The sequence below is a fragment of the Pieris rapae genome, chromosome W, assembly GCF_905147795.1.
Source record: "Pieris rapae chromosome W, ilPieRapa1.1, whole genome shotgun sequence".
In the NCBI taxonomy this organism is placed as follows: domain Eukaryota; kingdom Metazoa; phylum Arthropoda; class Insecta; order Lepidoptera; family Pieridae; genus Pieris; species Pieris rapae.
Window position 1 is genome coordinate 1,368,712 of NC_059533.1, and position 72,089 is coordinate 1,440,800.

The 72,089-nt window shown below is 37.2% G+C and overlaps 2 protein-coding genes across 3 annotated transcripts in view; one reads left to right on the forward strand and one right to left on the reverse strand.

Moving 5' to 3' along the window:
- Positions 1-455, reverse strand: part of LOC123690473 (mitochondrial potassium channel-like) — an 8,051-nt gene extending 7,596 nt beyond the window's left edge. Inside the window, exon 1 of the mRNA XM_045633896.1 lies at positions 91-455. Within this exon, the coding sequence (XP_045489852.1) occupies positions 91-345 (255 nt within the window). The 5' untranslated portion in view covers positions 346-455. The remainder of the gene's footprint in view (positions 1-90) is intronic.
- A 3,702-nt stretch (positions 456-4,157) lies between these two features.
- On the forward strand, positions 4,158-36,343 carry LOC123690475 (protein croquemort-like). 2 transcript variants are annotated; one of them, XM_045633899.1, is made up of 5 exons: positions 4,158-4,266; positions 24,057-24,289; positions 28,168-28,278; positions 28,982-29,126; positions 36,216-36,343. In XM_045633899.1, the coding sequence occupies exons 2-5, from the start codon at positions 24,076-24,078 to the stop codon at positions 36,304-36,306; spliced, it is 561 nt and encodes a 186-aa protein (XP_045489855.1). In that variant the 5' UTR covers positions 4,158-4,266; positions 24,057-24,075; the 3' UTR covers positions 36,307-36,343. The 2 variants fall into 2 exon arrangements, with proteins under 2 accessions (XP_045489855.1, XP_045489854.1); XM_045633898.1 differs by having other exon boundaries at positions 24,068-24,289; positions 36,216-36,341.
- Positions 36,344-72,089: the final 35,746 nt, after the last annotated feature.

Here is a 72,089-nt window from a genome sequence, read left to right on the forward strand (position 1 = left end):
TAGTCTGTCATTAATAAATGACAATATTTTTTTTCTGATACCGATAAATTACAAGGATAACTTTAATTATAAAAGATGATATGCACAAACCTGTGCTTCCACGACCGTGTTCTGAATCGCCATAATTTCGTCGATGCCAGTGAATTTCTCATATCTATTTACAATTTCCTTCACTTTGTTAACGACTGTTTCTTGTTTAAATCTATTAGCCATAGCAGAAACCCTTTCGGCAGGTACATACTTGGAGACCAGTTGATCTACTTTTTCCCGGCTATTTACATTCACTTGTGCAATTTGAACCTTATCTTTGACCTGTTGTGCGAATCTACGCAGACGATCAGCCATAATTTCATCTTCTATCACTTGCTTTTATTTAGAAAGAATTCAACATTCAGAATTCCAGTTTTTTGTTGACCAATGATTTCATCTTTTCGCTAAAATAGGATTGAATTTTTGAAGTTTAAAAACTTTTGTGATCTGTCAAATATAATTGTCAATGTAAGGTGAACCGTGAATGTAAGTGTCAACGCCAAATTTTCAACGTAACACAACGTAACATCAGTAAATATTTCGGAATATGTACATTTAAATTTCTTTTATAATTAGTATTGCAATTATAAAACGCTGTGGACTGTTGAGATGTTAAGACATATTAACATTTAAAATATTGTATAAAGATTTGCGAGTTTTTCGAGGAGTAAGTAAAACTTCAAAATCTTTTAAAACATAGCCATCAAAATTTACCGGTTACGTTGTTATACTACGAAAAATTGTAGTACCTATAATTATAAAAGAAATATAAATGCATTCACTTAATTAATTATGAAGTAGAACTTTAAAATATAAACATATATTTTATTATATGATTTATGTAATGGTACATAGTTCAGTTGTTATGCTTTCACGCTTTACCTAAATTAGTTTTATGAATTTTTTCAGGCAAGCTTAGAACATAATTATTCCACTTTATTACTTAATGGTCATACTTTGAATAAAAATCCGCAAAAATTTGACCTCCCACTCGTACTTGTCCAACGTTGACCTTTGACCCTCTCATGCTGATAATTATGAATACTGTTATTTAAACAATAGGTATTATATAAAAAATATTAAGACAGAAATGGCTCTTACAATATTTTCCATTTACTTATAGTATTGCTTAATAGCAGTCTTGATCTTGTAGTATTAGAGTGCAATTCTCAGACCTAAGGTCGTAGGTTTAATCCTCGCTGTGCACCAATGGACTTCTTTCTATGTGCGCATTTAACATTCCCTCGAACGGTGAAGGAAAATATCGTAAGAAAACCGGCTTGCCTTAGACCAAAAAGTCGACGGCGCATGTGTCAGGACAGATGATCACCTGCTTGCCTATTAAATACCGATTTTTTTTATCCTGGCCGTACATTTTGTTCACTCAGACTTTCTTAGTTTTATAAGCACGGCAATTATCTAAAGTTACGCCCCCAGAGTAGGCAGATGCAACCATTCTTTTGTAGATGACATTGCATTCATAATACTCTTATTTAGTTTAGATACGTCTTAGCACATGCTTATAAATGTCAAAAACGTTTACAAAATTCGTAAAAGAGCAAGACACCGAGGCTTAGTTCTGAACTTACAAGAAACTCAGCATGTTTTATCCTCTCTTTACATTAAAATTATTCAAAGAAAAGTGTCATAAACCACAACTCCATTAACGTTACATAAGTAACAAAAATCTTTTCTGTGATTTACCACATTGAGCATTTTATATATATTAATAATAAAATTAATTAGCTTAATTAGGGTTAACACCCCTTGCCGGTGCCATACAGCCCCGAAGCAAATTGTTAGATTTTCATATTTTACTCGTTACATAGCAATTAATTATCATTTTTTCGCTTATATTTTACTTACGACGTAGTAATATAGATTATTAAATACGAATAATATATTATATTTTTTTTTGGGAATAATATTTTTTTGCCATATTTTTTGGTAATAACTAGGTTTAATTTTCTTTAACATGGTGACGAAATTATCTCTGATGAATAAAATAGAGAGTTCGTCTTTGTGTCGAGTATAGTAAATCCTTCAATATGTTTTCCGGTATGTTACGTACTGAATATAAGCAGAAGAGATAACGTTATCAAAATGTCACGACATTGACCGCGAATCTAGATCGTTCGTCATATTCAAAGTGGACTTGAGTTATTATAACTTTTTAGCTGTGTGAAAGATAAAAGGTGTACTTGAACCTTCTGATAAGCGTACAAGCACCGCCAGCTGTGTATCTAAAAGAGCGGTGCTATCACTTGGTTAATATTTTTTTGATTTTTCTTTTCAAGTGCAAGTACATTGTCGGATTTGCAACACATATTGATTATAGATCGCAGATGGTTTACTTTATGGGGTATTTGTCTCATGTCAAAGTCAAAGTCAAAATAACTTTATTCAGAAAAAAAAATATTTTAATTCTAAATTTAAACCTGCCACATCGCAAGTCAAGGGCGTTAAGCAGGCTCGAAACTCTTCGCCACTCGTTTTAATAGCTAAGATTTGAGTAAGTATAAATTGTTTTAACTGGAGCAAATCAATCCTAAGGATTAGGATCATTTAAATATTCATCACAATTATAAAAAATAAATAAGATTTCTCGAGTTTAAATTTATTAAATATCTTTAATTTTGTTTGTTGTAAAAACGAATACAATTTCCAAATGTATGATGTGGGGCAGAGGGCATTTAGCGTAGAACTTAACCCGGATCGATCATGGTCAGTTATTTTGTCTTCAACCCAGGTCATTTCACCTTCTGCCGCCTCTGCAATGATGCTTCGTTGCGAGGTTTGGTTTATACGGTCTCGTTTCCGCTTTGGTTATTCTCGTCGAGAGCTTGCTTGGCAATGTGACTTGGATCCTTCCGGAGCGTTTGATCCACTCACTTCTATTGGGAGATTCAGATGTTAACATAGTAATCAAAATGTTCTAAGTGATTAGCCGGCCTTTTACATTTAAATGCTACTTACGAGTATATGAATTAAAAGATTTCATAAAAGTAAGAATAAGAGAGAGCTATGTTTAGTACCTAAAGCTTATTAGCTTATATTTTGGGGATGAAGTGTTTTTGTGTCTGTTGTCGTTGGTTGATAAAACAGGAATAGACAAGAAAAGTGGTATAGTTGCATTGTAGTAAAATAATTGGATGCCGGGAAATGAAGCAAAATGTATTAAGTTTGATACCTAGCCGATAGAGCCATGACTATAACGTCACATTGATCATGTTTGAATAAATTACTGACGACTTGAATTACGGGAAAATGAGTTTATAATAATTTATTATTGGAAGGAGATAATTTGCATTATTAGCTGGGATTAATGTGTTTTAGTTATGCAAATGCCTCTCGATAAGGTCGTTTAAACCTGGTGGTGCATCAATAATCAATATGTATATGTGAACTTCTAATATCTGTTCATATGGAACAGGAAAACATAGTAATCGGCCTATAAATCAATGACATGACATCCCAGAGTGATAAAAAAAATTGATGTCAAGCCAAGATCCTTGCAAAACTGGATTAATATTAAGAGGAATCTTATATTGTATTTATGAATAAAATAAAAAAGCCTGTATTCGAGTACTATAAAAAGGATTTCATTAAAAGGAGTACGTCGTGTACGTACTCCAACGGAGTGAATGCCTTCTCCAAATTCTTCCATTTGTCTCTCATTTTAGCTACTTTTTTCCAACCTTTCCCCGCTATCTCTTTTATTTCTATTTTTCATTATATAATTGCGTGATCAAAAGTGTCTGACTTTCTTTTCCTTCATAGCTTCTAGGGCGTGATCTTGAACACGCCGGTAATGTATGAGAGTGAAGATTACAAGCGATTATATAATATGTTACAAAATTAATTTTGATACATTATATACTTAGTGTCTTTTTATATTTTTTTATATTTATTATTCAGCAGAATTATCATTGGATCTTAATAACATTTACCACTAAAACATCAAGGTTCATAATGTGGGTGTACACCCGTAATTTTTGACACATATTACGTCTGAGTATAATATGTCCTTCACAAAAAAGATGTTTAGACGGTGAAAACTCATGTAAGCGTGTAGCCTTTAACCCTGAGCCCAGATGAATGGTAAGCTTTAAGTAAAAGGTCGCAGCGCACTTCGCTGTTAACACGCGCGCGAGAGACGCAGTTGACGTATTCTTTTTTTAAATTTTAATTGTTTAATGTGATTATGGATTGTCTTTGACTGAGTTACAGATAAAGGTAAGTTTTTTATTTATAATAATAAATATAATAAAATATATAAATATAAATAATTTTACTATCATTGCTGATTTAAAAATATCGGTAATAGTTTATTTTAGAGAAATTTGTCTTAAAAAAGTTATTGTGACAACTGTTTGATAAAATGTTTATTTAAATTAAATTTATAATACATAATTAACTCTATAATTAATTTAGCTTTCTATTTATCTCAATACTTCAATTTATCACAATCCGTTCAGCAGTTAAGTATACAAATAATTATCATTTCACGACTGCTGTAAGAAGTTAGTTAAAATTTCCCATTTTTTAGATTTGAATCAGAGTAAATTAATTTTTTGTGTAATATAAATGTGCATACAGATACTTGAAAATTATAAAATATCTTTAATCTAACATAAATAGGAAAATTCTGTAGTTCTATATACGCTACGCAAATCATGAAAACATAGCTATATATTTTGTGTTAAATTGGACACGTGTTAATTTTTCTGTTTTTTTTTTCTCTATAAATTGGCTAGTGTGTACCGTTCTCATTTTGTTGCTATTGTCTCACATACTTAGGTACATCTAGGACGCATCAAATGTTTTTCTTCTTATGATGTGTTCTTATAGCATATAAATTTAAAATACAACGAAAATACTACAAAAATCAATAATAGAAAAAAATGTTTTATTTAACTATGCATTATCTTCCCGCGCAAACCAGGTTATAAATAATTACCAGTAAAAATTTTCAAAACGGTTGTTTCTTTTTCACGAATGATTTAAGACGTTTTTTGTCTGATTCGCAAAAGCATAAATGTAGATGGCGCTGTAGTTTATGGTATATTCCTATAGAAACTCGTCTCCATATTAGCGACAAATATTGTGTTCAGATGTAGATTCTTTTTGTTTAGTTTTAATCCCAATGTTATTGTTAATTTGTAATATAAATTGTTGTTTTTAATACGTGTTCCTTAAATATATTTACTCGATAACATTCCTAACTATGTATATTTTTGCTTGATTAATTATTGCAACATCTAACGAACAAAACATTAAAATTCAGGAAAAAAACTCAGTTTTAGAAGATAATTTATATTGCAATTATATACATATATATTTTCTAATAGATTACACAATATCATTGATGTATGTATATGTTTAGTGACCATGACACCAACATAATATCTTTTTATATAAACTCAAATTAATAAATAACAAAAGGATTATTTTAAAATGCCTGTGCTGTTTAAAACTTCCGTAGTATCCTATTATTGAAGATCTGAGTTAGTTTCCAAGCTTTATCGCAAGCATTAAGGTTTAATTGATACATCAATCAGAAATAAACTACGGTTTTGCTCCGGTGCTGTGGTCTCTGGCAGACTGCTCTTCAGCATAATGCTGAGCCAGGGAAAATTACAACCATAACACAAACGCATTACATACTTAAAACAAAGGTTCTTTAATAGTAAAAAAAAATATCTCTCTTTCTCTTTTTTTTTTTCTTTGATTATTGTTATTTGTGTCTGTGTTCGTGTATGTTATCTCTATGTTTTATGATTAATAAAAAATCTTTACTTACAGCTACTAGATTTGTTAACTAACTAATTAAATACAACTCTCCACATCCCCACGTTTGGCCTTCATTTTGGAGCGGCCCACTGAGGTATTTCCGAACTAATTTGACTAAGGGTCCTTCAAGAAAACACCAATTCTTAAAAGTTCGGCAACGAACTTACGCGCCCTCTGCCAATGTAAGTGTCTATGGACTGTTCATCAAAACCGATTTCGGCTATGGACTCTTTGGTAGATCGTAAATTAGTTTATAACATAGACAACATCTTCCTTCCTCTGAACATATGAACCAACAACTTCCATTTTAACCTTTATAGTTAGCGATTCAACTTTATTATATTTTGTAACATTGACCTGTTGTTAATAGCTTTTTCTAGATTTATGTTTCCACACAGTAATATAGAGTATCAATAAATGATACGCGGTTAATCGTGCGTTATTTCATCATCGTATTACAGTCTGTGACTTCCTATTTCCCTCAAATATTATAAATAACTTAGAATAAAGTTAACTTAAAAAATAACCTAATTTTCAATTAATTAAGTATAAAATAATTTAATATTTGGTAAATTTAACTACGCATACTAATTGTTTTGACTCTATGTATGAATGTATCAGTTTCCGCGCATTTGGTCTATTGTGCGTTAAGTAAAAAAAAATTAAACTAGCCCTTCTTCTATGCTGTTTTAACACTCGCAGAAAATCTCTACTTCTTGGGACTCCTTTTTGGGTCTAAGACATGTCGGTTTCCTCATGATGTTTTCCTTCACCGTTTGAGCAAATGTTAAATGCGCACATAGAAAGAAAGTCCATTGTTGCACAGCCGGGGACCGAACCTACGACCTCAGGTATGAGAGTCGCACGCTGAAGCCACTAGGCCAGCACTGCTCATATATCAATTATAGTATCACATAAAGATTTAATCGCGATGTCAATCATAATACAAGTTGGCTTGAGTGAGTATTTAGTCCTTAATAATTAAAAAACGTGTTTAAAGCAAAATTGCAATAAGTTTACCCTGAACTTAGTAACCACAGATTGTAAACCAACATTCACTACATACACTTGGGTAATATCGTAGGGTCGCCATTATTAATTGTTTTGCTAAAAATTATCATAGTTATACTGATTTAATGATTCACAGAACACACAATATAAACATAGTTATTTTAAAACAACTATGTTGATAAGAATATTTTGTTATAATACTTTTTGGGTTATTTAAGAATTTGCCTTTTTGATGTCTAAAATTGCGTGTATCTTTTATCTATTTAATATTAAATTGTATGATAATCAGTGTTTCTAGCTAGTTTATTTTTTGGTGACGGGAAATAGTACTCATTTTATAAAAATAATATTTTATTTATTGCAAGAATATGGTACAAAAATGTTAAAGTGGTACAATCGTAAATCTTTCGCATATTCTGCCACACACAATGGCGCGCAAATTTTGAAGCTTAAATACCCATTTCAACTTGATAGAATATTTAAACTAAATAAATAGCCTAACAGTAATATAAGGATTACATTAGTTAATATTATTTTTGTATATAATATTATTATCTACTCGTTCTTCGACAGAGTGAAGGCCATCTAAATTATCTATTTGTCTCTCATTTTCGCTACTATTTTCCAATAAGCTATCTCTTTTATTTCATCTTCTCAGGTTTCTCGTAGGCATTTTCTCTTTTCCTTCCACTGAACCAATCCAAGTAAGGGTATCTATGATCCAAAACAAAAGAGGGCCAGACCTTCCACTTTTTTTCAAGTATTACACAGTTTTTAATTTTATCTTAAATATTTTTATTTTTCTTTAGTCTATTCTTCAGGATTAAAAAATATCTAAATCAAGCAATGTATGGTCACCATTATAGAGTTATGGGAGCAATGAACTCACACTTCGCTTAACTTGAAATCCATTAATCGTGTCTAGATTTAGATTATGTACAAGCTAGTACTAGAGTACTAGCTTCTACCCCTACTTACGACTTTTTTTTTATAGAACAGGGGGCAAACGGGCAGGAGGCTCAGCTGATATTACGTGATACCGCCGCCCATGGACACTCTCAATGCCAGAGGGCTCGCGAGTGCGTTGTCGTTGTTGATTTATACAATGTGATATTAAGAAATCAACAGAATTCAGTCCGTTTCATTCAAGCAAGGCAAACTTAACACAAGATTTCTGTAGATGATATACTGACGTCCATACCCAATAACGTATCTCAACCCATTTTGACCATCTGAGATAGCCATCGGAATCGAAATATTGATAGCCAATAACCAATCGTCGGCTTGTAATAGCCATCTGTCGATACAAGCTATCAATGGTAGGTCGGAACGGTGTATATACCTTTGTATGAAAATGACAGTTCAACTGTGCCAATATCCTATCTTAAGATTTTTACTAATACCATTTTTTTAAATACATAATTAAAAAGCTATTTGATATGATTTAAACATTCATAGATAGCATTCTAGGCAATCATCGCCAAAAAAGGGATTGTCTTCGTAGGGTTTGGTTATTGGGATGCAGATAGGAATTGATCGACTGTCACGGTCTGATCTCAGATGGTTTTCAATCTGAGATTGTAAATTAAATTTTGGGTTCGGGCGTTAATAAATAAGGAGTATTTATTAAGTAATAATATACTTATTATAATTGATACTAAAATTTATGTTTAATTTATTATCAGAGTCACCTTAGTTAAACTTATTTTGATCACGATCACGATATTACATGATCATTTTTTATTTTATGTGTAATAAAAAAAAATATTCATACCAAAAAAAAAATATTATTATTAATTATCACTCGCTTTCCTGACAACACCCACTACTTATATTGAATATGTTTCAATGTGTGTATATAAGTTCGCACCGATTGAATAGTTAGGTAGATAAAGTTTTATTTTGTAAAAAAATTTTTAAGCGATGGAAAGACTTAAATTTTTTGAGCCGCCATTTTTAATTATATCATTATTTAGTATATATCTTTAATAATCTATATAGTATATATTATAGCTTTGAGGTCGTGTGTTCGAAATCTGGCTAGACCAATGGGCGTTTTTCTATTTCCGAGATTTCCGTATCTGTTTCATGATCGCTTTTATCTAATAGGCAAATAGGTGATATGCATTTTGAGCTTGACACACACCGAATTTTTTTGTTAAGGCAATGTTTCCTTACAATGCTTTCCTTTACCGTTGGAGCGGAATAATACTACACAGATAGTCCATTATCCAGCTGGCGATCGAATTTAGGACCTCAAGGATGAGAGTCGTACACTGAAGCCACTGGGCCAACATTGCTCGTATATGGTGAAGGCAAATAAATTATTTACACTTTATCTTTGAGTCTAGACAATAGGAACAAAGAACACCAAAGATCAAAGGTCCAAGATATGAAATTGCAAATGTACTTTGTTGAAATTTACCCTTTAAATATATTTTAATTAAGAGAAAGTTCAAGTAAATAGGAAATTTAGGTTGTCTACGGTGCGGCATTGCACAAAAAAGGTTGATGAACACTAGCTTAGACATAATTAAAGGGCTAACAAAGGCTCTGATGCTACGTGTGTTCGAGCAAATGGTGAGTCGATTGTGGATGTCACGTTCACGAGCACCCAACTCTCATGCTGTATCCAGGACTGGGAGGTCCTGACGGAGGTTGAGACGCTTTCGGACCACCGGTATATCCGTTTCTGCATCCTCCCTCCGTCGGCAAATCCTGTTCCGGTTTCGACAGAACTGGGCCCAAAATGGGCACTTAAGAGTCTGAACAAGGAGCAGGCGGAGTTGGCAACGATTGTGCAGGCCTGGTGCCCCAGCCCAGCCTCCGTAGAGCCTGAAAAAGAAGCAGAGTGGTTTCGTGGCGCACTGACGAACATCGCGGATGCTGCGATGCGAAGAAGCCGCCCTGGACCTCACCGGACCAGTGTATTCTGGTGGTCGGCAGAACTCGCCCAGTTGCGGTTTGCGTGTGTTGCAGCTCGTCGAGGCTACACGAGGACTCGCAGAAGGCGACCCATTCGCGCAGTAGAGGAACGGCAAGCATATAGCGCATACCGAGCTGCAAAACTGGCGCTGCGAACAGGTATCGCCGAAGCAAAAAAGAAAGCATGGCAAGAACTGCTGGACACTCTCGAGCGGGATCCATGGGGGCGCCCGTACCAAATAGTTACAAACAAGCTACGCTCGCGAGCCCCACCCCTCACGACACACATGGAGCCGGAACTGCTCAGTACAGTGGTGACAGAACTCTTTCCTAAACGTGACGCCTCGAGCACCCCACATGATACGACTTTGGACCACGGAGAAATAGTGTCTGAAGTGTCTCCTTCGGAGCTTAAGACGGCAATAGCACGCATGTCCTCTAAGAAGACCGCACCCGGCCCCGATGGCATGCACGGACGAGTGTTGGCTCTGGCCCTCGACGCTGGTCTTGACATGCGCTTTCGAAACCTTCTCACGGAATGTCTTAAAAGGGGCCTTTTTCCGTCGACATGGAAGACAGGTCTGTTAGTTCTTCTAAAAAAGGGTGGAAAACCTCCGGAGTCACCATCAGCGTATCGTCCTATAGTTCTTCTAGATGAAGCCGGTAAGCTTTTCGAGCGTATCATTGCCGGCCGAATTTATAACCATTTGGAAACTATAGGACCGAACATACATGAGGCTCAATTCGGTTTCCGAAAAAACAGGTCAACGATCGATGCAATTGCGCAACTGCGAGGAGTGTGCGAGGAGCAGGTGTCACGGGGCAGAGTAGTTCTAGCGGTGTCGTTAGACATTGCGAACGCCTTCAATTCCTTGCCCTGGGACTGTATCCTGGATGGCCTGCGCCACCACGGCTTACCGGCCCATATAAGAAGATGTGTAGCATCGTACCTTAACGGCCGTCGTGTCATCTTCCCGAAACAAAATAGCATAGGGAGCCACCTCATCAAGTGCGGCGTTCCACAAGGTTCGGTTCTTGGCCCCCTCCTTTGGAACATAGGTTACGATAGAGTGCTGCGAGGGGAACTAGTTCCGGGAGTGTCAACGATATGCTATGCAGACGACACCCTCGTGGTCGCTATTGGACAAGATTTTAAGGAGGCGCGCCTTCGAGCGACAGCTGGAGTAGCTCGGGTGGTTTCTGAAATCAAAAAGATCGGCCTCGAGGTCGCCCTTCAGAAATCAGAAGCTATATGCTTCTACGGACTGTTATATCATAGCCTTGCACCCTATGTGGCTGACATACTAGTACCTTCTGTTTAGTCAGCATTTCTCAACCGAGAGGTAAAATGAATAATTAAAATATAAATCAGTTCGGTATCATCCTTCGTCGCGCACACACATTTGTTGGCTTTCATTATATCGTGTAATTAAATAAAGTTGTGAAAAAGTGAATTCATCTTTCTTTTTTTAAAATCCCAATTACTGGGATACTTCTAACATTGGTGGCAGCGAAAAGGGATTTTTATAAATCCTGGAAACGTCTCCTGTGTGTGAAAGTGTTTTAGTGAAAGTGAAAAGTGGTATCGAACTCATTCCGTCCACTGTGTGATAAGTGGCACAGGCCTCATCATCAGCCCAGTTGAGCCCAGCACCGACGGAACTACATTATTTTCCAAGAATGATATTTATGTACATCACCCTGTAAGTTTTCTAAATACTTTTGTCCAACTTACAATTCAATACCGAGTTATCAATCTCCGCATACCATAACAAGTAACGTGACACCTTGATTGTTATGACTACACAAGCCGAGATAGTTTCAAGGCGAACAAAAAAGGAAGACAACGACGATAAGATGGACTTAAATATATTATTAAAGTTTATTAAACCTTTCGATGGGTCTAGAGAAAAACTAATCCCATTTCTCAACAATTGCGAAAACGCTTATGATTTAGCAAGTGATTCAAAACGGCCCGTATTATTAAAATATATTTTAAGTCAGTTGGAGGGTAAAGCCGAAAGTGCATGTGCCATTAAAGAATTCGAGTCATGGGAACAATTATCGGAATTTTTAAATACACAATTCGGAGAAAAAAAACATTATTCGGCCTTATTATCCGACTTACAAAATTGTAATCAGAATAATGATTCAGTTAATGAGTTCGCTTTACGTGTAGAATCATGTTTATCTAGACTATTGACAGAAGTAAATCTGTCCCAAAAAAAAAAGAAAAGCGAACTTGCTGGCCGAATCGCAGCAATGCAGGATCTAGCTCTGCATCATTTTGTTATTGGTTTAAAACCACAATTATCTACTATTGTCAGATGTCGAGACCCGGAAACTTTAAATGACGCTATAAATTTTGCAATTTCCGAGGAGAAAATCATCGAAGCTTCTCGGAAAAGATACAATAATCCTCAAGGGCCACTCAATAAAAATAATTATACGCGCCCTAACTACCAATTCCGAGATCGTTATCAAAACAAACCAACATTAACTTATGAACGGGCTCCTAATAATGTAAATGCAAGCAGTGCACAGTCGTTATTTTGTCGATACTGTAAAGCTAAAGGGCATGTAATTGAAAACTGCCGGAAGCGTGAATTTAATAATAAAAGGTTCCAAAATACAAATCAAAATCCACGCACATTCCAACCACGAACTAACGATAGTTCTAACCGCGTAAACTTTGCAGATCCGATATCTTATGAAGATACTAATAATGATGAAGTTGTCGATGATTTAAACTGAATCCCGACTCGCGTAAGTGCCGTGCGGGTCAAAGGATAAAATACGGCACAACATCTAACAACAATGTTATCAATTATAGTGATCCCATTTCTTTACCCTCTAAACCAAAACCCAACTCCTCGACTCCGCTACATGGTAGTCAATTTTGTAAATCTTCAATATCCTCTCAGGGTAATCCAAATCCACAGACTCCGCTACATGGTAGTCAATTTTGTAAAACTTCAATATCCTCTCAGGGTAATCCAAATCCACAGACTCCGCTACATGGTAGTCAATTTTGTAAAACTTCAATATCCTCTCAGGGTAATCCAAATCCACAGACTCCGCGACATGGTTGTCATATTATTAACCAACGAGATGCTATTGTGACTAAATCCTCTGTTTCCAGTATACCTATAAGCCCCACTAAATCTTATGCTTCCGCCGCGAAGTTTGGGCTTCCTGATTCCACTATACCCAATACATCCACAAGCTCTTACTCTAAAGACACACCTACTGTATTCGAGGTGACATCCAATGCCATAAAGAGATCCTTACCATATGTATTACTCCAGACAAATGTATCTGAAACTCCAATTAAATTCCTTATTGATTCAGGCTCGTCAGTTAGCCTAATGAAACAATCTTGCATCCAGAAGAAACAATTCTTCGAACCGCCCCAGATCTTACTTAAAGGAATAAACTCAAACAGCGAAGCAACCAAAACTTTAGGCCAGTTTCCATTAAAGTTCTTCCTGAGCAATAAACAAAATATTATTTTTGATTTTCACGCTGTTGATGACGTTAACTTACCCTATGACGCAATAATTGGTAATGACTTCCTAAACGACCTGGAAGGCATAATTGATTATAACCAAAATTCATTAACTTTAAAGAATCATAAAATTCAGATAGATTTTCATAACCCCGTATATGTAATTCCAGCTCGTTCAGAAATTGTTATTGAATGCTCAGTATCCAACCCTAACGTAAAGGAAGGTCTCGTGTTAGATCAAAATTTTCACGAAGATTTAATTTTCGCTAATTGTCTTGTCTCAGTAAAAAATAATAAAAGAATTAATATTTCTGTTTTGAATATCTCTGAATCTCCTGTTACCTTAAAATCAAATCTTGACATCACTCTGAATCCTTTAGACTTTGATGATATGATTCATGAATCAGTTAACTTCAATTCTACCTTACAATATACCCAACATACTGACGCTTATACTCGCACTCAAGAAGTACTAAATCAATTAAGAGTGAATCACCTAAATACAGAGGAATCCAATGCTCTTCATGATATATGTTCTCAGTATTCTGATATCTTTCATATTCCTGGAGATAGACTATCTCATACTGATGCCATCCAACATGAAATAAATACATCACCCCAGAATCCTATACATGTAAAATCATACCGCTTTCCAGAGATTCACAAACAAGAAGTAGCAAAACAAATAGACCAAATGTTGGAGCAAGACATAATTAAACCTTCTATGTCCCCGTGGTCGTCTCCTATCTGGGTGGTCCCGAAAAAACTTGACGCTTCAGGACATCGCAAATGGCGTGTAGTTATTGATTACAGAAAATTAAACGACATTACTGTTGGAGATAGCTATCCTATTCCTCAAATTTCCGAAATCTTAGACCAACTCGGACAAAGCAAATACTTCTCCACTCTTGATTTAGCCTCTGGGTTTCATCAAATTCCCATCAGAGAAGAGGACACACCCAAAACCGCTTTCAGTGTTCCACAAGGGCACTTTGAATTTACTCGAATGCCCTTTGGCCTTAAAAATGCACCAGCTACATTCCAACGACTTATGAACACAGCTCTCGCTGGTCTCCAAGATATCCGCTGTTTTGTGTACTTAGATGACATTGTTATATATTCCCATGACTTACCTAGCCATATGACAAACCTTGAGTTAGTTTTCCAACGTCTTAGAAAATTTAATCTTAAACTTCAACCAGATAAGTGTGAGTTTCTGAGACGTGAAGTTATTTATCTAGGACATGTAATTTCCGATAAAGGTGTAAAACCCAATCCAGACAAAATCAAATCCGTGACACAATTCCCAATTCCAAAAACCCCAAAAGACATTAAGTCCTTTTTAGGCCTTGTTTCCTATTACCGAAGGTTTATTCCGGAATTCTCCAAAATCGCCAAACCTTTAACTGCTCTTTTGAAAAAAGATGTACCATTTGTATGGGAAAATCAACAACAAATCGCTTTTGACGAATTAAAACTTAAACTTACTTCTGCTCCTGTTTTAATTTATCCAGATTTTTCCTTACCATTTACCTTAACCTGCGATGCTTCAAAATATGCCATAGGTTCTGTTCTCTCTCAAGGACCTAAAGGCCAGGAAAGACCAATAGCCTATGCTTCCAGAACTTTGAATAAAGCTGAGACCAACTACAGCACCACAGAAAAAGAACTTCTGGCAATCCTCTTTGGCTGCAAAACCTTTCGTCCATATATTTATGGGCGCAAGTTTAACATAATAACCGATCATCGACCATTGGCCTGGCTCATGAACCATAAAGACCCTAGTAGTAAGTTACAACGTTGGCGGCTCAAACTCTCGGAGTATGACTACAATATAATCTACCGTAAAGGTCTGCTCAATTCTGCAGCAGACGCTCTATCACGATACCCAGTTAACCCTATACAGAGTGATGACTCTCCTTTAAATCTTGATGAAATTAGCCCATTAAATCCCGATCATCTTGTCGATTTTGAACCCTTGAGTCCAGATGCCATTATCCCTTCCGAGATACAAAATCCCGATCCAATGCCAGATCAACGGCATGCTGAATCTCCTATAGATGCACAACGAGTTCTAGACGACTTAATACAATTAGGAGACTCGCACTCTCCAAACCTACAAAATAATTCAATTCCTTCCGAATTATTGACTCCCAGTAATTCTCATTTTGACGATTTTCCTCCTGAGATAATTCCTTCATCCAACGACGATTACAATACGTTCTTGAAAGCATTCTCCAAAGATGATACAACCTTTACAACTCACATTAAAGAACATAATGAAAATCTCCTGAAGACTAAATCCAAAACTATCCTTGTACCGGTGTCAATCGATTTCGACGAATCCAATCCTTATCTCGAGGAAATCCTTTCTAATTTAGAAAACCAGGAAATATTGAATGAAGAACGAGAACTCCATTCTTTTAAGGAACTTCAGATAAATGAAAAATCCTTTTACCTCCTCTTAACAAAAGTTTACTATTTCGACAGTTGCTCTTATCCAGATATATTTAAAACATTAAAAACTATACGGGATAAAATTTTATTATCCGGTAATATCAGTGAAATAGCTATATCTGACTTTAAAAATCCGTATGAAAACCAATCTTTCTGTAAAATATATAACATGTTAATTTATTTATTTAATAATACAAACATAATGGTTAATGTCTATCATAACAGTATCATATATCCTGTTCCAACAGAAATTACCAAACTGCTGAAAGAAAATCATGATATTCCTATTGCCGGACATCTAGGCTCTAATCGAATGTTCTCTCGCATCAAAGAAAGATACTATTGGAAAGGAATGCGATCCGACATTGAAAATTATGTAAAAAATTGTAGTTTATGTCAGTCTAACAAAGCTTTTCGCAAAATCAATAGAGCTCCTATGCAAATAACTACGACATCAACTCGTCCTTTCGAAAGAGTTGCTTTAGACATAGTCGGTCCCTTGCCCGAAGCTGGTATTATTAAACTCAAATACATACTTACTCTACAAGATGATCTTACTAAATTCTCTTTAGCTTATCCTATTACCAATGCTAATGCTGAAGAATCCTGTGAATGCTTAACTCATTTTATTTCTTTATTCGGTATTCCAAAATCTATCCTAACCGATCAAGGTACTAATTTTACTGCAGAACTTTTCAAAATGTGTTGCAAATTTCTAAAGATTAAACAAATATGGTCAACACCATACCACCCTCAAACACAAGGCGCGCTTGAACGCAGCCATTCAACATTAAAAGAATATTTAAAATCATTCGTAAATGAAAACCAATCAGACTGGCACAAATACGTCTACACAGCAATACTTACCTATAACAGTACTATCCATAGCACAACCAAGTTTACTCCTTACGAACTTATATTCGGTCATAAACCATACATACCAGACTCAGTTTTTAACTCCCAACCGGATCTCACTTACCCTGAATATATTAAAATGCTACACCATCGTTTAAAGCTTTCCCATCAAAAAGCCCTAGAGAACATCAATACTTCTAAAGAAAGATCCAAGCAATACTACGACAGACATAGTCGGATTGTACAATATAAAATTGGTGACTACGTATATGTTAAAAACCATGTCCGACTCCGTAAAGCCTTATCACCTATATGGAAAGGTCCATATAAAGTAGTAAAGATACATGGCAATAACACCCTATCTCTATTAATTAATCGTCGTCATGTAAAACATCACTATGACGAAGTTAAACTTGCTGTTGAAAGTGAAGACTAAATACTACAGAAATAGTACTAAGTTAATTTCTTAAGTAAGGTTTACTTATACATAAATTAATTATATATAATAATTAAAACTAAGTGATAGACTAAACTATAATTTGCACTTATTATTCTATTTCTTCTTACAGACTAATAATTTATAATCCTATCCTGGGAATCGAGAATGCAGAGTATATTCATACTATCACCTCAAGTCCTGGTATATACTTCGATCCACATGGTACTGCAAAAATAATAAATGATCACATTCACATAGTGATCCCAATTGATATATCCTTTGCCCCAACTCATATTGACAATATTAAAAATGCTTTCGGTACAATACGTTACTTGTGTCAACAAAGCCAATCATTCAACCACTTTGAATGTCATAATCTTATTCAACCACTCGATTCGTTGTTCAAAGATATAATTCGGGATTTTCAGTCTATATCACACCTTACAACTTCCAAATCGAAACGATCTGCCTGGTTTGCCGGTATTGGAACTGTGTTTAAACATATCTTTGGAACTTTGGATGAAGATGATGCACATCGATATAATAAAGCAATAGCTAAAATGCAACAAACCGATAACGATCTAAATTCGAATCTTAAACAAAGCATCTATATTTCTAAATCAGCAATTACAAATTTCAACGCTTCAATGAACGAACTCAATAAAAACCAAATTCTACTTAACGATGTGCTTGATAAATTATCTCTTTCCGTCAAAAATGTTTCTGAGGTCATTAACTCTGTCAAGTTCCAAACGAACTTAGATGAAATCTTGAGTGTGTTACAAGCTAGCTTATTAACACTTTCATTTAAGATTGAAGACATTGTAAACAGTGTATTGTTTTCAAAATCAAACACTATTCATCCGTCAATCATTACTCCTAAGCAATTATATGTAGATTTAGTAAGTAATATTAAAGATGTATCTAGACTTAAGGATTTCCCTGTAGAGTTAAATTTAGATAATATTAATATCCTCATGAACCTCGCTAAAATAATTTCATATGTTATCGATAATTGTCTAGTATTTGTAATAAAAATTCCACTTGTAAATGTAGAAACATACAATCTTTATAAAGTTATACCTATCCCTGTACCACATAACCCGACATCTCCAAATTCATTTGTACTTATTACTGCTACGAAATCTTTTATAGGAATAAGTGAAGATAAGAAATTATATTTTAATTTTGATAATATAGATTCTTGTAATTTAATAATTGGACATCAGTATATTTGTAACCCTTTGAATACTCTCAGTGTTGTTAATTATCCAATATGTGAAACAGAAATAATCACCAAAGCTATTGAAAAATTACCTAAAAGTTGTACTACAAAATTTATATTCGGTAAAGTTGATATCTGGCATAAACTAAATAATAATAAATGGTTTTATGTTGAATCTAATGATGAGAAACTGAATATTAAATGTAATCATAGAACAATCGAAATTGTTATATCAGGAACCGGAATACTTAGCCTGACACCAGGTTGTACCGCATTTTGTAAAGAAAATAGATTTGAAGCGAAAAATGTTTATGAAATTACCGTAAGTCCTGTTGTTTCAAATTTTAACATTATTAATGATAGTTGTTGTAATTTAATGGAATTTTCCAAAGTAAATATTAATATTTCAACACATCAGTTACGTCATGTGAATCTTGATAGTTTGAATTTAATTCACGACTTACCTATTAAGCCCATTGATGATAATTTAGATGTTTTCCTTAATGACTCTTCAGACTATGTTAGTTTTAGCTTTAGTGTAATTTCTTTTATAATTATCTTAAGCATTGCATTAATAATCCTTGTAAAAGCCAATAAATGCGTTTTCCGAAACAAAGACATAGAGAATCCAGATAATATCTCTTCAACAAGTGAAGCCCCACATCCTCAGCCTCGTCTCCGTATGGAATAACCATCTTACCTTTTTTCGCAAACTTACCTAAAACTGTAAGTTTACTCTTAAACGGGGGGTTGTTATATCATAGCCTTGCACCCTATGTGGCTGACATACTAGTACCTTCTGTTTAGTCAGCATTTCTCAACCGAGAGGTAAAATGAATAATTAAAATATGAATCAGTTCGGTATCATCCTTCGTCGCGCACACACATTTGTTGGCTTTCATTATATCGTGTAATTAAATAAAGTTGTGAAAAAGTGAATTCATCTTTCTTTTTTTAAAATCCCAATTACTGGGATACTTCTAACAGGACACAGAAAAGCTCCACCCCAAGGCGCAGACATAATTGTCAGTGGAGTAGTCATCCGGGTTGGTACCACGCTTAAATACCTAGGGCTGATTCTCGACCCACGGTGGACTTTCAGACCACATTTCGCAGCACTTGCCCCTAAGCTCACCGCCACCGCAAACATGCTCTCGCGCATAATGCCGAACCTCGGCGGGCCGAATGGGGGGTGTCGCCACCTTTACGCAAATGCGATCCGGGCGAAAGCACTCTACGGGTGCCCAATATGGGCCGACAAACTTACCAGGCACAATCGCACGATTCTCAGGCAGTCGCAGCGAGTGATCGCAGCCAGGGTTGCGAGGGCGTACCGCACTGTGTCCTATGACGCAGTGTGTGTCATAGCCGGTACCGCACCCTGGCATCTCGACGCGGTTGCTTTTAGCGAAGTATATTGGCGGAGAGCCGAAACCAGGGAAAGAGGAAGCAACCCCACACTGGAAGAAATAAACGCTTGGCGAGCCCTGGAAGCCCAAGAAATGCTAGCAGAGTGGGAAAAGGAGCTGGCGGGAGCGACTGCCGGTAAATATACTATAGAAGCCCTCAGACCCCTGCTCCAACACTGGGTAAGGAGGCGCTGGGGCCAGCTCAGCTATCGTCTTGTGCAGATCCTGTCCGGACACGGATGTTTCGGTAGTTATCTGCACAGAGTAGTAGGGTGTGAAGAGGCACCAACCTGCCACCACTGTGCCTGAGACAGCCCGGATGACGCCCAGCATACGCTGAGAGACTGCCCAGCATGGGACGTGGAAAGGGGACCGTTGCTGGATGCACTCCAGGGCGAGGACGCAACACTTCCAAATGTATTGAAGGTTTTATTTAGTGAGCGCGAGAAATGACGGCCCGTGGAAAATATTTTATAATTTCTGCGAGGCGGTCATGAAAATAAAAGAAGAGGCGGAAAGGACCAGGGAGCTTTGTCCCGATGCCCATCCGCGACGGCGAAGAAAACCGCAGGCCCGTCGCATAAACGCGCGACGCGCTCACCAAATTCTCGCCGCCTAAAAAGTGCCTAAGCGGGGAGCAGGGGTCCATGCGTCTAAAAGAAGGGATGATGACCCATCCCTGCAAGTACTGGACCCGATCTCCCCTAGCTATTTGTAAATGCGTATGGCCCGGTCTGTGAAAGATGCTTGCTGTGTCAAGCATCCTCACAAATCAACAATGGGCGGGAAGAGGCGGACGCAACCGCCGCATCGCGTGTTGGGAAGCGGATAAGGCTCTGCTGTTACCGCATCCCGCATAAGGCGATTGTTGGTGGCACCTTGGGGTTTTAGTGGGTATGCACAATGGCGAGTCCCACATAATCCTTCTGCACCAAGCAGTCGCGCCGCGGAAGGGTATGCGCAAAGCATTTCCCCAAGTAAAAAAAAAAAAAAAAAAAAAAAAAAGACATAATTAGTGTAACGGTTGCGCCTTACAAGCATGTTGAGAAACAAGAACAAAAACTTGTCCATCCAGGGGCGCTGGAGAGTTTCTTACAATGTGTCATCCACTCTTGATTTCAGAACTCTTTGATTTTCTTAATTGGTGATTACGTTAACAATAAATTAATAATTATTTACTTTTTTACACGCATTGTTTTAAAACAAAATGCATTTTCGAGGATTCCATAAATTGATAGGTTTATGTAATATAAATATCATTATATATATTATTGGTTTGCTTACTTTTGCTGACAATAGGAATGGGGGTGATAACTTTCTGTAAATCTGCTTACGTAATACCTGAACGCCCCATGTGGGGCCGCCACGTCACCTAGTTTTCCTCAGAAACTTTTATGATATCGTCAGCCCATAGCTTTTGTAGTCGTCCCACGTTTCTTTGTATCTTTTGTCTGTACGCCTTTTGATATACCCACCTTATTTCTTTTTTTCATATATAAATAAATCAGTGGCGCTACAACCTCTTTAGGTCTTGCCCTCAGATTTCTGAATCTGTTTCATGATAATTTTTCAATGTAATAGGTAAGTAGGTGATCAGCCTCCAGTGCCTGACACACGTCGTCGACCTTTTGGGACTAAGACATGTCGGTTTCCTCACGATGTTTTCCTTCACCGTTTGAGCAAATTTTAAATGCGCACATACCATTGGTCCGTTCCGGGATCGAACCTACGACCTCAGGTATGAGAGTCGCACGCAGAAGCCACTAGGCCAACACTGCTCTTTTCATATATATTAACTTAAATACACTTATTTTCTTACGATGAATCAATTATTCATGAGCAAAGCAGAGCATAGTAAAACTTAATATAATCCATATAAACCTTGATCTAGCATTAGCTAATAACAGTTAAAGGTCACTTTGTCTACTGCATCTAAAAGTTATCAGTAAAAAATCTACACTTGAGAACATATGTTTTATACATTAAGATAGTGCTAAGTACCTAGTTCAATCAAATCTGATATAATCTAAACTGAAATAGCGTTACTTATGTCTGATCGCAGCGTAAAGAAAGAGAAGTCTTCCTGCATCCTAGAAAGAGATTCCTCGATCGGGCGAAGTATCAGTCAGGCCAGACCCAAGACCACACCACTAGGCTTATGCAGGTTTCATATATATGTGATCGAAAATACTTTGATACCGCCCCCATCGGTTGCGCGCAGCGAGTCGAGTCAATGCCTCCTCGCATGAAGCAGCCCCCACCAAAGGCGATATAATTAGCTCGCCACCGAAAAGCTCTGTATCAGCAGGGTGCGAACCACCACACCACCCGAAGGGGGCATATGCCCCGTACGGGTTTAGGCATCTCCCTTGCGCGGGAGGATGTAGCAAATACCACGATACCGCGAATCAGGGTATAACATCCTCTCACGGATTTCTAATTACCGCTAGATGCGTAGTAATAAAGCAGGAGCAGAACCTTGCTGTTTTTTTACCTGTAGGTACTTATCTTTGTACTGTTAGAAGCAGTGTAGTTGAAAGCATTTGTGGTTATTGGAAATGCATCAAGAGCGTGCTGGTAAAGGCACATTAAGACTTCCTTAGAGTTATTAGCTCAGCCTTGTGGAGTCTAAATTTGAATGTTACGTAATGTCAACTGGGTTTTGCCGAGGAAAATCTTCCACGTCAGACGGTGTTAACTTTTTCATTGCCGTAATGGACATGTGAAGTCCAAAAGGACGCCGAAATTGCAATATTAATTCGAATATATAAACAAATATGTAATATTTGGCAGGTTTCTGTTGATTTGGTTTTTTCGATGTTTTTTCTCAACCAAGTAAACAATTTAATAACATCAACTCAGCTAGAACGCTGAATTGTCAAGATCGCCACGAATTTAATTTATACCAGTATATCTGTAATATTGTAACGATCACAAAAATTGGATATTTATAGACTGAAATGGATGGAGCTGTAGAGGAGGCCTTTACCCACAAGAGATCCATACTAAAATTCACAATAATCTAGTCTACATATGTAACAGCAAAACGAACTTCCACCTTACCCTGGTGGAAGGCCCACAAAGAGCACCACTTCGAATAATTAAGATTTCGAGGTCCATCCCACCAACGCTTCGGTCTACCTGATTTTCATTTACAACCAGGTTGTGATTTCAGTAAGAATATTGGTGTTCTGTTATTTTCCATTCGGTGCACATATCCCAACTTACTTCATTGAAGACATCGTCATAAACATCTGTTTGAGCAAGCTCGTCCTTCTTGCTAAGGGCCCAGGTTTCAGAAAAGCACGTAAGCATAGGTCGCAGCAGAGTTTTTTACGAAACCAGTTTGGTATTTTGGTACTTTCTGAGAAGTCGGGATCAGATATTTACTTAATTTAATTTAAAAGAAAGACTTACTTTAAGTAAGAATATTTAATACTGTAGCAAACATAGATAGAGCTTCACTCAAAAGCCTTGATGCTCCACGTGAGGGTTTTTCAAAATATAAACTGATATCTCTGTCACATTCAAAAACTGTTGAATATAATTCACATAAATATAACTCGTATGGTCACTTTGAATGAAGTGATAATCGCTGCCTATTGACAGCTGCAACGGGTGGGGCTAGCGCAGGTGTAGCCGATGTTTTAGAGAATGATGCACTCCATTTCTAGAAGACCCCTATGTCCATCAGTTTGTAAATACCTCTACTGACAGCTGGTTCTACAAAAAGGCGATTCCCAGCAGAATGTGACTTAAAAAGCTCTATGTTCTGAAACACTAGGCTTTGACAATTAGATGATTTAATTTTGCATTGTGCCTCCGATGATACACGTGAACTTGAAGGGGTAGGCTGAAACCAAATTCTTAAAAAAGAAACCACTCGCGACGATTACAAATCCTTTACCAAGTAACATAATATAATACAACAATATTTCGTAAGCTCCACTATGTTTGTGGCTTGCGGTCTTAAATCAATGTCAAGGCTATATCATCTTTGCCTTCAACCGACCTTCTGTGTAATGACATCGTGCGAACATCCAAACTTTAATTGCAGTCTAAATGCAGGCCTTTTATAGAGTGGCAATAGGTGAATAGGTTTCAGAACTTAATATCAGCCTTTAAATAGACTGTAAAAAGTTTGTTTCAATTTGAACGCATACATTGACGTCGAAGATAGCGCATGAAACTATCTTTGTTGTTTGATTGGTTAAACAGAGGGATTTTGCTTTGAAAGCTTTGAAAGGGATATAATTTTATCCGTTGTTGCAACATTTTTATTGATCCCAGTGAATGTTGATGTGAAATAATAAAATCTTGTTTATTTCCATATTTTTGAATTCCATTTCAAATGTTGTTCGTATTTACTTATAGCAACATATGTAGTTATATATAATAAAACAGTATAATTTCAGATTCTGAAATGGCGGAGGAGGTGCCAACCGTCAATCTGGATGACACAGGATCACAGGCTGCTTCAACTTATGTAGCGGGAAGTAACCGTGATTCGCTTAATAGTTTACTTAACAAACCCAAAGACAACAAAAATTGCCTGAAGGATTGCACTCTAGGAACACAGTACTCTATGACCTGCGAAGATATCAGAAAGGACACTAAAAAAAGTAGTTTCTGCTGTAGTAAGTATAATTTATTCAAAACACTATTTTGATGTAAATATTTTAGGTTATACACATTTAATATTGTAAGTCAAATTAGTCTTGCTCAGAAGCTAATGGACACTTGGTAATGTTTTATTTTTAAAATTTTATTCCATCATACGTCCTTTACAAAGCAAGTAACAATTTAATTACAACATACAATAACATTAGTCAGCTAATTTGCTACTAAATGATTGTATTAAAATTATCATTCATCTCGCGTACGCTTATAATAATTTGAATATTCAATGTCAAATATAAGCGTCTTGGCAACATCTGGTGGTCTAGAAAGCATTGCAATACACCGCAACTCGCGTTGATAATACGCAATTTCCATTAAATGATCCTTATAAAAATAATTAGTTTTACTCTACATACGCCACAGACTTACGATTTCTTGTAATAATGGATCATTTTCATGAAGCCACTGAAACGTCCTGCGTGTGTTTGGAAGCCACAAATAATAAATAATTATATCTACTCCTGAAAACCAAAACTTATTACCTGATTAGTAGATCTATGAAAAATATAGTTGCCAGTGACTGAACCACTTAAATTAACAAAACATTGATTCATTCACGGAAATTACCCGCCATATTTTCAAAATGTCACTTTCACTATACGTCGTACATAACTGTCACAATCATTATCTATCAGATTTATTGATATTTTAAATAAATAATTTTAGCATCTCGTAATTTAATTTAAATTCAAACGCTTATAAAATATGACGAAATATTGCATTGATCATGTTTCCTTCACTTTGAATCTTAAACAAGTTAAAATTAACTGTAGGTATTTCATCATTCGTCCAAAGAAAGCATAAAGTAATGCCGTAAATGATATTTGTATTTTAATCTATTGTTATGTTTAATGGTCGTGTATATCATCATTGGTTTCTTTCATCTATACTAATATTATAAAGAGGAAAGGTTTGATTTTTTGTTTGTTTGTATGAATTGAATAGGCTCCGAAACTACTTGGCAGATTTGAAAAATTCTTTCACTGTTGGAAAGCTACATCATTCCTGAGTGACATAGGCTATATTTCATTTTCAAAAAAAATAGGCATCCTTACTAAAATTATGATAACATTAACATTTGTTTATTATTTGATACAATTCTAACAGATGGCGCTGAGTTAAAGGTAGTAGTTTGGCAAGACGACGTTTGCCAGGTCAGCTAGTAGTTATATAATTTAAGATTTAAATTAGATGATTATAGGAAAGTATTTAGATAATCCTAGGAAATGATTCTTGAATTAAATTGTCATGATTCATGTTCACTTTTTACTTTTTGTTTTTTTATGTATCCTGTATCAGTTAAGTTTTTTTTTTCTTCTTATTGTTTATGTTATATGTATTTTTGCACTTCTTGCTTACCTTATGTTATTTAATACATTTTTTTCCTTTACTCACAGTGGTTGCCTGGAAGAAATCAGTTTTTTATATTGTAATGCAACGAAGTGTTAATAAATAAATAAAAATAAAATGATTCTCCGAAATTAAGCGGTGGTTAAACAGGCATGTCCTGGATAGGCGTGCGCTTCAATAGGCCACATCTCAGATCACATCATCAGATGGTATTGTCGTCAAACGTCTATCTGGTTCTGTGCATAAAAAAAAATTACGTTAATTCTACATACGCGATGTGCTTTTAATTTATTCAATCACAATCAATTACCAAACAGATGAGTTAGTTTAGTTTAGCTTAGTTTCTTCAAGTATCTTTTGCCATCACAATCTATCTGATGCTTCTTGCGGCCAGCCTCGAACCCCTAATGTTTGGAGGCACATAACAGATCCATTCCATCAACGCAGCCTCGGCCTACCGGGTTTTCTCTTGCCACCACAAATTACAATTATAGGAATTAATTTTTCCGTATAGATTATAGTCTATGATTCAGATTAAAAAACTAGTTTGCTCTATGAATACAATCGCTTGACCTAATTTACAATAACGTTAAGGACACGATAGAAGTTTACATAGAAAGGTTTTATTCATAGTTTTGATAGATCTTATGAAACTTTAGAAGATATTTGAAATACATATACATATACAAGAATGACTAATGAACGACTGGTGACTTTACCCTTGACTTTGGCCTCAAATTTCGATGTCTGTTTTCTTCATGATTTTTTTCTTAATAGACGACGTAATCCGCCTTCTGTATCTAGCATATACCTTCGATTGCATGTTCCTATGGTTAATTAGATGCTAACGTGTGTAAAATTTAAGTTATGGCAATGAAATAGATATTTTATATACATAGCAGAAACTGTAAATATTTTTTCAAGTTTATTTCACAAAGGTTGAATTTGTTACAACAAGATGTTCAAGCTGCCAAACATGCCAAATGATATAATAATGCCAAACATGGATTTCCAATATGACCCAAAAACGAAAACTACTGTCCATAACCAATTGAGTCAGAAGGAAAAGTCTATTTGAAATTAGTATACTACAATATACGCAAACAGCCCTACTGTTGAGGGAAAGTAGTGTATCAGATAGCATAACCGACCCTCAACCACCTAACCTACGCTCATGTATATATTTTTTTTCACAATTAAACGGTACGACAAATAAGCTTTATTTTAGCTTAGCTTCCTCGGCCCCGGGGGGTAAGTCGCCGGGGAGGTAGCTCTTTAATCATTTTAAAACCATTCAGGAAAGAACACCGTACAACCGGCCTTTCTGTATATACGCCTATTCTATGATTAACCTTTACTAAGCGAAACTTTTGTAATTAATAATAAAATATTTCCACGAATCTGCCATTAACATTATTGTAGAAGAATGTCTTTGAAATGATAAGGAAAGTATTTGCAAATAATTTTATTGTTAAGAAATTAAATATTTACATCCGAAGGTCTTGGGAAGAGATTCACACAGATATAAATCATGTTTCATAATAAATGTGTAATAAACAAATATTAAAGACAATATTCTCTAAGGATGTTCAATAAAAATAAAGACTCAGCAATAATCTTTTACTAAATGTAATAACATTTCTAACGAAATCACTTATCAGGTTTATACACTTTGTATATCTTTATAAAGCTAAAATTTTGTATAAGAATCTTTTTTTTTCAATCGTGTACCGCTGAGACTGCTGCCTCATCATCTACAAATGGAATCACTATCAATGGAGCTGTATCCGATGAATATGGAAGATGTTCATTAATTCCATGCCAACTTCTTAATTGGCAGCCAGCGCAACTGGATATTATATTGATGAAATAAAACAACTTTAGCAAGTTTGCCACGTTGTTGCTTGTGTTTTTCCTCACGCGTCTTTATTTGTGCATACAAAGTCCCAGTATTAGTAGCTGTATTCGATAATTATCACCCCTTGGGTATAGCAGATGAAACCGCCTCACCCCAGCAGTTGATGGAATCGCCTTAAATTTCTTGGAATTTGAGATGACGGCGTCGGAAGTCATGCACTGCTTTTTCGTTTTCGGGTCATAATAAAAACGATGTTTCGTTACAATTTCAAAAACTAAATTTAAGCTGAAAAAAATAGTTCTAGTTTCTGCTTTGTATATAAAATATCTATTCATTGCCATATTTATTTCACATTTCTAAGGACACGTTCCGACACTTGAAGACTTTAACAAACAAAAGAATATGTTTCAATATTATATCTAACGATTGGGCTATGACAAAATGAATCGCATTATTTAAAGAACAACCATACCAGGCATCAGGTCCCAGTTCCTTCAGGAAACCACTCTATCACGAGGAACAACATGGCCAGCCCCAATTATCATCACATATTACCTATCTATCGTAGTTAACATTAACTTTAATATTATAAGCTCATAGCAATATTATAGTCACGTTTGTTTTCAGGTACCACATCACAAACAGTTTGGGGAGTAATTCTGATATCTTTATCAATATGTGGATTCATTTATACACCTCAAGACTTAATGCTGCGGGAAAAACTAAATATGAGACCTGGTAAGTATTGAATTTTTAAGGGATCCATCGAATAAATAATAATAATAAGCCTTTATTTTTCCACATCCTATTTACATAAAGTAAATAAAATAGATATGAATACAATTTTAACTGACATGCGGCCCCTGTCCGGGAGAAGGCCTCCTAAATATAAAAATGCTAGAATATACAACTACAACATAGCTATCGATTTCCATGCTACCTAGACTTAACTTTACGATGTCGAATTTAGGTGTTGGTGTGCGCGCGCATCGTAAAAATTCACTCTCTTCATTTTTCTCCATCGCGCAAGAAGTATAACATTAAAAAACGCTTCTAGTTGCATACTTTGCAAGGCTGCATTTGCCGTGCGGTTCATTTGATGGTTACTCAGTTGTCTTGAATGAAAAATGATAACTGACATAGAGAAATAACAATAATATTCAATAGTTTACGATATAAACTTAAATAATAAGGCAAGAGTTTACCATTCATTCTTTATTTTTCAAGATAGTAGTACAATTAAATCGCTCAATAACGAAAATCCGCACAATCAGCCTACAAATGTCATTAATTTTTAAAATGTCATATAATAAGAACAGTAATGTTATAGTTGATTGAAATTCAAGTCTTGTTTTATTAAAATGTTTCTACGTAAAAATATGAATGTTTCCAAATTATGTTCAGTGTAGCATTTTTCTACAAATATACGCCAATTTTTCAGGCCTGCCATCATTTGACTGGTGGTCAGACCCACCTGATCAGGTGAGGATGAGAATGTACGTCTTCAACGTGACCAACCATGACAGGTTTCTCTCTGGCGCTGATGACAAAATTAATGTGGAGGAAATTGGACCAATTGTATATTTGTAAGTATAAAATAAAAAAAAGTTAATTATATTCATGGTACTTCATTGGTACTGTAAAAAATCTGTTTGATTAGTTTTTTAGAAAATATTGTTTGACTATAGAAGTCAAAAAGGGTTTAAACAACTAAAAATACATTAATAAAAAAAAGTTTAATAGCTCTATACAGTTCAAGGGAATCAAACAACAATAAAGTACTGATTTCGGAATCCGTATTTTGATGAACAAATTGCCAGCAGCGGAGTTGCGATTCCTCTGGCATTGAGAGTGTCCTCTGTCAATGGGCAGCGGTATCACTTAACATCAGCAAGCCTCTATAAAAAACTAATAATAAATGGGTGTTCGGAATAGAATCATATTTAGTTGATAAAATATATTGAGGGCCATGAGGGTGGTCCCAAAAATATTTTTAACTCGGCTGATCCGCGCATTCGCATTGTGAACGAGTCGTGGTTGAACATTCGTTGCGTACAGTTAGATGCAATTTTATAGTGTATTTTTGTGAATTCCTTGTCAATAGTTACGTCCTCCATTTAGACTATTATAGTGAGTGTTTTTGTGCGTATTCGTGAACTATTATTGTAAGGCAAGGTACAGCATCAGTCCTAACATTTCTTGTTCCCAAAACTAACAATCTATCCATCCTTACGGCTGACGTGTTTTTTTGTGCCTTTCGCCCTAATAAGAAGCAATGCCTTGAGGTATGTACTCAGGACTTATTTTAGTATAAGATTACGTATCGACGGCCACCGAACCGTTCTTTGTGATACATAATTTTTTGGTAGCAGAGCGTGGTTTCATTTTAGTTAATGATTTTTCGGTATATAAGTCCTGGGTTCATAACTTATTAATGCATATATCTTGTTATGTTTGTAGGGATTATAGTGTTTTGATAGTGTTATAAATCGTTTTTTGTAGCCGCTTATTATAATTTGCTTTTTATTTGATTTTTGTGCTATTGTTTGTACTTTTATACTTTTATATAATGGCGGTTTCGCACAAGGCACAAATAGCTGGTGTATTGCGGTGGCTAGGATCGGCCGTTTTAAATATTTCGCGAAAAGATCGCGTACAGGCCCTTCTATCAAGAAGTGACGCGTTAGAGGATAGGATGAAAGATTTATATAAATCGTATCAGGCATTGCTTGAATTGGGTTTGGAACCGGAGGTGATGGACAAGGTTTGTGCAGACATGGATCAGGCTGAGGATTTGGCTGATCAAATCAGGGAAGCCGTTGGTATTATTAAATTAAATTCGGCTACTCAGTCAAATAACCTTCAATCGAAGGATAGTTTTTCAAGTGGTATTATAGGTAGGTTACCCAAATTAGATTTGCCCCATTTTAGTGGCGACTTAAGCCGTAATGGGTGGCGTTTATACATTTATTTGATAGTTTAGTGCACTCAAGGGGTGATTTAACATCTGCGCAAAAGTTGGCATATTTGTTGGCTAGTCTCACCGGGGAGGCTAAAGGGTTAGTCCAACATTTAGCACTTGTGGACAACAATTATGATATAGCCAGAGATTTACTAATGAGGCGTTATCAAAATATACGTAGGCTAGCGGATAGCCACGTAGATGTCATTTTAAATTTACATAGTAATGTGCAGAGCCACAACTTAAGAATTCAAGTTTTAAATCCTTTATTAGTGGCAATTAATGGCTTAAGGGGTTTAAATTTGCCTGTAGATAGTTGGTCTTTTATTTTGTTGCATATTACATTACAAAAACTAAATTTAGATATGCGCACCCGATTTGAACAGGCGTATGGTGGAGATTCAACCACTCATCTTCCCACGTTTGATGAATTGATCTTGTTTTTAGAGGATGAGTGTCGCAGACAGGATAATGTTCCAGCGCCGTCCACGACGCCGGCCCCAATTTCTACTAGGCCGCGACAACAGCATATGCGCTTAATGCGACGCCCTGACCAGCGAGTTTATAACGTGGCAACTCAACATCCAGGCAAATGTTGTGTTTATTGTCGAGTCCCTGATCACACCGTAGTGTCATGTCAAAAGTTTTTAGCATTACGTTTTCAAGCACGGCGAAATATTGCCCGACAGCGGAAGTGGTGTTATGGTTGTTTAGGTAAGCACCTGGCATCACAATGCCAAGTGTCACGACCATGCAAACAATGTAATGGCAATCATCACATTATACTTTGTGGTAATATGAATGGTTCACCCCAATCAGCTGCACCGGCACGGGAGTTTGTTGAATATATGCAAAATACAGGTCATCAGTGGAATGGTGGTGTGAAGGTTAGACACTGTAGTTTTGGTCATGCTTCCAGGCACCGTACAGGATCAGGTTATTATGATTATCATCGGAGGCAGCCACCACCCTGCAGGGGCGGGGGAAACTTATGGTCTCATGACAGGACTCGTGTCACCTCTGATCAGCAACAACTTCCTAAGAGCAAAGATAATTATGACTCTTGTGCATCACCTGTTATTGAACAGCAACGTCGTGATTTTGTTAGGCCTTTGCCCTTTTCTGAGTGGCCTCGTTTAGGCCAGCGGGTCCCTGAACCAGAAGGATATTGACTAGGTCACGTCCCTACTAGAACTCCTACATCTCCTATTACTGTTTTGTTACCCACCGCACAGATTTGTGTTGGTTCTCCATCAGGTGAGCAGGTAACCACGCGTGCGATTTTGGATTCTGGAGCACAGGGAAGTTTGGTGTCAATGGATTTGGTGGATAGGTTACAGTTGCGTATTTTCCCTGCTAGCGGGAGTATATTTGGTGTAGGTGGCTCTAAGGTTGCTGGATTGCGGGGACAAGTTACACTTACTTTTTCTCCTGTTCAATGCTCTCAGCCACAGATTACAATTTCTGCCATAATTTTAGATAATGTTATGGGCAGACACCCACTTGTTAAATTACCATCGGAGATATTAGATTTTACACGTAGTCTAAACTTAGCGGATTGTACATTTCATATTCCAGGTCAAATCGATTTGCTACTCGGAGCAGAAGTTTTGGGAAGGCTGCGGCTAAGTAAAAGCACACTTTTACAACCAGCGGGTTTAGTAGCAGTCACAACTGATTTTGGTGATGTCATTATGGGTCCTGTGTTTCCAATAGAATCTCTTAGCGTTGAAGATGGTAACTTGTGTGTGGGACTCTCACTTGCTGAAGCCATTCAACGGTTTTGGGAAGTCGAAGAGCCTCCCACAGCGGCTCGTGAAAATCCGGAGCACCAAGAATGTGAATTGTTTTTTCAGAATAACACTGGTCGTCTCCGTTCGGGTAGGTTTGTCACGAGGTTACCTTTTTTACCATCCCGACCACCTTTGGGTCACTCCAGGTCTTTAGCTGAGAAAAGGTTAACATCCATGGAGAGACGAATGAAGAGAGATTCTACTTTTCGTGCTAAGTATATAGAGTTTATGGACGAGTACTTTAAGCTCGGACATATGTCAGTTTCTGATTATGATTGGCGCACACAGGAGCACTACTTCATTCCACATCATGCTGTGTTTAAAAGTGGTAAAATAAGAGTGGTTTTTGATGGCTCAGCGCCTACTTCCAATGGAGTTTCTTTAAATCAATGTTTGCATTCGGGCCCAAAGTTACATCGTGACATTGGTGATATTTTAACAAATTTTAGAAGACATCAGATTGTATTTGTTGCAGATATTAAAATGATGTTTAGGCAAACTGTAATTCATACTGATGACCGTTGCTATCAACTTATCTTGTGGCGTGAGAAGGAATCCGATCCAGTTACAGTATTTGAATTAAATACCAATACATACGGACTCAGATCAAGTCCTTATATTGCTATTCGTACATTGTTAGAATTGGCTGAGCGAGAACGTTTGCAATTTCCAAGAGCAGCTGATGTTTTGAATAGTGATGTTTTTGTTGATGACATTTGCACTGGAGCTGCAAATGAGAAAGAAGCCTTGATACTACGCGATGAGCTAATTGGGATTCTTAAGGCTGGTGGATATGAGTTAAGGAAATGGGTGTCTAACTCACAAGCTGTTCTTGCTGGTTTACCCGAGGATCATCAACAACATCCTTATATTTTTCAGAACGTGGACAACCCTGACGCTGTTGCAGTATTAGGTATTCAGTATCAACCGTTAGGTGATATATTTACCTTTCGAGTGCAAGACATAGATGTAATTAAATCTTGGACAAAGCGTGTAGTACTTTCAACTGTAGCCAGGATATACGATCCTAATGGATGGTTAGCTCCAGTTGTTTTTTGGGCAAAATGTTTTATACAAAAGCTTTGGTTACAAGGATTAACATGGGATGCCCCTTTAGTTGGTGAATTGTTAAGTGTTTGGGTTAGGTTTGTTGTGTTGTTGTTAGGTTTTTGAAATTCAATTGATTAAAATTGATAGGTCTTTATTGCCACCAGGGAAATGCATAGTGGATATTCATGGTTTTTGTGATGCATCGGAAAGTGGTTATGCTGCTGCAGTTTATATTCGTTCTGTCAATCAATCTGGTGTTGTAACGGTTAAACTAGTTATGGCAAAGAGTAAGGTTGCACCGGTAAGAACACGCTTAACAATTCCTAAATTAGAGTTATCAGGTGCTGTTCTATTGACACGTTTGATAAACCATGTTAAATCCATTTTTGGCCAAAAAATGAATATTCAGAAGTGTTTTGCTTGGACTGATAGTCAGATAGTTCTTGCATGGCTGCAAGCGTCAGTTCATGTTTTGGAAGTATTTGTGGCCAATAGGGTTTGTCAAATTCAGCAATCTGTCGTGACCTTGGATTGGAGGCATGTACCGGGAGAACTTAATCCGGCAGACTGTGCATCTCGAGGTTGTGAGGCTCCAGTAATATTAGACCATCCCTTATGGTGGGCTCCAGGTTGGCTGTACCAACCCGAAAATTGTTGGCCTCGCACTAAAACGGAACTTGTTGAGCCTCTTCCGGGTTTAAGAGTTATTTCTCTTGTCGTTCAGGAATCGATAGAAAACTTAGACCCGTTACTCGCAAGGTTTAGTTCATTAGACAAATTGATTGGAGTGACCGCCTGGATTAGGAGGTTTATTTATAATTCAAGGAATCCAACAATTAAGAATATGTCAAATGTATTATCACCAGATGAAAGAAATGAATCCTTATTATTCTGGGTTCGTTATATCCAAGCTAAGCATTTTGAAACAGTCTTTGCTACTCTAAAAGGACAAGGTAAATTAAAGGGATCTGTTGCTCGGCTGAATCCATTTATTGATGATAAGGGTTTGTTACGCGTGGGAGATTACGCCATTCAGAACTGCCTTATAATCATAAACATCCGCTTCTCCTTCCTAATCGAACTCCATTGGGAGATTTGATAATTACTGACAGACACGAAAAGAATGCACATGTTGGGTTAAATACACTTTTGGCTATTATTCATCAACAATTTTGGATTTTGTCAGCCAGGAGGGCTATTCGAAATGTTATTTTTAAGTGTATTCCTTGTTATCGACTTAAAGCATCCTTGACTCAACCACAAATGGGAGATTTGCCTCCAGATCGCATTACTGCTGCTAGACCCTTCTCTGGTGTAGGCACCGATTTTGCTGGGCCATTTTCCATCAAGGTTTCATCATTGCGAAACGCCAAGATCGTAAAAGGGTACCTCTGTGTCTTTGTCTGTCTTGTTACAAAATCCGTACACCTGGAGGTGGTATCATCACTTAGTACTGAAGCTTTTATCGCTTGTTTGTCTCGTTTTGTTAGTCGTCGAGGATTACCAAACTTGATTCGCTCCGACTGTGGGACAAATTTTAAGGGCAGTGAACGTTACCTCGGAGAAGTTTATAAGTTTTTGACTGAAAACCAACTGCCTATCGAAAGTTCACTTTCTCGTCGTGGAATTAAATGGAAATTTAGTCCGGCTGGATATCCATCTTGGGGTGGAATATTTGAGGCTGTAGTGAAGGTGGCCAAAACACATATACGACGAATTATAGGAGAATCAGTTCTTACATATGAAGAACTAGCCACAGTCTTTTGTAACATTGAATCTGTTTTGAACTCACGACCACTTTGTCCTATATCTTCGGACCCAAATGATCTAGAAGCTTTAACTCCTGGACATTTTTTGATTGGGGCTCCTCTCAATGCGTTACCTGAATATCCATTTGTGGACACACCAATAAATCGGCTCTCACGTTTCCAACTGCTACAACAATTATCTCAGAGTTTTTGGAAACGTTTTAATATAGAATATCTCCATTTATTGCAGCAACGAGTTCGTTGGATAGATAAAACAGATCCGCCTAAGGTTGGGGACTTGGTTCTTATCAAAGAACCAAATATGCCACCATTATCTTGGAGACGCGGTCGCATTATTAAACTATTCCCGGGTGCAGATGGTACCCCACGAGTCGCCGAGGTCCGCGTTGGGGAATCGGTTTTAAAAAGAGCCGTGGCCTGCTTGTCACGTCTTCCAGTGGCATAACCTTTGCTACCAGCCTCCGGTTTTAGACTCAGTCATGTTAAGCCTGACTGGGACGGGGGACTGTTCGGAATAGAATCATATTTAGTTGATAAAATAAATTGAGGGCCATGAGGGTGGTCCCAAAAATATTTTTAACTCGGCTGATCCGCGCATTCGCATTGTGAACGAGTCGTGGTTGAACATTCGTTGCGTACAGTTAGATGCAATTTTATAGTGTATTTTTGTGAATTCCTTGTCAATAGTTACGTCCTCCATTTAGACTATTATAGTGAGTGTTTTTGTGCGTATTCGTGAACTATTATTGTAAGGCAAGGTACAGCATCAGTCCTAACATTTCTTGTTCCCAAAACTAACAATCTATCCATCCTTACGGCTGACGTGTTTTTTTGTGCCTTTCGCCCTAATAAGAAGCAATGCCTTGAGGTATGTACTCAGGACTTATTTTAGTATAAGATTACGTATCGACGGCCACCGAACCGTTCTTTGTGATACAATGGGCCTTGAAAATACCTTTTAGTTGTATACGGAAATGCGATGATTGCTCATATGCATTACTGTGTGTTAGAAGACTAAACAAATGAAAAAAGCCGACTTTAGTATTTATTTATTTACGATTTACAATTTAAGAAAAGACATACTGAAAATATTTGTTTCAGAGAAAAATTACTGCATTATAATATAACTTTCAACGAAAACGGAACTATGACATACACAGCCAAGCGGTTTCTTATATATCTACCGGAGTAGAATACTATTAACCTCAATTCTACAATAATTGTTCCAAATTTGGCTGTAGGGAGAGCGGGGCTGGTTTTAACGGGGGTAAGAATTAACAGGCTTATTCCCACCAAACGTGAAGTGATAAAAAAATGAGGCTAGGTTTAGAATAACTATATACACAGCCGAACATTTCCTAAGTTGTCGCTTATCGATCGGCCGACAATAGTGATAGTTATGCGTAATCACCTCGAATTGACAGGTAAACCAACTTTTCGTACTTCGTAATAAATTGATTTAAGATTTATTTTTACGCTAAATTTAATCGAATTTAATCCTAAATGGAATTGTATTATATTGATTATAAGACTATTATACTTGTTTGTATTTATTTTGATTAGTTTATTTTCTGTAATTGATGAAATATAAAAAGTGACCTGGGGGCTAAAATTAACAAATTGAGTGGGGTCAGTATTAACATGTTATAATAACGAGTGTTTTTCCAATAAGTATGTTTTTTTATAGAATGAGAAATTACAAAACGAAGAGTACAAGGGGGGTCTATGTTTCAAAAAGTATTTGAGCTGGCAGCTGAAACAGTTCTGGTAAAAACAGGAAATATTGAAATATAAATGCTGCTACTGAATATGTTATTGTTACGTAGCACTGTTTAAATACGTAAAGAACAAAAAGGAGGGAACTTCTGTCGAAGTGGGTTATAAAAAACCGTCTAGTTTTAAATTCTGAGCAAGAAACAATGATAGCTGATTATTTAGTAAAATGTTCTAATACCTATCTATTTATGATTGCTACCAGACGATGTCAAAAAATTAGCTTGCCATTCGACACAAGATAGATAAATATTCCAGAATCTTGGAAAAGAGACGGAAAGGCTGGCAGAGATCGCTTTGCTGATTTTATGAAGCGCAGCGCATCCTTGCCTATTCGAAGTCCTGAGGCGGCCAGCTTAAGCAGAACAACATCCTTCAACCGACCTAACTTTCATTCATTTTCGAAGTAGATTTACAATACTTTATTGTTTAACTCATTGAGATTCTTTAAGACTGTTGATACTAAAAAGTTTATGTGACTTTTATTTACTTAATTATTATATTTAAACTATTAAAAAAATGTTTGTAACAGATTTATAAGATAATACTATTTTTTTCTACACTATTTGTTAGTAACTGAATGATTGTTGAACCTAAAAAAATTAAGTAATTTTTAAACATTAAGTTTAAACTATGTTTTTAAGGCTTAAAATTATTGAAACTGTAGCAATGATTATTTTTAAGTGTGTAGATTAAAATAATTTGTTAAATTCTTTCAGTTCCTGTCATAAAAAAGTACTAATTTGTTTACCATTAAAGGCAATAAAACATTTTCATTAATGTCAGTGACATTTTATTTCAGTATTTGATAAAATTTTAGTCTCTGTTATTAATCGCCCCTTACGTTAATACTTACCCCAGCTCCGTTAATATTTGCCCCACGTGCGGGGTATGTATTAACAAATGACTTTTTTGGTTTTCATGGTTCTCTTTCTGGAACCACTTACGTTTCTGATGATTTTTTTTATTAATATCATAGCTGAATAATCAAAGCATGTTTACAATAAAAAATAAAATGAAAAAGTCTATTATCAACGGAAATATAAATCATAATGCAGAATTTGTTAGTACCAGCCCCGCGCTCCCCTACTGGTAAGTAAATAAGAAAAATATAATTTAAGCTTTCTTTACCGGATATGCATAAAAACAATACATTTTATATGCATGTATCGTTAATGATACATGTTTTTTTAATGCATAGATATACTCGCGTATCAAATCAAATCAAAATGTATTTATTCAATTATTAAATGAAATTTAATAATTGAAATTATTTTATTATTAAATGCGACTTAAGGCATGCTTATGAATGACAAAAACGTTTACAAAATTCGCGAAAGAGCAAAACTAGGCCATCCGTTCGCAAGACTAACTAGTTCTTCTCAGAACAAGACCTCCTGGTATAATAATACCAGGAGGTCTTGTTCTGAGAAGAACGGGCAAGAAACTCAGCAAGTTTTAAGCAAGCGTAAATAAGACATTTTAATGTACAATATTTATTCAGCATCACCTACTGAATAACCGTTAAAAAATGGTTAAATAAAGACATACTTAAGTTGTTGAAATTACTAACATCCCGACAAATTGCAAAAAGTGTGTTTTTTTACGATTTAATCGCTTAGATGCAAAGATTATATTGTAACTACGCTAGATGTGTAAAATGTTTATGGCCTTTCACCTTGACATCAAATATTAGATATCTTATGCATACGGTTGTGTTTAATTAGAAATGGAAGCGTCTACTGTAGTAAAGTAGAGAAAAACGTTTAAAGTTTGTTGTGATAAATTAGTGGTCCCAAAAATAAAATTTAGAAATTTTGTCTATGGGCAGGTTCATGGTATTTCTTACTAAATACTAAAGCCTTATTATAACAACTAAAAACACATGGGTTTTCTAATAACATTGGTATAAAATAATAGTGAGTGAGTGAATGAGACTGAAGACAGAGATCTGCAATATATTGACAATTGGGTAGACTATTTATTGAGGTTAGTTATATAATGTCACACGAGCACGACTGCATTAACGCGGTTAAACCGGCCAGTAAGTACGTAAAATAATAAGCAACATATAAGTTTAAAAATACGTTTAAAAAATAAACGAACCACAATTCAATCTACAAACATTTTGCAGGTGCATCGACTTACAAAAAAAACAACGAAAACAATAAATTTTTTATGCCTCCGGTTCACTGACATATAAATACAGTAAGTGCCAAAAATAGATCACAATCAGAAATGGTTTTAGCTACATATAAAGTTTTTCATATCTTTATTACGAAAAATCTAAATATACTGTATAATAGTGTTTTTTAAAATATTAAGCGAAACTTTCTTATGGTACTTAATTCGTAATTAACAAAATCGTTTTACCATATCTATATAGACTTTAGGTATTCTATTATTGTATTATATCTTATATTGCGTATTTTACACATTTAACAATGCTAAAGATAAAATAACGATCACGCATTGAAGAATTGACGAAAGGGATTCACGTCAAGCCAGAACATATAAAAGTAGGATTTAATCTATATTTTTAAAATTATAGAAGCGTATAAATATGGTTTCTCGTTTAAGAGCATATTTTTATCACATATATATAAAATACAATTTGTGTTAGCTGCATGTATATTGCATAATGGATTTGGCCTTTTGCCTTGAAGCTGTCAAAATTAAAATATATTTGACAGCTTTATAATACTAACGGGTATGTCTACAATTACTCTCGGTAGCGAGCGCGATTTATTGAAACACAATTTGTCAGAAATAACTTAACAAAATTTCAAAACATAAATAACACTTACCTTTACGGCTGATGGCTTTAAATTACTGAAATATTTAACATCAGGTGAGCCTCCTGCCCGTTTGCCCCCTGTTCTATAAAAAAAAATACATCGATTTTAGGGTTTAAGACGGTTCCTAGTGATACTGTTCATTTAAGTTAACGTCAATCCAGATAAGTCTTTGTTTTTAATTTATATTATTTTTATTTTTTACTTAAGATGTCATGTGGTGGTGTAATGGTTGCAGCTCCTTACAAACGTTGTGTAAAACAATAAAAACTTGGCAATTAAAAAAGTTGTGGAGAGTTTATTGCCAGTTCTTTTCTTCCGTTCTACTCCCTTGATCTGAAAACTGGCTGTTCATGTTAAATTAGAAGCAATTAATGTATATTTCTATTTTGACGTACATAAGTGTAGATTGTACCTAGGGCATCGAAACTCGGTTCAATTCTGAAAACCCGGGTTATCGGGTTTAAGAGTAATCAAAACCCGGGTAGACCGGTTTTTTCGAGCATTTCGATCTTTTGGCCTCAATCAATTGTAAGCATTCATGGACCCGTGAATGCGTATGAGACCTAGATTTCGAAAACTGCTATCCCTTGCAAAATTTGGTGAATGTAAAGTGATCCCTATATATCTTCTATTTTTCATAGATGTCCATTCATCGAATGATATCGAAAACTTCTTTTCATCTGACAGTATAATTTTTATCTCGTTTATTATTTCTAGCTTCCTTTTATCAAAGTCTTTGAGAATTATGTGGCGAACGGTATCAGCAGTAGTTGGTAATTTGTTCCCGGTCTTTTCAGAAAGGTACTTTAAATCTTGTGATTTTGAGAACGTTCTAAGAGAAATTCCATCAACTGCAGTCATATGAGACTCCATAAGCTGCATACTTGGGTTGGCATCAGTCTCAAATGGCGCCGGTATTCATCACCCGCGCAACGATACACCCTCCCCTCTCAACTGCTCCACAGTTCACCCCTCTCATGTCCTGAGATGGACGCGCATTTAACTTGCATGTCTTGTTTATGGGTAGGAACGTAGCAAGGAAGCTACTTTTTGTGTCATAAATAATAATTTATCAAAGCGAATTTTTATTCAATTTACTTATTATTGCATTCAAAGTGCTTTAAACTTAATAAACAACAAAAACAAAAGTATAAAAAAAAACCCGAAAAACCCGAAAACCCGAGTTTTAAAAATTGAAACCCGGTTTTTTTTGTAATCCTCAGAACCGGGAAAACCCGGGTTTTTACGGCCCGGGTAAACCCGTGCTCGATGCCCTAGACACAATATGACGTGTGTGTTGGAAATGACACAATGAAATATCGTTCATCAACAATAGTTGACAAATTTAAACTGAAATTAAAAGAAATGTTGATATCTGACCAAAATAACGTACGCCCTCGTGCTCTCTCCTTGATCATTTCAGTGCGACTGGAGTCTCCGCTTCATACTAGGATGGGGGAGGAGGTAACACTAAAGGATTTTGTTTTAATGTTATCTACATATTATCTACACTAATGATTGAAAAAAAGTGATCGCCTATTTAATCATTGTGAAATTATATTACTACATTGTTGTAATTAAAATTGTATGTCCTGTGCGATGATACGCGTATTAAAGTATATAGCTGAAAAACAAAAAAGTACTGTTTTACCCGGTAGTAAATTTTTAAATCCTTGTATTCATAAGAAAACCGGGAAAAAACTCACGACACGAATGAAATAAATAGTCTTTTTCTTGGATTCTCTCGAAATTTAAGTGGGTTTTGTAATTTTTATTTCTGAACCAGTCACAGACACAGGATTAGTGATAAAATGGAATGAATATCTCTTGAATCTTATGACGTCACTTATTTTAGAAGTTATTTGGCACACTTTCTTAATCCCATTTGAAATCGACCCAAAACCATCCATCTATTTTTTTTTCAACTGCCATAATTTATTGATAGTTACAATATGAATAATTATTTTTGATATTTAGATAATAACTAACAAGAATTGTAATTTAAAATATATTCTCTACATTAATAAACATTAATTTATGACCCTACAAGCACTGTTTTATTGTTTATAACGTCTTTAACGGCTCATAAATTAATAAATTTGACGTGTTTGATGCATAATTTGGCTGGTTTATTAATTTATTTTGTATAGCAATAATTCCCTGAACAACCATTCATCCATTTATACGTGTGGATACAACCGTGCGAGCGGTTAAATCGAAACCGGGCACCGTCTTACTGACTTTGCGGCACGCTAGAGGCCGTAATTTCTCAGAAAAATAAAAAATGAATTTGTAGCTATAAACACGTTCTAGAAGTTTTGTTTCGGACATTTTTCGATATCTTTGACGAGAAAAAAGGAAATAGAGAAAAACAATTTTTCTCCCCAAACTTGTGGGTCTTTTTATCGATATCTTGATAACGATGATCGATACGTGAAAAATGTAAAGGATCTTAATTGTAGATATCTCAACTTTTATGACAAAACTGAATTTAACCCCTTTTTCAAGATGGCGTAAACTGCACAAGGTTATTTTGGTCGACAATTTGACCTTGGGCTTTTCTAGCCGCCCCCCACGTAATATGCTTTAAAAATCTGGCTTTCTCGGTTAATTTTCTTTTCTAACCCGATTTTTCCGAAGTAATGACTATTATGTCTACTAAACAAATATTATGTCAAAATAAGTGTCTTTGTTACCATATAACTGTTAATAATATTTGGCTAAAAAAATAACTTGATAATAACTTGCATAAAACAATAATGTAAGTAATTAAATTGCTATGCAATATTATTGTGTCACATACCACATCTCACTACAGTAATACCCCGACTTAATTTTCTCGTCTATTCGTTTTTTTTTTTTTTGAACGCCGCGCAGTCAAAGTCAAGCGGCGGCGTTTGTTACTGACTCCCGCCGCCCGCAATCGCATTATTATTCGTTCACAGTGTTCACAACCGTACGATAATTATCGTACATGTACGATAATTTCATAGCTACGTACGATGTACGATGGTACGCGACTATGGTACACAGATTGTTCGATAATTTCCGTTCTTATGAAACATTTGATGATTACACAGATAGCCCAATAATAATTACAATTTTTAGTGTTAGTGCCATCTATTGGCTCATTATTTTATTAGGATCACATGCCGTTGCTTCATGGCGCAATCCTTTCATTGGTTATTACTGTTGTTTAATATAAATTCGAAATGTTGGCACGTTCATGACACTCGAAGTGCCCTCGTCCGACGTCCACTCCCAGCTCAAGTCTTGCCATACGTCGAACATTTAATTTGAATTATTATTTTTTCAATTTAAAAAACACAAGTTTACAAGATTTAAACTATAAATCATTTCCTACATACATTGTTGCACGTTTCATATGATGTTTAAAAGTATTTTATCCATTTTCCTGACTCGTACGATAATTTTTATCCATGTACGATAATTTTTCGGCCTCTGGTACGATAGTTGCCTGGCTTCAGGTTGTGAACACTGTTCGTTCAGCTTGCAACAGGCACAGACGTGTAGTGATGTAAACTGTGTAGGATAGTGATGATCCAGAGCTGGTGGATTCACACAATGAGGAGCTCATAATTGATGAGCTCATATCAATGCGTGAACAAGGGGAAGAAATTGATAATCATGATTCTTTGGATCCAGTTCAATTAGAAGATCAAGTGACACTTGGAAACTTGACAGAAGCCCTCAGTTCGATTGAAAAAGGGTTAACAATTTTGGAAAGCATAGACTCCAATAAAGAGCGCATTTTTGTTACAAGACATGGAATAAAAAAATTAATAGGATGCTACGAGGAGATATACGGGAGAAGAAAGCGACTTTGTTACATATGATGAAACCTTCTACATCAAAATAACGTCGGATTGCGTTTATACACTCTATTAATATAGTTTGTCATATTATCTATTATTCTCTATTAGTCTCCAGTCCCAATTAAACATACTTTGTATGTCTTTATATGGAAAATTGTACCCCGACTTGCGCGAATTCGACTAACGCGGATAGCGCTCAGTCCCACCTATCGCGTAAGTCAGATAACAATTGTATTACAGCCATCAGCGTTAGTCATCAAGAACGAGGAGGGATGATTGAAAAGAAGATATAGGTATTAAACTGAGTCTACAAATCAATTTTGAGTGCTGTTTAGACAACAATTGTTTTTATATGAAAAGTTGTATTACTCTCTCTGTTTAAGATAATTGTGTGTACTTTATAAAAAAAAATTTGTATCTAATAACATTCTATTAATAAAATGATTGATTTAATCTACTATTTATTTAATGACTGCCTAATAGAAACGTAATAACCTTAAATTACATGGCTAAGCAGAAATTAAAAATATACCTATATGCTGTGTTACTGTATAGGTTATAATAAAAGAACAGCATAATAAGCGACACAACTTAATTTAATGTTAATAATCAACTTTTAACACACTACAAAATAACTTTCAGTAATACAAACGCAAACTTAAGTGTAATGAAAACTAATCAAACCCAGCCTCACATAGAGCTAATCTATTTCATACTACTTCATTTCGTAGACAAATATATTTATTTATTTTAATATCTCAATCAATCAATCAAAAACGTAAAAAAAAAAGAAAGAAATCTATCTTCTAATCAGTTTAGAAAAAGTAATTGTTATGAACAAAAAAAAAATAGAAAGCTTAATAAGTACTTAAATGATCATATACATTATGATGGTATTTCATACTAAGTGTAAAACAGAATAATGTTTTTATCCAAAACTTAATCAATATTTATAAAGATATAAGAACCGCCAATTTATTATATCATTTATTATAAATTGAAATTCAATTACTTATTTGAAAATATCTGCACTATTGTGTTTTTCTATATCCAGCGTTCTTGTCATTGATAAAAATGTGATATTCTTCTTCAAAGGCAGAAAAATACAACCAGAAGTTTTTGAACATTTGGAACTGTGAAATTATTACATTTATAATTTTAGTATACCTATTTATAAAACAGGATGAATCCGCTGGAGACAAGACATGATCAAGAGTGTTGTATAGGCAGGATAAAAGGATAGTTAAGAATAACTTATCATAAGAAAAAAGCATTGCATTTGCAAGATTGCAAATGAAAAATGATGGTTACTGGTACAGAGGTGTTATCGGAATGACAAATTAATAATAAAAAATAATAGACGCCTTGTTCCGCTTGTAGATATGACATCTGCTGCGCAGTTGCTAATCAATATGTGTAGGCGCTATGCACCAACAAGTGTATCGATAAATTGGTTCTGAGATAAAAATTATCTTTCATTAACTTAGATTATCTATTTACTAGACTCTTCGTTTATCTCAGCAGCCCATATAGGAAATGTTATAGATTTCGTAAATTCCACATCATTTCTTGGGTATTGAAAAAGAGAGACAGTGACCAACGACGAGAAACCAGTTGGTCGTTTCATGGTCGTTTTTTCTTCGCCATCTATAGATATTGTATTAAGTATTTTTTAATTGCTTGCATAATTTATTTATTGAAATAGAGGTTTAAAGTGCAAGAAAACGGGCGTTCTGTAACAATAACAAAGTTCTATTTGACTGATCCTAATGCGATAAGGATATGAATTTATCGTAAAAAAATGCTGTATTTATAAATATTAACTTATACACTTACCACATATATATAAATTGGCCTAGATTAGAATATTTTCACATAAAACAACCCTTAACTTCGCTAAAAAATGGCTAACTCATGATTTACAAGAATCATGATATCACCTAGGAAAAAGCAACTTTTTATTTGACGTAAAAAATCGATTTTTATTATTACCATGACTGCGTATAAAGTATCGTAATCAGCTCGGCTAATTATTTTTATTATTAACATTATTAATGTACCGATCCCACAAAATATGGGGACATTATTGGATAACAGTTTCAACGCCCCAACTGGGAATTAGAAATACTAGTTTGCTGTGATAATATTTTTTTTATTTATTCACACTTCGCGGCTAGAAAGAAACACAAATAACACAATACATATAAATTACAAGCGATGCAACGGGCGGCCTTATCGGTAACAAGGTCTCGATCTCTTCCAGGCAACCCTAGTAAGAAAAGAAAACAATAAATAAAAAAATGATGAGTGCAAGAAGTGCATAACCAGAAGTTATATAAAAAACAAAATCTATTTATATTAATCTATAGAACCTTAATCTAGAGAAAATAAAAAAAACAATATTAATAACTAACTAAAACTAAAAAGCTAATCTTACAGATTCAAGAATAGCAAATAGTGAATGACATATACAAAAAGAAGAGGAGAGGAAGAGATGCTAGATTATTGAGTGTCTTCTCAAGAGAAGATTTATCATGGCTAGTAGAAGAGGAAAGTGAGAGTAAAGATTGTCTATATCAATGAATGAATGAATGAATGAGCTGAAGAAATATTATTCTGTGCCGCTCTGCCAATCCCCAAGTTTTTGAGGAACTTCCAGATTTCCGTGGTGTCGCCATTGGATATTGAATCGTGAATATGTTGTCTTTGAGCATCACGACAGCGAGTGTTACAACGATTACGAACTACTTTATATTTTTCGCGCTCTGCATCAGATTTGGCAGCTCTCATTTTAGCTTTGGCTCTGTTTTTTTGTGAATCAAACTTTTTATATAATCAGAGAAATGTTTAAGTTTAACACGTCTCACTGGGGCGTGCTTATCATAGAGGTTTGTGATAGAATAGGTGAACAGCTTGAGCACCTTGTCATCGAGGAAGGCTAAGTCGTATAGACCACTCCAATCAAATTTGAACGCATCACTAAGCAGGCTCTCATGATCGATTTCACCATAGCTGCGACGCATAACCACTGTCGGTTTCTGCTTGGGTGGCTTCGCATTAAATGAGAGATAGAGAAGGTCATGGTATGAGAAAGCGACAGCAGGAAGTTAGAAGCCAACGCGAGCAGATCTGTGTGATGAGCTGGAACACTTTGAGAGCTAATGGGTATAACGTTAAAGTACTTAGACAAGTTTTGGAAAATAGAGGATAAGGAATCAGGTAGGGGAGGCGTGGAAGAGTCTATACTATGGAAGGAGTCACAATCGGACGATTCCAGAGATAAGACATCAGAGTTATCACTATTGCAATCCATGAATTCACAAAAGATATATCCAACAGACAATGAGATATGGCTATATCCAAGAACAAATCAAACACACAAATAAACCTATGTAACTATAAGAACACAAAAGGGAATAGTTATATAATAATAATAATATAAAAAAAAAACAAAAAACAAATTACAATTAAAACCCAAAAAAAAACACACTAGTTCGCTATGTGGCTCTCGTATCAGAGCTATAGGTATCTCATTGGAACACAGTCAAAGTATAAAGATAATTTGTTTAAATTATTTAACATTAAAAAAAAAGATTATGTTATGAACCGAGAAACACACAGATTAAGACGAGGTACGAGAGTTGTACAATATTATGAGAGAATAATTTAATGATCTGTGGATGGACAATACAATCTATCCTTCGCTGACAATCACAAACTTTGACAGTGTCACACTCACAGTTTGCTAGGTATTTGTCACTGAGCTGTAATAACTGAATAACAATAAATAAACAAGACAAGGTAAAGATTGTGAGAAACCAAATAAGTAATTGACAGAAAACTATTTATCACTTTAAACTTATGCCCAGAAACCAAGAAGAAGTTAAAATTAAACGCACACACGAACCATAAGTACACATAATACATATGGAAGTTATTAAACCTTCTTTGAACCCTTCTTGTTACAGGTCTTGTCTCCTCTCAGCCTTGGATCATCGGTGGTGGACGATAAGGGGATGCTGTCTGGGACTGTATCCAGTTCCTTCAGTGAAGAGATGCGTCGAAGTTTCCCATCAGCCCCTAACACTTGTACCCGTCCATCCCAAGTTTCAAGCATTTAGTGACACCAAACCGCTTTCTCGCCTCCATAAATAAGGAGTGCCTTGATTTGGTTAAAAACTCAGACAAGGTTATGCCGGTGCCTTTGTGACTAGTTTTGGCAGCCCAGATCCTTAATTTATTGTCGTACTGTCGAAGCTTTATTAAGATTGGCCTAGGCTTCTCTCTGGATCTAATTCCCAATCGATGACACCTGGTAAGGCTCTGCTCCGTTAAGTTGGGACACTTTAGCAGGACGGATATCATCCTTGCTATGGAGCCGGAACTTTCATCCTTTGTGTCCTGAAAATATGAGATTTTAAATCGAATCAAATTATGTACAATTAACCATTAAATAAAATAACGCCAATAAAAATATTAAATATGTAATTAAAATTCTGAAATAGCGCCATCTTTGATACACATTCTCAAACAGTATGCTTATTGGCAAGATGAATAATTATTTTATACTCCAACTTACATGGTTTCAATACTGACGCATAGATGTCGCTGTATCGCAAAAAAATTAATACGAATTACAGAGTTACAAATTTTGAAATACAATTTATAATTAACGTGACAATATATACAACATTATAAGAATCTTGACATTTAACCATCTTCTATTATTCAGTATAGAAAATTAAAAATATCAAATTAAAAACTCAATTATTACAAACGAGTTAATGTCATATCGCAAAACAATTACGTTCATCTTAAGAAAACATTTACTTCGGTATTTTCTGGAACATAAATATTGTAGATCTTTTTGGGAAATGTTTAAATGATTGTCTTGAAATAGTTATCCGTTGTTTATACGATAGTAGTTACACGAAAGCAAAAAATATTTGATTCAAAAATGAGAATTGTATCTATCTGGCCAATATTAAAAAAATAATAATTAATGAGATTTCTTACAAAATTTTCAGTTTCTATTAGTGCTACGTTTTTATATAAAATGAACTAAAGGAAGTTCCTATGAAAGCGAGCGGTATGTAAACATATCCCTTTCACTGATGCTCATCTAGATAAGTAGGTGAGGCTTTCCTACTGGAGTGAAAAAGTGTGGCTAGACTAGAAAAAACTGGCCAATTGCCGAATAAAATAAATAATAATTGTTACGGGCAGTGCTGTATCCAGGGTCGTTAGAACAAACGTCATAAATAAGGGTTTGTACAAACGAAAAAATATGTTTGCAATTTTTTGTTAAGCATTGTGTAATGTACTTTATGTAATTTATTATGATTATGATATTGGAAAGTAATGTCACTGGAGAGTTGCAGTCGTGGAGACCGCATATTATCGCATCGCATATATATCGCATCATAACATAAAAGCTAGGCCGGCCGCATGGAAAATAATTACCTTTGGAGTAACCGTGTGGTTCCAAGGGCGCTAATTAAAGAATTGAATTAGTTTTTTGATCCGTAGTTAACTCAACTATTGGTCAAATATCGTTACTAATAGTTAAAATTCAGCAAAATGCGTTTTTTGATCCGTGGTAGGAGTTACTAATGGTCAAATATCTGACCATTAGTCAAAAAAGTTAACTACTCAGCAGTGTTCTCAACCCTACGATAATTATCGTACATGTACGATAATTTCATAGCTACGTACGATGTACGATGGTACTCGACTATCGTACGCAGACTGTACGATAATTTCCGTTCTCATGAAAAATTTGTTGATTACACAGATAGCCCTATAATAATTACAGTTTTTTAGTGTTAGTGCCATCTATTGCCTCATTGTTTTATTAGGATCACATGCCGTTGCTTCATGGCGCAATCCTTTCATTGGTTGTTACTGTTGTTCAATTCGAATTATAAATTCGAAATGTTGGCACGTTCATCACACTCGAAGTGCCCTCGTCCATTCCCCGCTCAGGTCTTGCCATACGTCGAATATTTAATTTGAATTATTATTTTTTCAATTTAAAAAACACAAATTTACAAGATTTAAACTATAAATCATTTCCAACATATTATTGTCACATTTTATATTGTTACGAGCTAGGGGATCGGATAGAAACTGCCGTCGATTTATTCAAGGGTTTATTTCAATGAAATCTACGAGGAATTCGTTTACACTAATATCTGGAAATTACGCACAGAAACGCAAAATAACACACACAATGAAAGACTGTCTCTAATCACTTAAATTACTCAGTACTTTATCGCTGGTATCACTTATTCGCACTTTTTCTCTTCGCTGTTTATCGCTTGGGATCGCATTCAAAACTGAACTGAGTAGACTTGGGTGATAAATAACGTCACAGTGAAAAAGTCACAGTGATCAGGTGCCTGCAAAAGTCACTGTGACTTTTTAGAAAATAACAACGTTCCAAAATAACTAAACTAAAATAAACTTAATTACATGGCCACATCCGTCCCTTGCGAAAGGCTCTTTTCAAAAGCCGGAAATCTAATAAACGAAAGGCGCACACGGCTTGGCGTAAGGAAAGTACAGCAGCTTTTATTCCTAAACGCAAATTACTTCTGTAAATAGATATAAAATAAAAAAAAATGTGTAAATAACAACGCATAACGCATGTAAATAACAACACTTGTAAATAACTTATGTATATAAAAATGAACAAAAAAAGGTGTAAACTTGTACAAATGTAAAAATGTATAAAAATTCAAATCAATGTAAATAGTTTATCCAAAATAATAAACACGCCGCACAGTTAAATTATAAAAATGCGACAGTCCTAAGCCTGTAAAAAGTGTGAAGGATATTTTGTGATCAACTGTTCAGTCAGTCACTCTCGCCCGCGCTCAACTATAATCGACTATCGTTATGATTCCAAGTTCCAACCGTTCCACCTAGTTATCTAAGTTCCAAGCCCAATGTCGTTCCATGTAACCGACAAGTAACGACGTGATAAAGTCACGGTGATTTTACACAGTGTATTTTTTGGAACTGGAACGACAGTCACGGTGATCGCAAAATAACGACTTAGCCCATGTCTAGAACTGAGTGGTCGCGTTTTGGCTCGCTTATATATCCCTGGAAAGAATCTCGAACGATGTTTCCGATGTTTACGAGAACTTTCTAGGCGGGAGCGCTACTGAGTAGCGATCGCCTAATTCTAGAACGCGCGTACTTGCTATCTCTTTCGCACACTGCTACGTGCTTGTCGTACGACGTTCTAGAGTTCTCGGTCTAGCTTCGAGAAGGTTCTTATCTTTTATCTCTTTCGCGTATCAAACAGTGCTTGTCCCACACCTAGAAAATTCGTTCTAGAATATTCCTTCACCAAAGGGGTATAACCAGGCCTGAAAACGCCTGAAAACGGGTCTGCTGAAAAGTGTACCATTCGTCTATACGTGTTCTGAAACCGACTGAAAAAATGTTTCAGCCTCCTTAAAACTATGGCAACATTATGTAAATTTCGATTTTCTAATATGTGATTGACCCTCTCCCGAAACGGTCATAAATCATATTTCAGCCTGCTGAAAAGTTCTCTAAGTAGTGGAAAAATCTAAAAACATTGCAGTTGACCCGTCTTCGTAACACTACCCTCTCCTTAGACATGCTCGTCCCGAGCATCATCACTTCTTTTCATCATTATCCTTTTCCATCGCGACCGAGTCTGCGTATCCTTATCGCCTGCACAAGTTTTACATTTCTTGATCTAGTCTTCTACATCTTCACGATAATTAATCCAGTAAAATATTTCTGTAACCTTTCTAAGAGTCCCTTTTACTCCTAAATGTCCACTAGACAAATCAACATGACACATTTCTAATATGTCGCGAACCTTGGATCTTGGCACCACTAACTGCAAATGATCGCCTTGAGCATTTTTCAATTTGCGACATAACACTCCATTATGTAGAACTAAACTGTCCCATTCAGCCCAGTAACTCTTAGTAGTGTTACTTGTAGATGCAACTTCACTCCATTTTGGCTTGACAGCTGAAGATTTCATCCAGTCCAGAATTGGTTTACCTAATGTCACAATCCTCTTGCTGTGCTATCTGCATCAATCTACCACCGAAATCTGAACGAATGGTATCTGTTCTAAGCATCCTCACGTGACCATCCCTTCCGTCCTGTTTGGTGACTTTTTCACTTGGCCTTTGAGACGCATCATCTGAACTCCTTATTATCCTCTTTCATGGATCGCTAACATATCAGAAAATTTCTTTAATTGTTCCTCTGCCTTTGATAGGTGTATTGACAAGGCTTCCTCATAGTTATCCAGAAATGTTCGAACTGCGTTCAACTCTTGTTGTTTACTGGCCTGTCCGTCCACATCGATTACTCTACAGATGTCATAATCACAATTTGAAGAATTGCCTTTTAAGGAGACTTCCTGTTCTCCACACTTGAAGATCCCTTTTTCCAAATCTATCTTACATTTGTAAAACTTCATAAAGTCTAATCCGATTATACAGTCATCCACTATGTCGGCAAGAACAACCTTGTGTCTGTAAAAACGTTCACCAATCTTGAAGGTCGCGATACCTTCTCCCCGATCGGCTATGCGTTGACCCGTAGCTGTAACAAGATGTGCAATTCCTCAAGAAGGGCTTCTAGAAAATGTCTTCAGAAGTTGGTGTCTGATTACTGTTCGTGAAGCTCCAGTATTAAGTGTCACATCACACTTGGTACCATTGACTTCTCCGTCGATGACTAAGGTATTTCCACGTCTAGCCTTTACATCACTTCGGAAGTCTTTCTTAGGGCACGAAAACCTCATGTGCCCTACTTCCCCACAGATGTAACAGGTTGGCCCACGTTGACCAGTAGCTATTTCCTTGGGAGTCGCGTCCAACGCGCCTACAGAATGCACGTGTGGTACGCGCTCTGCATGCGCTTAGTTATTTGTGAATGCGTAAGCGCGTGATGTGTTTTATGTGTTATTTACGTGCTGGAGTGACCATTCTATGTGTCTGTATGGTCCAGATTAAATCATTGCAAGGAATTTATTAAGACCTTGGTGTCTGGATGGAGCTGGACACAATAAATATTATATCTGTGTCTGCGCGTGACGATAGTGTCTTGAAGCGCGAAGATTTATAATAAGTTGTGTGGTATCTACACTTTGTGTAAGGGACAGTGACCCACTGTGTGCGAGTATTGGTCCTTATTAAGAAATAACCACTACTGTTGAAGCGATTGGTCATTGGATTAGTCGTTGGCGGCCTGGTGGAACCGGGGGTGAATTACGCCATCTGCGCGTATTGCGTCATCCAAGGGCGTGGCGTAATAAGCTGTGTGTGTATATATATTTGTATAAGGGATAGAGACCCATTGTGTGTGTCAGTTGCGGCTGGGAGGAATTGGCGGTACCCCATTTGTGTGTGATTACGTAATCTCGACTAGCGGCGGTGATTTCAGTTTAAGCGTATGAATTCTAAGTGTGTATAGATTAAGATTTTAGAATTTAAGTTTATAGTATTTATATTGTTTAGATAGTAAGCTTTTTCTTCTTTCTTTCTCTTGGTAATGGGTCTTACACTAATTTTGGTGTGATAGTGAAAGACACATTACTGGACGGGCAAGGCCAGGTCTCCATAAGGGGCCTGGACCAATTTTTGGCGGCAAGATGGCCGAGAGTGACAGAAGGAGTAGGTCTCGCTCTGGATCCCGGAGGCGGGAATTTATACGTGACCTGTCGCCCCCCTCTGTTGTGGTGAAGGCGAGTAAGAAGAAGGCTGCGAAACACGCAGCTGGTCTCGAGGAGGCTGAGCGGGAGATGGTGGAGCAAGTGGCTCGTTCAGCTTTGGAACGCCAATTGCGAAGTGCTCGTAGGGAGGCTAGGCGCAAGGAAGAGGCGGATGTTTCTGAGGGCGCCTCAGGCACTGCCTTAGAGGCTGAGAGGACGGGAACCACGTCATTAATGTCTAGTGACATTAATGACGTGATTTTTAAAGAGGTGCCTGAACTGAGGGAACGAATGGTGGCCCAGGTTCGTCGTATTGTGGAGATTGCGGCGAAGTCGAAGAACCTAAAAGGGGACTTTGTCCGTGACCTCAAGGTCGCAGCAAAAGACCTGGGCGAGATTGTGGAAAACCTTGCAGAACGGTGCTTGGAGGGTGATGAGGGGAGGCGTCTCGAAAGAGATAATAACCGGCTGAGGGCCCGAGTGTCTGACCTTGAGTCGGAAATTTGTGCCCTTAGACGGGACTTTACCGAGCGTACAGCCCGTTCTGTAGAACAGGAAAAGCAAATGGTCGCTCTAAGAATGGAGATGTCGAGAGGAAACAAGCAGTCGGACGAATTAGCGGGTCTATCGGTGAATGGACTCCGCGAAATTATGGCGGGGTTTGTATCGGAAGTTAAAGGGGAGTTGTTGGCGGACATGATGCGGGCGGTGGGAGGCATGATGGATGCTAAGCTAGCTGGAATTGGAGATCGCCTCCTCCCGAGGCCGACCATTCGTCCTCCACTGGCGGCTTCGCGGGTAGTAGATGTGGGTTCTTTTGGTGGAGTCGAGGGGCCTGCAGCGCGGCGGGAGACATCTGAGGTAGGCAATGTTGTCATGGAGGTGACTGAGAATTGGTCGACGGTGACGGGGAAAAAGGGAAAGAAATCAAAGGCGGTTTCCACATCTAAACACACTTGCGGGACATCTGGTGTGGCATCCTCTGCAACGCCCCTGGTGAAGGCCGTGCCTCCTGAACCATTGAGGCTGCCAGTTGGAGGACTATCCCAAGCAAAACCTGGTCTGAGGCAAAATGGTCTTGGGGGTGTAAAGTATGGTCAGGCTGAGCGCAATACTACGCGGACGCTCGTGGAGCCTACTACTGCTGCTGTTGTTCTAACGTTGCGGAAGGAGGCGGCAGAAAGGGGCCACACGTACGCCGCCCTTCTGTCCAGAGCCAAGCAGGACATCAGCCTGACAGGTTTGGGCATTGAAAGGGTGAGCGTGCGTACAACTGCTACAGGGGCGCGGATGCTAGAAATCCCGGGTTCCCAGAGGGGGGAAAAGGCCGACCGCCTCGCGGCGAGCCTTCGGGAGGTGCTGGCGGATGTTGCTCGAGTGGAGAGACCCGTCAAATGTGCGGATCTTTACATCCGAAACCTCGACGACAGCATTACCGTTGAGGAGGTGGTGGCAGCCGTGGCAGCTAAGGGTGGTTGCTCTGCTCACCAAATAAAGCCCGGGCAAATTCTTAGGCGTGACAATGGTATGGGGGACATATTTATCTTATGTCCCATCTCTGCTGCCAAGAAGGTAGCCGAAGGGAGGCTTCTTATTGGGTGGAGCTCGGCCAGAGTAGAGATACGCGAAGAACGACCTCTAAGATGTTTTAAATGCATGCGACTGGGGCATACAAGAGAAGTGTGTACATCAGAAGTGGATTTAGGAATGGCCTGTTATAGGTGCGGGAAGGTTGGACATAAGGCTGGTGATTGCGGTTTGCAGGCACATTGCGTGGTCTGTGCTTCGGCTGGAGTACCAGCGGGGCATAAAATGGGTGGACGGGCTTGCAAGCCTCCACCGATTAGCAAAGGGGGTCTTATTGTGGCTGCGGAGCATTCTTCGCCGGAGGTGTTCATCCCTGGGGAGTCTGGTGCAATGTCTGATTAATATGGATAGAAATTGCACCAGCTTCCTACAAGGGAACCTAAACCATTGCGCTGCGGCGCAAGACTTGTTCTTGCAGTCCATGGCGGAGCTGGGGGCGAAAGTTGCGGTTGTTTCTGAACCATACTACGTGGCTCAGCGGAGCCACTGGATGGGAGACACTTTGGGGGTGGTGGCTGTTATCGTAAGTCCGATGGATATGGCTATTACCCTTAGAGAAAGGGGGCCTGGGTTTGTCATGGTTGACTGGGGGCTTTGTTCGGTAATAGGCACTTATTTCTCCCCCAACAAGCCGCTTAGAGATTTCGAAAGCTTTATTGGTGACTTGGGTCGTGCGATCCAGCGGGCCTTGCCCAGGCCAGTTATCCTGATGGGAGATTTAAATGCTAGGTCCACCGCCTGGGGTGACACTTCTGTAAACCCAAGGGGGCCGCTTCTGGAGGAGTGGGCGGCGGAGTTAGGGCTTATATTTATAAATAGGGGGACGGAGCCTACATGTGTACGACCACAGGGAGTGTCACGGGTAGATGTCACGCTTGCTTCCTCAAACTTCGCATGGAGGTTGTCTGGATGGGAGGTAATGAGGGATTTGGAGACGTTTTCAGATCACCGTTACATTAGGTTTGTCGTAAATGCTTCTTTAGGACCACCTCTGAGGTCGCGGACCAGTCGTCGGACTTTTCCGCGTTGGACTGTTGGTCGACTTAACCGGGAGCGAGCGGAAGAGGTTGCCATTGTTCAGGCGTGGTGTGCGGATTCAACCCCGGTTGAATGCGTAGAAGAAGGCGTCCGCAGACTCCAACGGAACATGACTGAGGTGTGCAACGCCTCCATGCCTAAGTGGAGACCGCCACCTCTACGGAAGGCAGTCTACTGGTGGACTCGGGAAATCGAAGAGCTTCGCAGGGTATGTAGTAGTGCTAGGAGGACTTATCTTAGGAGTTGCCGACGAAGAAGTGATGATCCGCAGGTCAGAGAGGGATTGCGGTTGGCCTACTGTAGACACAAGAAGGTTCTTCAGGTGGCCATCTTAGACGCCAAGAACGAGGCACATAAAATGTTCTTAAAGGAGTTAGACAGTGATCCCTGGGGGCGCCCTTACCGAGCAGCTCGGAAAAGGCTGAAGGGCGCAGGGGCTCCACTAACAGAGACTCTTGAGCCCACCTTGCTTGATAATGTGATCTCGGGGCTTTTCCCTTTGCCTCCGAACATCGTCCTTCCAAGAATGGTGACCTCGGAGGTGGTGGGGGACGTCGATAGAGAGCAAGCTCCTGAGGTGACTGACCCAGAAATAGAGTCCATACTTTGTCGCCTGAAGAGCAGAAAGAAGGCACCAGGTCCAGGTGGCTTGCATGCTAGGGTCTTAGCGGTAACTTTTCCCCACATGGGGGAAACCATTCGGGGTCTGTTTAACTTATGTCTACGTAGTGGACGGTTCCCGATAGCATGGAAGGAGGGCCAATTGTGTCTCATCCGAAAGGAAGGTCGTGCGCCGAACAGCCCTGGAGCTTACCGGCCCATAATTCTCTTAGACGAAGCTGGTAAGGCGTTGGAATGGATTATTGCCTCTCGTTTGGGCCGTCACCTCTCGATCGTCGGGCCGGACCTGGACGAAGCCCAATATGGCTTCCGGGCTGGTCGCTCTACAATCGATGCTCTCACGGACCTAAAACAGCACACCAAGAGTGTAGTCGAGCGGGGTGGGAGGGCGTTAGCAGTGTCTCTCGACATTGCCAATGCCTTTAATAGCCTTCCATTTGGCGTGATCAGAGAGGCCCTTAAATTTTTCGAGGTTCCCCTGTACTTGCGCCGAATAGTAGGGAGCTATCTGGAAGGACGACAGGTCGCTATTGTGAACGGACAGGGAGAAATCGTTCGCTATCCGGTGATGTGCGGAGTTCCACAGGGATCAGTTCTTGGACCGTTTCTGTGGAATATTAGCTATGATTGGGTGCTGCGAGGTGCACTGCTTCCTGGGATGCGCCTCTTCTGCTATGCAGACGACACTCTAGTCGTAGCGAGCGGAGAGTCATTTGGGGAGGTGGCTCAGCTTGCGATGGCCGGTACAAGGCTTGTTGTTAGGCGGATCCAGGCCCTGGGTCTCAAGGTGTCCCTTGACAAAACGGAAGCCCTGCTATTTCATGGCCCAAAGATGGGTCCTCCTTCGGGGGCGGCATTGGTGATTGAAGGCCTTAGGATTCCGGTGGCCCCCTCCATGAAATATCTTGGTCTTGTTTTAGATGGTCGCTGGAATTTCGAGCCCCATTTTAAATCTCTCGAGGGGAGACTTGTGAGGGCGGCAGGAGCACTTGGCACGCTCTTGCCTAACCTTGGAGGCCCATGCCAGAGCGTGCGCCGGCTGTACTGCGGAATCATTCGCAGTATGGCCCTGTACGGGGCCCCCATTTGGGACGACGCGCTGAGCAGGCGGACGAACCGTATGCTTATACGGAGGCCGCAGCGAGTGATCGCGGCTCGGGCAGCTCGCTGCTACCGTACAGTATCGTTTGAGGCGGCCTGTGTGTTAGCTGGTACTCCTCCTTGGGAGCGGGAGGTAGAAGTGATTGCTGCGTCATACCGCGCGAAGGCCGAGGTAATGGATAGCGGGAACGTCACATGGGGGGAAATAGCGGGGCATGTGAGGCGTCATGCCAGAGACATTCTTTTTAAAAGGTGGTCTGACGATCTTGCTACGCCCCGCGCTGGTGCATTGACGGTAGGGGCAATCCGCCCAGTCCTAAAAGACTGGGTGAATAGACATTGGGGTGCTGTGACGTTTCGGCTATCGCAGATATTGTCTGGGCATGGATGCTTTGGTCGGTATTTACATAAGGTGCCTAGAAGGGAGATGCATCCGTTGTGCCACCACTGCGGCGCTCCAAATGACACGGCGGAGCATACTGTGGCTGAGTGTGTCACCTGGACAAGGGAGCGTCATGACCTGGTATCGGTTATAGGGGCGGATCTCACTTTACCGGGAATTATAATAGCCATGCTAGGGAGCGAGGAGGCCTGGAGTGCAATGGTCTCCTTCTGTGAGCATGTAATGCTGCAGAAGGAGGCAGCTGAGCGACTGAGGGAGAGGTCTGGGGATGATTGTAGAAGGACCGGTAGTTCAAGGTTGGGGGCTCGACCTCGAGTAGCTCGGAACCGCAGGTCATGATTAGCTCTCTATGTCGGATATAAGCCCGGGTCCCTTGGGTAGAATGCCTAAAGCGAACCCCGAGGGCCCATCTTAAGGGCGTGTGATGGGCTGAGGTGGTTTTAGTGGGTAGGGTCTCGCTACCCCTCTGAATAGCAGAGGGTTTTGAGTGTAGATCCAGCCCCACAGTCCCCGCGTTAAGTTCGATTCTTGATGCGGGCCTGCAGAAGTGCATTTCCACCTCATAAAAAAAAAAAAAAAAAAAAAAAAAAAGTAGCTCTTTCCTTAACAGCCCTAATGCGGTAAGGTTGAGGATCTTTCTGAATCGCCTCTACCTCCAACGCATGGGTTAGAGCGTCCTTCAGGTTCTTGTGGTGACCAAGGTTCACTCTCAGCCTCACTTCACGATCTCTTATTCCATCTTTGAAGGTTTGCACTAATATCTTGTCTGCTACATCTGGTAAGGATGCGTAAGCTTTCCTTACCAGCTTCTCTATTTCCATACCCCATTCTTGCAAGCTCTCACTTGATCGCTGCATTCTCTCCCGTAATTGAGCCCTGTAAACTGGCTCTAAATGTGAGTCTCCATAACGTGACTCCAAGGCATCCAGCAGTCGCGTCAGCGTCACATCTCCTGACATAACTTCCAACACGTCCAGGGCTTCACCTCGCAGTCCCAACATAAGGGCAGCCACAGCCTGATTATCTTTCCAACCGTTTATCTTGCATAAAGCCTCAAACTGTACCTTGTAGGCGTCCCAAGAAGAAGAACCATTAAAAGTAGGTGCTTGCAGCGTTCCAGATGATTCCACAAATCCAGACATCTTAAGGCACTGAACCTCCCTTTCTAAATCAAACAAGCGTTTCTCCTGTTCGGAACACCTACTGTCCAGGTTTTCAAACTTTGATATTAGAGTCTCTGTTTTCTTTGCCTGCATCTCCGCATCTGCTGCAGACACTGTCACGAACTCCTCTTGATTCTTCCTTGGAGTAATTGGCATTTTTCTATCCCACTTCTGACACCAAAATGTTACGAGCTAGGGGATCGGATAGAAACTGCCGTTGATTTATTCAAGGGTTTATTTCAATAAAATCTACGAGGAATTCGTTTACACTTATATCTGGAAATTACGCACAGAAACGCCCTAATAACACACACAATGAAAGACTGTCTCTAATCACTTAAATTACTCAGTACTTTATCGCTGGTATCACTTATTCGCACTTTTTCTCTTCGCTGTTTATCGCTTGGGATCGCATTCAAAACTGAACTGAGTGGTCGCGTTTTGGCTCGCTTATATATCCCTGGGAAGAATCTCGAACGATGTTTCCGATGTTTACGAGAACTTTCTAGGCGGGAGCGCTACTGAGTAGCGATCGCCTAATTCTAGAACGCGCGTACTTGCTATCTCTTTCGCACACTGCTACGTGCTTGTCGTACGACGTTCTAGAGTTCTCGGTCTAGCTTCGAGAAGGTTCTTATCTTTTATCTCTTTCGCGTATCAAACAGTGCTTGTCCCACACCTAGAAAATTCGTTCTAGAATATTCCCATTCACCAAAGGGGTATAACCAGGCCTGAAAACGCCTGAAAACAGGTCTGCTGAAAAGTGTACCATTCGTCTATACGTGTTCTGAAACAGACTGAAAAAATGTTTCAGCCTCCTGAAAACTATGGCAACATTATGTAAATTTCGATTTTCTAATATGTGATTGACCCTCTCCCGAAACGGTCATAAATCATATTTCAGCCTGCTGAAAAGTTCTCTAAGTAGTGGAAAAATCTAAAAACATTGTAGTTGACCCGTGTTCGTAACAATATGATTTTTAAAAGTATTTTAGCCATTTTCCTGACTTGTACGATAATTTTTATCCACGTACGATAATTTTTCGGCACTGGTACGATAATTGCCTGGCTTCAGGTTGTGAACACTGCTAAGTTCGATAAATTATGCGCATCTTGGGACCAAAATATTTTCGATTTTCGAATTGCTTCGTGGGGGAGGGCCGAGAAACCACTCTAATTGAATGCTTCCAGTTCTGTTTAATTCATCATTGCTATTTATGATAGGACTTACATGAAACAAGTATTGCGTGTTTATTACGCATTAGAAATTGTTTGTTTACGTTGTGTATGGACAAAGAAAATACTTACTGTTGTATAAAGAAATGATAACTCCTTCCGATTTGATAAGTTTTCTTGTAATACGTTACCGAATATTTTTAATTTTACACATGAATAATAACATAATTATATAAATTACAATGGGGGTAGCAAATTAAACTATTAACGCCTAAAATCAAAATGTAGCCCTGAATTTTTTTAAATTACCTACTAAATAACATGTTTTTCGTTATTATTGATGATATATTATGTAGTTCTGGGTTTACTTAACATGTCAATTAAATGTTATTACCTATATTAGATATAATAGAAAAATTTAATAGTGGCTTCATACGTTAAGCAATAAACCGTATAGTCAATAAATAAAATGGCAAAATAATAGGTAGTAAAATATTACAATGTACACAGCATGTAATAATTACATGCTGTGTACGCGTAGGTACGTAATTCTTAAGTATTAACTAGAAGTATAATAATGAATTATCAACAGTTTTGTGCTGTATTATAAAAAAATACTTTTGAAATAGAAAAATAATGTAAAATGTAATGTGTTTGCGTAATATAATTTACGCAGACCGTCGTTCCTGTGGATCATCGTCGCCTTGTTATCATATTGTTTTTATTCAAGTAAACAACATCAAAACTTAAAGAAAAAACAATATGAGCTTCGCCGAAGAATTCAGGCGGCTACGGTTCTTGACACATTGGTGCCGCGGAACGTCTAAGAAATTGTTTTATGAATAATAATCGATTCAGATGAAGCGCGTGGGCGAGAGCGGGAAGCTGGTGCCGTTCTTCAAGGCTGTGGGTGTTTATTTCACCGTGGGTTGCGGCGCACCGTCGGCGTCCGCGGCGGCGCTGAAATGCGCGCCCGTGGTGTGCCTGCTGGCGTGCGTGGCGACGACGCGGCGCGGGGCGCACGGGAGGCGGGTGGCGGCCGGGCTGGCAGTACTCAGTGTAGGAAGGTTAAACAAGATGGCCGCTGGTTATTCATATAGTAACAGCTGTTTCTCACAGATATCAAGTTGTGATAAATATATTTATTATAAGAAAAAGCAAAAAATTACGTGAAATGTGGTGGAAAGAGCATTTAGAGTGTGGAAAAGAAGGTTTCCCTGCAAAAAATCTACAACAAAATATTGTTGTATATCGCAGAATATATTTATATAAAAGAGGGAATATCTGCCGAAAGACGATGGAAATTCCACACTTTACCTTCCATAGCAGAGATTTAGCATTAGAATCATTACTAGCTACAGAACCGCGGTAGAAAATAATGAAGTATATTAATAAATAATATTAAATTCATCATTTATTTAAAAGCCTATAATATTAACTCATTTATACCTACATACTGCATACAAAGAACTACAGCTATACATTAGTTAGCGACCTAGGATATTCCCTAGGACTTTATATTACATATATGAGTTAGCATCAATCTACTTTATTACAAGACATTTTAAATGAAACATGTGACTAGATTAATAAAATGTTTAATTATAACATAAATACAAACAATTTTTATTAACAAACAATACAATATTTACATGAAACCTTAAAATAGCAATTTAATATTTTCTACCTAATTGTTTCTTCTTGCATTTCACTTGCATGGATTTTTCGGTGGGCTTCAAATCAAATCATTTATTCCCATTAGACCACCTAAAATAGCACTTTTGAATAAAGATTATTCTATTTGCCGCTTCCAAAAGGTAGTATCATGTGGAGAAGAACTCTTTCTTTTAAAATAAAATAGAATAATTTAGAATATTTGTAAACATAAGTTAAATAAAGACAATGTTAACAAAGAATTCGAAGATGATGAACTCCTAAAATAATATTACTATACAGGTCTTTATTGTAGTTAGTATACATACATGTTCCTCACATATTTACAAATATTGAAACCATAGAATATTATACATTAATGAGAAATAAAAAACCAATAAAACACTGTGTGAGATAAACATAAAATAATGTGTTTGTAGTATTATGCAACAAAAAATAATATGTAAATTTAGATCGGCAACCAATTGATTTTGTCAAGGCTCTATGATTGTGCTATGAAGCAGGACCAGGTTGTTTCAAAGCATTCTTATATCTTGAATATAATCCTGTAATTTGTAATATACTTGTTTACAAATTAGAGGAAATTTTCACTTATTGAGGAGTTTTAATATGTCACAGGGTATTTTATTGTAACTTTTAACCCAATATACCCCATAAATGAGGTTTGAATTTTGGCTAATCTGAAAGATAGTTCAGGTATTTCATCTTTATTTCTAGTAATGAAATTATGTCTAACAGATTTGTAACAACAAAGATTATAACTGGCTATGTCAGCTTTCTTTTGAAAAATATAAAAATGGATTCAATGTCAGCAGCCCGACCCCACTGTAAAATCTCGTACGACATTATGCTTTTTTGTGCAGCAAATGTTTTTGATTCTCTTCCTTAGCATAATTGGGCAAATCATGCTCTCTCTTTTTTTTTTTTTTGATAGATTGCTGGAGTGATCCGTTTCTTTTCAGGTTAGGACTGGGTAATCCTTGAGTAGCATCATCAATTTGGCGGTTTCTTTTTGAGCCCAGTTAGTACGGTCCCTTTAACAAAACATTCATGTATTACTTTTCTATGAAACACAAGATAACTCGGAATAAATAACACGTTTGTTTGTACTTACTTGTTTGCCCGTTGGCTGCTTGCTGACATCGTTATTTGTATATTTTAGTATCGTTATAGGTGTAAACCGTATTAAAACAGAAAAACAACTTTATTTATATTTTGATTAATTTGACACTTCAAACTTTTCAAGCACAAATAACGAATGAAGATCAGTGTTCACAACCTGAAGCCAGGCAACTATCGTACCAGAGGCCGAAAAATTATCGTACATGGATAAAAATTATCGTACAAGTCTGGAAAACGGATAAAATACTTTTAAAAATGATATGATACGTGCAATAATGTATGTAGGAAATGATTTATAGTTTAAATCTTGTAAACTTGTGTTTTTTTAAATTGAAAAAATAATAATTCAAATTAAATGTTCGACGTATGGCAAGACTTGAGCTGGGAGTGGACGTCGGACGAGGGCACTTCGAGTGTCATGAACGTGCCAACATTTCGAATTTATAATGAACAACAGTAATAACCAATGAAAGGATTGCGCCATGAAGCAACGGCATGTGATCTTAATAAAACAATGAGCCAATATTTATTTATTTATTTATTGGGAAACCAAACAGAGACATCCTTAATAAAAACAAAGTCAAAAATAAAACAAATACAAACACACTGGATGCCTCCACAACAGGTTACACTTATATATTGAAGGATTATGGGTCGTTTATCAAAGAAACGATAGTAATTAGCACAAATATAACTTTTATTTGGTAAGAAGATGAATGACAGCAAGAACACATAGTTACAATCAACCTTCATATAATATAGTGTTGCCACCTAGTTAAATTTTCAAAAACTATTTTACTTAAATTGCTCAATACTCCCACTAAAATTTAAACTAGGTACAAATATAAAAAAAAAAACTCCTACTGAAATTAGAGTTGTGAAAAGAAAAACAAAATGTGATCTCTTAAATAGATAAAAGCTTGAGTTGGTAACGCTTTAGTTAACATATCTGCTAATTGACTGTTACTAGGAATATAATTTAGTTTAATTACACCCAACTCAACCTTTTCCCTTATAAAATTAAATTTCACATCTATGTGTTTGGTTTTCTTATGATAAACAGGATTGCTAATTAACTTAATTGCACTCTGATTATCAACATACAATGGAACAGATGTAATATTTTCACCTAAATCTAATAATAATTGCTGTAACCATAATATCTCTTTTGCAGCTTCACAAGCAGCTACAAATTCTGCTTCAGTTGTGGAGAGAGCAGTAGTCTTCTGTTTCTGGCTACACCATGTTATAGGTCCCCCATTCATATTAAAAATATAACCTGTAGTAGACTTACGCGTATCTACATCACCTGCAAAATCTGAATCCGAATAGCCAGTGAGATCACTACTTTCTCCATAACATATACATAAATCTTTAGTATTTATTAGGTATCTAATAACACGTTTAATGGCATTTACATGTTGTTGACTTGGATCGTTTACATATCTACTCAAAACATTTACAGCAAAAGAAATGTCGGGCCTTGAAACAGAGCTCAAAAATAACAAGGACCCTATAGCTTCTCTGTATGGAAAATTAATAATATTTTCATCCATTTTCTTTGAAATAACAACAATTACATCTGCATTACTGGCAGGATTTGAATCACTCATACAAAACTTCTCTATTAATTTTTCAATGTAATCTCTTTGATAAATACAGATACAATTATTTACTCTCTCTATTTCCATTCCCACAAAATATTTCAATTTTAATTCTTTTATTTTAAATGTTTGTTTCAAATATTCTATAACTCTTTTAATCATTGAGGAACTGGAAGAGACTACAAGTGCATCATCAACATAAATTATTATGAATACTTTCACCCCATTGAAAATACCTACATAAACACAACTGTCAGCCTGAGATTGCACAAAACCATATTTAATTAATAACTCAGTGAATCTTCTATTCCAACAACGAGACGCCTGTTTAAGTCCATACAGTGATTTATTAAGTTTTAGGATACAATCATTTTTAAATGAAATTCCTTCTGGTACTTCTATAAAAATATTCTCTTCCAAATACCTGTTCACATGGCCTATATGAGGTTTGATGCCGTTCCATAATTCAAATGGTGTTTTCCTAGGAATTTGGCTGGAGGAAGTCCGGTTTAATAAATATACTGCACAATTCACAGCCTCAGCCCATAATTCCAGTGACACATCCCTCGCGTACAACATTGAACGTGCACTCTCCACAATGGTACGGTTCTCTCTTTCAGCACGCCCATTTTGTTCTGGTGTATATGGCGCAGTACATTCATGAATTATACCTTCTTTGCTGAGATAGTCATTGAAGGTTTTATTCACATACTCTCTTCCATTATCAGTATGCAATATTCTGACACTATGCATGTACTTATTTTTGATCATAGCATTGTATTTCATGAATATGTCCATCACATCACTTTTATGTTTGACAAAATATACATGCCTGTAACTTGTAGCAGCATCCTTAAATAATATAAAGTATCTCATACCTTGGATAGATGTATGACTCATAGGTCCACAGACATCACTATATACAAGGTCACCTGGCTGTAGTTCTCCTCGTATAGATTTGTGAAATGGAAATCTGCACTGCTTTCCATATGCACATGCTTCACAAACAAAATCAGTTTTATCACTGTTATTCAGTTTCAAGCCTTCTACCACATTATCAGCACTCATACTCTTGATTTGTTTTAGGTTAACATGTCCCAGTCTTTCATGCCACATTTTAATGTTATTTTCATCACTTTGAACTAAGTTACAGGTATCTGAGACCACAGCTTTAATTTTCAATTCGTATAAATTATTTTCTGTTATTGTTGCACACATTACCAAGTCATTGCCTTTGTAAATGAATGCACCAGAGTCTTTCTTGATAATGATATAGGATTTACGCATTATCACACCTTCTGAGAACAGATTTCGTCGCAAATTCGGAACATACAATACATCATGTAGTTCACTGTTCTCCCACTGTCCATTGACACATCTCTTTATCAACACCTTGCCAATGCCAGCCACTTCCACTGATTGTTTGTTTCCTAATGTCAATGATTTCTGGTTACATTCCAATAGTTCTACAAAGAACTCCTTTCTATAGGTCATATGTGCAGAGGCACCACTGTCTAAAATCCACACATTGTCTTCAGCTTCATGGAATTTGGTTTCTACATTAAACGCTAACAAGTCTGCACCTTCCTGTTGAGGTTTTCTATACTTGGATTTCTTTGGAGCACGACATTCTCGAGAAAAATGTCCTCGTTTCCCACAATTATAACATTCAAATCTGTGTTTACTGTTTTTATTTTGATTTGAATTACTAGCATTTCTATTCAGCTCACTTTGTTTTGGGCTATTTTTCCATCCTTTCTTAGCCACAAGAAGAGCGGTTTCTTGTTCTTCTTCACACTGTAAACTAGCTTCTTCATCTAACAAACGAGCAGTGAGATTGACAAGAGTCTGTTGCTCTGGATCCAAAGACATCCACGCTTGACGGAGTGATCTATACTTATGAGGCAGTGTTCCAAGTATTTTTGTTATCACAGCCATTTCACTAATACTTTCGCCACTTTCTTTTAACTGCTTGGCCAATGATTCCACTTTAGAAATGTGTTGAGCTACACTGTCATTTGTAGACATTTTATACTGGTAAAACTTTTCATGGATCAACATTTTACATAATTCACTCTTCTGTTCGTATATTGATTCAAGTTTTGTCATTATTTCCTTAGCAGTTTCACAATTTTCTATTAAAGTTATTTGTTTGAAGTCCATCGAAGATGTTATAATAAACATGGCCATGCCATCATTCTTTGTCCATTCAACATTATTTCCAGCCGGTTTAGGCACTGAAATATCAATCCCTTTTGCTTTTAGGGCACACTTTATCTGGAATTTCCATTGCCTAAAGTTATTTCCATCAAATTTTTCTAAGTTTATTGACCGCATTGAATCCATTTTGAGGTTATTTTGTCAATTTCTTCACAATACGATTGTAACTTTTTCTTTGCTATTTTTCTTAAAACTTTCAATTGCAGAATCTACTGGGCCCATAACCTGAAGGATTATGGGTCGTTTATCAAAGAAACGATAGTAATTAGCACAAATATAACTTTTATTTCGTAATGAGATGAATGACAGCAAGAACACTTAGTTACAACAATCTTCATATATAGTGTTGCCACCTAGTTAAATTTTCAAAAACTATTTTACTTAAATTGCTCAATATATATGATACAAAAAATAATACATGACAACAACACACATAAAAGTAATATAAAGTTAAGACATTAAGAGTTGCTTTATTCTATTCTTAAACAAGGCAGTAGTGGAGTGCGAAAAAGGGTCAATGTTTTTGATTGAATCTAAGGAAGAACACATCCTGTGAAGAGGCTCGCGGAACCCAATGTTGGTTCTGGGAGTCTGAAAATTAAAAGTTCTATGTAAGCGTAGAGACCTGGCAGGAACATTAAATGGTATGAGTTCAAGAAGATCTGAACAACTTATTTCATTTACGCATATTTTTCTCACTGTGACACAATCTATTAGATTACGCCTAGTACTCAGAGAAGGTAATTTATATCTTTTTAAAAGTTCCTTGTAATTAGCCCTACCACTATTCATCCGATAATTTAAAATGCGTAAAAATTTCTTTTGTACAGCCTCCAGTTGTGCGACATATATAGCGTAATGCGGATTCCAGATTGGACAGGCGTACTCCAACTGGGATTGCACGAGCGTCCTATAAAGGTGGATGTATGTGGTTTTGTCTTTGAAGGGTCTGGTGACTCGTGTTATGAAACCTAACATGCGGTAGGCTTTATTAATAATTAAGCCTATGTGCTTATCTAGGGTTAATTTGGAGTCAAAAAGGACACCAAGATCCCTTACAGACCGCACACGTTCGAGGGCATGGTATCCAAGGGTGAAGTTGGCGGTGATTGTGTTATGTGTTTTTCTTGTAAACACGATATGCTGACACTTACTATATTTCAAGAATAATTTGTTTATTTGGCAGTAGTCATCAAGCCTATCGAGATCCTCCTGGATAAGTTTCACGTCAGAAAGTGTAACTACCTTTCTGTATAACTTTAAATCGTCTGCGTAGAGCAAGTAATTGCAGTGTAAGAAACATTTGGATATGTCATTAATATATAAGGAAAAGAGCAACGGCCCAAGAATGGAGCCCTGGGGGACGCCGGATGTCACTACTATTTGAGAAGAAGTAAACCCATTTATAACCACCGATTGAACACGATTATGTAGGTATGCTGTAAACCATCTTAAAAGATTGCCCTTAATACCATTAAAAGACAGCTTTTGTAAAAGCATCATATGGTCAACTTTATCAAATGCCTTCTGAAAGTCTGTGTAGATTGTGTCTATCTGGTGGTTATTATCTAAACCGTTAAAAATATAATTACTGAAAACAAGGAGGTTTGAGAGAGTAGATTTACCAGCTGCAAATCCGTGCTGTTGGTCTATAATAACATGCCTTAGACTGGAATAAATGCGTTGGTGAACTAATCTTTCCAGAACTTTAGGGATTGCAGAGAGTATTGAAATCGGTCGGTAATTTTCGACATCGCTCCTTTCACCACCCTTAAAGATAGGCGTTATGTAAGATAATTTCCAGCAGTCAGGGAATGTGCCACTGGACATACACTTATTGAAAATAATCTGTAAGGGGGCACATAATGACCGATATGTACGCTTAAGAAAAACTGGTCTAATTTGATCTGGACCAGGACCTTTATTTGGATCAAGCAAAAATAATTCTTTGCTGATTTCATCTTTGTCGAAAAATAAATTATTCAGAAGGATCTGAGAGTTACTGGAAAGGCTCTCATCAACGGTGTACATAGTGCCTCCACCTAAGTCAGTTTGAGATTCAAATACTGACTGAAAATAGTTTGAAAATAGCTCAACTATTTGTTTAGGGTCGTCAGATGAAATACTGCCATATTTTATTAGTTTAGGGTATCCTAAGTTAGTCTGTTTTAGCGTAGACGTGTACTTCCAAAAATATTTGATATTTGTTTTTAACGATAATTCAATTCCTTGTATGTAACGATTATAGCAGAGTTCCATAAGACCCTTAACGCGCGCCCTTAATAAAGAAAATTCTTGATAGTCGAGCAAGTTTTTGTAGGTCTTCCAACGACACCAAAGTTTCTTCTTACGATTAAGAGCTCTTATCAGCCCTCTGCTAAACCAAACTGGATGCTTACGGGATTTAGGTCTAGAGAATGGCACGCTAGTAGCAATAATTTCATTTATTTTTGAGTAAAAGATGGCAACAGCATCTTTAGAATGGGGCGAGGCTAGTAGTGTCACCCAATCTACCCGATCAATAGCAGTATTTATTAAGTCATAATCTGCATTAAAGAAATTTCTTTGATTGAAAATAATTGATGTCATGACAGTTGACCTATCAACAGTGCTAAGTATATCTAAAGGCGGATGATGAGGAACAGGATTAAGCAACGGATCATCAAAGCAATCAACACGCCCAGGAAGTGTTGTTAGGACTAGGTCTAAGAGCCGCGCATTGTTATTGTAGACTACATTAATTTGTTTTAAATTCATAAAAGATATAGTATGCAACAATAATTTTGATGACTCAGTATTTGCAGATTGTAGTAGGGTATCTGGAGAGGATGACCAGATGAGATGAGGTAAATTAAAGTCACCTGTAATTATGTAATTAGAAAATCGAGCACTAGCGTGTATGTCATGCAGTTTTTGAAAGAATTTTATGTATGCAGAGGTATGAGTTACGGGGGGAAAGTAACAAGCATTGAGGAGGAGACGAGCGTGAGATAGCAGGTGAATGTATATTTCCTCCAAATCCGGGGCCTCAAACTCAGTCAATCTGATAGATTTAATTCCTCTTTTCACCATGACCAAGACACCGCCGCCACTCTTTTTATGAGAGAGCTGGAGGTTTCTGTCCCGTCGAAATATATCATAACCGCCCGAGTGCAACTCTCCATCAAAGACAGAATCCACTAACCAAGTCTCTACCAAAACAATAATATCAAAGTTGCTAAGAAGAATACTATTTTTGAGTTTATTTATTTTACTCTTTATGCCTCCACAGTTCTGATAGTAAATTGATAAGGCATTAAGAGCCATTACCCATACTCAAAAATATGAAGGAAGAAAATGAAGATTATAAAAAAATCCAGTTTCGCACTCCGCACCGCAATAAAAGAACAAAAAAAGAGCTAGATACCAACTAAACATATAGAACACTCGAACACAATACAAAAAATATACAAAATGTAAATAGGGGAATATAGTCATATTAATAAAAACAAATAGATGGCACTAACACTAAAAACTGTAATTATTATTGGGCTATCTGTGTAATAATCAAATTTTTCATGAGAACGGAAATTATCGTACAATCTGTGTACGATAGTCACGTACCATCGTACATCGTACGTAGCTATGAAATTATCGTACATCTATACTAATATTATAAAGAGGAAAGGTTTGATTTTTTGTTTGTTTGTATGAATTGAATAGGCTCCGAAACTACTTGGCAGATTTGAAAAATTCTTTCACTGTTGGAAAGCTACATCATTCCTGAGTGACATAGGCTATATTTCATTTTCAAAAAAAATAGGCATCCTTTCTAAAATTACGATAACATTAACATTTGTTTATTATTTGATACAATTCTAACAGATGGCGCTGAGTTAAAGGTAGTTTAGTTTAGGTCCGTGTCGTGGTACCAACGTTTCACATAAGTTCTCCTACGGTTTCCCTTGATTAATTTACTACTATGTAATATAACAAAAACCTTAGCCACAGCAACGCTTGGCCGAGTCTGCTAGTGTACAATAATTATCGTACGGTTGTGAACACTGATGAAGATGTCAATATTGATACTCATGATAGTGTTTGATAGCCTGTTTGTCCCTCTATATACGCCACAATGGAGTGACGTATCCGTGTGATAATAAAAAGTTAACAAGTGATATAAGCTACTTTTAATCTCGTCATAACGCGGACAAAATTTTGCAATTTTGTCCACTAGTAAAATAAAAATAAATGTCAAAGTATCAAAGTGAGTTGTTCCAACTTTCCTTTTTACTTTAGGGCTGCCGTACTGATATTTTTTAAATTTGCCGCGCTTTTTCAGTATCAACTTTCATTAGCCAGACTTTATGTGCAGAGTAACTTCAATGTTAATTTATTATTTTATCGTAAAAAATAAGTTACAAAAAAAAATTATCATTAATATGTAACAATACACATTGTTACATCATTGTACATTATTGTCGTCGTCGTCGATCTCGTTGATATAGATTGTAGGTGAAGGATTAGTGCAGCTGTCACCATTGCATTCTAAGCAAGCTGCAGTGCAGTTTAATCCACTTTTCCTGCACCCACAAGATGCTCCACATCCTGTTTTGCATGAGCAAAAAATAATTTTTAATAAAGATTCTGGAGCTGGTCATTGCGTCATTGTTTGCGGTTAACTGATATTACGATAATCTAATAAATTAACATTGAAGTTACTCTGCATATAAAGTCTGGCTAATAGAAGTTGATACTGAAAAAGCGCGGCAAATTTAAAAAATATCAGTACGGCAGCCCTAAAGTAAAAAGGAAAGTTGGAACAACTCACTTTGATACTTTGACATTTATTTTTATTTTACTAGTGGACAAAATTGCAAAATTTTGTCCGCGTTATGACGAGATTAAAAGTAGCTTATATCACTTGTTAACTCTTTATTATCACACGGATACGTCACTCCATTGTGGCGTATATAGAGGGACAAACAGGCTATCAAACACTATCATGAGTATCAATATTATCATGAGTTTTAAATATTTGTAAATCTATGTGAGTATGTATCAAAGAAAACATATATATAACTTCTGGTTATGCACTTCTTGCACTCATCATTTTTTTATTTATTGTTTTCTTTTCTTACTAGGTTTGCCTGGAAGAGATC

Excerpts from the sequence above, each read along its gene's own strand:
- LOC123690475 (XM_045633899.1), top strand. The coding sequence starts at position 24,076 with ATGGCGGAGGAGGTGCCAACCGTCAATCTGGATGACACAGGATCACAG. Across the intron at positions 24,290-28,167 it reads AAAAAGTAGTTTCTGCTGTA|GTACCACATCACAAACAGTT; the intron begins GTAAGTATAATT and ends GTTTGTTTTCAG. Across the intron at positions 28,279-28,981 it reads AAAACTAAATATGAGACCTG|GCCTGCCATCATTTGACTGG; the intron begins GTAAGTATTGAA and ends CCAATTTTTCAG.